The sequence below is a fragment of the Oncorhynchus nerka genome, linkage group LG13 (genome assembly GCF_034236695.1).
Source record: "Oncorhynchus nerka isolate Pitt River linkage group LG13, Oner_Uvic_2.0, whole genome shotgun sequence".
NCBI classification, from domain to species: Eukaryota; Metazoa; Chordata; class Actinopteri; order Salmoniformes; family Salmonidae; genus Oncorhynchus; species Oncorhynchus nerka.
In genome coordinates, this window is record NC_088408.1 from 2943375 (window position 1) to 3015463 (window position 72089).

Here is a 72089-nt window from a genome sequence, read left to right on the forward strand (position 1 = left end):
TTAATGTATTGTATTGTATTGTATTGTATTGTTATGTAATGTATTGTATTACAATGTATTGTATTGTATTGTATTGTATTGTATTGTATTGTAATGTATTGTATTGTATTGTAATGTATTGTATTGTATTGTATTGTTATGTATTGTATTGTAATGTATTGTAATGTATTGTAATGTATTTTAATGTATTGTATTGTTATGTATTGTATTGTATTACAATGTATTGTTATGTATGTATTGTATTGTAATGTGATGTATTGTATTGTAATGTATTGTAATGTATTGTAATGTATTGTATTTTAATGTAATGTATTGTAATGTATTGTAATGTATTGTAATGTATTGTATTGTTATGTATTGTATTGTATTGTAATGTATTGTAATGTATTGTAATGTATTGTAATGTATTGTATTGTAATGTGATGTATTGTATTGTAATGTATTGTAATGTATTGTAATGTATTGTGATGTATTGTAATGTATTGTATTTTAATGTAATGTATTGTAATGTATTGTAATGTATTGTGATGTATTGTATTGTTATGTATTGTATTGTATTGTATTGTAATGTATTGTAATGTATTGTAATGTATTGTAATGTATTGTAATGTATTGTATTTTAATGTAATGTATTGTAATGTATTGTATTTTAATGTATTGTATTGTTATGTATTGTATTGTAATGTAATGTATTCCAATGTAATGTATTGTATTGCAATGTATTGTATTGTAATGTATTGTATTACAATGTATTGTTATGTATTGTTATGTATTGTATTGTATTGTATTGTATTGTATTGTATTGTATTGTATTGTATTGTATTGTAATGTATTGTATTACAATGTATTACAATGTATTGTTATGTATTGTATTGTATTGTATTGTATTGTATTGTATTGTATTGTATTGTATTGTAATGTATTGTATTGTAATGTATTGTATTGTATTGTAATGTATTGTATTGTATTGTATTGTTATGTATTGTTATGTATTGTTATGTATTGTTATGTATTGTTTTGTTATGTATTGTTATGTATTGTTATGTATTGTTTTGTAATGTATTGTAATGTATTGTATTGTATTGTATTGTATTGTATTGTATTGTTATGTATTGTAATGTGATGTATTGTATTGTATTGTAATGTATTGTAATGTATTGTATTGTATTGTAACATCAGGCAGGCTCAGGGTCAGGCCAGGCAGGTACAGAACGGCAGGCAGGCTCAGGGTCAGGCCAGGCAGGTACAGAACGGCAGGCAGGCAGGCTCAGGGAAACAAGGGAACAGAACTTGAGAAGGCAGGGAGATGGGAAAACATGCTGGTAAGACCTGACAAGACAAGACGAACTGCCAACAGACAAACAGAGAACACAGGTATAAATACCCAGGGGATAATGAGGAAGATGGGAGACACCTGGAGGGGGGTGAAGAGAAGCAAAAAGACAGGTGAAACAAATCAGTGTGACAGTAGCAGCATGTTAGTGAGGTAATATAATATAGTAGCAGCATGTTAGTGAGGTAATATAATATAGTAGCAGCATGTTAGTGAGGTAATATAATATAGTAGCAGCATGTTAGTGAGGTAATATAATATAGTAGCAGCATGTTAGTGAGGTAATATACTATAGTAGCAGCATGTTAGTGAGGTAATATACTATAGTAGCAGCATGTTAGTGAGGTAATATAATATAGTAGCAGCATGTTAGTGAGGTAATATAATATAGTAGCAGCATGTTTCTTAGCCTCTCTGTCATGCTTCCTCCTCCCTATAACAACAACAGCAACAATCACATCTCTCTCTGTCTAGTATTCTTCATTCCTCCTCCAACAACAGCAACAATCACATCTCTCTCTGTCTAGTATTCGTCATTCCTCAGACAACAGCAACAATCACATCTCTGTCTGTCTAGTATTCGTCATTCCTCCTCCAACAACAGCAACAATCACACCTCTGTCTGTCTAGTATTCGTCATTCCTCCTCCAACAACAGCAACAATCACATCTCTGTCTAGTATTCTTCATTCCTCAGACAACAGCAACAATCACACCTCTGTCTGTCTAGTATTCTTCATTCCTCCGACAACAGCAACAATCACATCTCTGTCTGTCTAGTATTCTTCATTCTTCAGACAACAGCAACAATCACATCTCTGTCTAGTATTCTTCATTCCTCAGACAACAGCAACAATCACATCTCTGTCTGTCTAGTATTCTTCATTCTTCAGACAACAGCAACAATCACATCTCTGTCTAGTATTCTTCATTCCTCCGACAACAGCAACAATCACACCTCTCTCTGTCTAGTATTCTTCATTCCTCCGACAACAGCAACAATCACATCTCTGTCTGTCTAGTATTCTTCATTCTTCAGACAACAGCAACAATCACACCTCTCTCTGTCTAGTATTCTTCATTCCTCCAACAACAAAACCACGCCACAGTAAAGACCGCAAAAAAAAGTATACAGAGCCAAGGGTGAAAGCAACGTTGCTGTGTATGGGTAGTTTACCTGAAGTGTGTAGGGCCCTTAACGAATCCCAATCACCACGCGTTGCTCTGCGCCCACGCTATTGGAGGCTGGCTTGAATGACGTGAGGATTGGCCTTTCTGATTGGCCGAGCAGGGACAGGAAAGTGCCCCTAGACCAATGGGCTGCGTCAAAGGGCAGATGTTGCGGCTGAAGGAGGAGCTCTCCGAGTGACTTAAAGACGCGAGGTTGAGAAAACACTAGTAAAGCACACAGGGCTGCGGGAGTACAGAGGGGAAGAAGAGAGAGAGAGAGAACGAACGGAGAAATAGAAAAGCGAGGGACAGGGAGGGAGTAGAGAAGACCGTGGAGCCCGCGGCACTGATGGAACAACAGGATATATAACCGTTCCCTGGGTAACTGCTTCTATTACTCCGGTGTTTTTCCCTGGTGCATTATGGCCTCTAAATTAGCCTCTTTTTTTCCCCCCCACGGTGCATTCAAACTGATCAAGGATAATACATCTGAAGCATTCAGTCGGCGCGCACTTCTCTTCTCCGTGGAAGACTGGAGATTTCACCTCCCTCTCTCTCTATCTCTCTCTCTCTCTCTCTATCTCTCTCTTTCTCTCTCTCTCTCTTTCTCTCTCTCTTTCTCTCTCTCTCTCTCTCTCCCTCTTTCTCTCTCTTTCTCTCTCTCTTTCTCTCTCTCTTCTCTCTCTCTCTCTCTCTCTATCCAGCGCTGCTATTTTATCATTCAGTCCACCAGAGGGTCTGATTAGCTAAAGGCATGTGATGAGAGCCACGGACTAAATCATTGATTGTTTTCTCGTCTTTCAAGCGAACTGGGCTCAATAACTCGAGTGTGTTGATGATGTATGATCATCTATGTGGCTGTTGACTGTTACACGAATGTACTGGATACTGCTGTGATTCTGTGTAGCTGAAAGCCGACCGGAGTTGTGTACTGGAGCCTATTGTCTGTTGGGTTTAGTCTGTTCTTTCCCCACAGTAACAAATCTGTCCCCTTCTCTCCCCTCTCTCTCCTTCCTTCCCTCCCTCTCTCTCTTTCCTTCCCTCCCTACCCCAGACACCGTATTCCATGCCTCTCCTCTGTCGGGGCCTCGTCATTGATGGGCAACCACTTGGACCGCATCACCCATCTCAGCTACAGCGAGCTGCCAACCGGCGATCCGTCCGGAGTGGAGAAAGAGGAGCTCAGGGTCGGCGTAGCTTACTTCTTCTCCGACGAAGAGGAAGAGGTGGATATTACTTATTTGTATATCATTTCGTGTTGTCTGTCTTGTGTGTATTCCATCGGGGACCACGTTGGAAACAAATTGGCATCGCTTTAACCCTCAAGCCACCAACATATTGTAACACACATTATTTACCAACTGGGGTCAATTTGACCACAAGAATAAACTATTAGGGGGAACAAAAGAAAATAATTATAGTAAAATATCTATGTATATCTTATTAATTAGCATATTCTGTCAAAAATAATTCGAGGGTAAATAATAATTGTATAATAATCATGGGGTATAAACTACTGCATTTTAAAGGGGCATGTGCACCAACATTTGAAACTTCATTTTACTGTCAAGAAAAGGCATTAAATTCACTTCAAAAACGGATCCTTAGAGACATCGACTAAACATATGGCGTAGTTTTCTAGATTTACCCAACAGACAGCATCTACATCACTGTTAGTGAATCAGAGTGGTAGGGGTTATGACAGCATCTACATCACTGTTAGTGAAACAGAGTGGTAGGGGTTATGACAGCATTTACATCACTGTTAGTGAAACAGAGTGGTAGGGGTTATGAAAGCATCTACATCACTGTTAGTGAAACAGAGTGGTAGGGGTTATGACAGCATCTACATCACTGTTAGTGAAACAGTGGTAGGGGTTATGACAGCATTTACATCACTGTTAGTGAAACAGAGTGGTGGGGGTTATGACAGCATCTACATCACTGTTAGTGAAACAGAGTGGTGGGGGTTATGACAGCATCTACATCACTGTTAGTGAAACAGAGTGGTAGGGGTTATGACAGCATCTACATCACTGTTAGTGAAACAGAGTGGTAGGGGTTATGACAGCATTTACATCACTGTTAGTGAAACAGAGTGGTATGGATTATGACAGCATTTTCTACAAAGCAGGTCCACATCTTGTAACTCACTTCGATCCAAAGGTCCACATCTTGTAACTCACTTCGATCCAAAGGTCCACATCTTGTAACTCACTTCGATCCAAAGGTCCACATCTTGTAACTCACTTCAATCCAAAGGTCCACATCTTGTAACTCACTTCGATCCAAAGGTCCACATCTTGTAACTCACTTCTGAACCAAAGGTCCACATCTTGTAACTCACTTCATTCCAAAGGTCCACATCTTGTAACTCACTTCGATCCAAAGGTCCACATCTTGTAACTCACTTCGATCCAAAGGTCCACATCTTGTAACTCACTTCGATCCAAAGGTCCACATCTTGTAACTCACTTCATTCCAAAGGTCCACATCTTGTAACTCACTTCTGAACCAAAGGTCCACATCTTGTAACTCACTTCGATCCAAAGGTCCACATCTTGTAACTCACTTCGATCCAAAGGTCCACATCTTGTAACTCACTTCGATCCAAAGGTCCACATCTTGTAACTCACTTCGATCCAAAGGTCCACATCTTGTAACTCACTTCGATCCAAAGGTCCACATCTTGTAACTCACTTCTGAACCAAAGGTCCACATCTTGTAACTCACTTCGATCCAAAGGTCCACATCTTGTAACTCACTTCGATCCAAAGGTCCACATCTTGTAACTCACTTCGATCCAAAGGTCCACATCTTGTAACTCACTTCGATCCAAAGGTCCACATCTTGTAACTCACTTCGATCCAAAGGTCCACATCTTGTAACTCACTTCGATCCAAAGGTCCACATCTTGTAACTCACTTCATTCCAAAGGTCCACATCTTGTAACTCACTTCATTCCAAAGGTCCACATCTTGTAACTCACTTCATTCCAAAGGTCCACATCTTGTAACTCACTTCTGAACCAAAGGTCCACATCTTGTAACTCACTTCTGAACCAAAGGTCCACATCTTGTAACTCACTTCAATCCAAAGGTCCACATCTTGTAACTCACTTCGATCCAAAGGTCCACATCTTGTAACTCACTTCGATCCAAAGGTCCACATCTTGTAACTCACTTCGATCCAAAGGTCCACATCTTGTAACTCACTTCGATCCAAAGGTCCACATCTTGTAACTCACTTCATTCCAAAGGTCCACATCTTGTAACTCACTTCATTCCAAAGGTCCACATCTTGTAACTCACTTCGGTCCACATCTTGTAACTCACTTCAATCCAAAGGTCCACATCTTGTAACTCACTTCAATCCAAAGGTCCACATCTTGTAACTCACTTCATTCCAAAGGTCCACATCTTGTAACTCACTTCATTCCAAAGGTCCACATCTTGTAACTCACTTCGATCCAAAGGTCCACATCTTGTAACTCACTTCATTCCAAAGGTCTACATCTTGTAACTCACCTCTGAACCAAAGGTCCACATCTTGTAACTCACTTCAATCCAAAGGTCCACATCTTGTAACTCACTTCTGAACCAAAGGTCCACATCTTGTAAGTCACTTCATTCCAAAGGTCCACATCTTGTAACTCACTTCATTCCAAAGGTCCACATCTTGTAACTCACTTCATTCCAAAGGTCCACATCTTGTAACTCACTTCATTCCAAAGGTCCACATCTTGTAAGTCACTTCATTCCAAAGGTCCACATCTTGTAAGTCACTTCATTCCAAAGGTCCACATCTTGTAAGTCACTTCTGAACCAAAGGTCCACATCTTGTAACTCACTTCTGAACCAAAGGTCCACATCTTGTAACTCACTTCATGAACCAAAGGTCCACATCTTGTAACTCACTTCATTCCAAAGGTCCACATCTTGTAACTCACTTCGGTCCACATCTTGTAACTCACTTCAATCCAAAGGTCCACATCTTGTAACTCACTTCAATCCAAAGGTCCACATCTTGTAACTCACTTCAATCCAAAGGTCCACATCTTGTAACTCACTTCGATCCAAAGGTCCACATCTTGTAACTCACTTCAATCCAAAGGTCCACATCTTGTAACTCACTTCGATCCAAAGGTCCACATCTTGTAAATCACTTCGATCCAAAGGTCCACATCTTGTAAGTCACTTCTGAACCAAAGGTCCACATCTTGTAACTCACTTCGATCCAAAGGTCCACATCTTGTAACTCACTTCATTCCAAAGGTCCACATCTTGTAACTCACTTCGATCCAAAGGTCCACATCATGCCTAGTTATAACTTATGTACGCGCCCATGGTTATCTATGTGTGACAAATTGAGCTCCCGAGTGGCGCAGCGGTCTAAGGCACTGCATCTCAGTGCTAGAGGAGTCACTACAGACAGACACCCTGGTTCGATCCCGGGCTGTATCACAACCGGCCGTGAGGGGCGGCGGCACAGTTGGCCCAGCGTCGTCCGGGTTACGGGGTGGGGGGTGGGGTTTAAGCCGGTGTAGGCCGTCATTGTAAATAAGAATTGGTTCTTAACTGACTTGACCTGGTTCAATAAAGGTTAAATATAAACATTTATAAATACATTAAATATATAATATATAGATGTGTCACGACCTTTAGTATTCTTTGTTATTTTGGTTAGGTTGTGACAAGGGGTGGTTTGTTGTGTTTTTGTCCTGTCTAGGGTTTTTGTCCTGTCTAGGGTTTAACCTGTCTAGGGTTTTTACCTGTGTAGGGTTTTTTACCTGTCTAGGGTTTTTTACCTGTCTAGGTTTTACCTGTCTAGGGTTTTTACCGGTCTAGGGTTTTTGTCCTGTCTAGGGTTTTTACCTGTCTAGGGTTTTTTTACCTGTCTAGGGTTTTTTTAACCTGTCTAGGGTTTTTTTAACCTGTCTAGGGTTTTTTTAACCTGTCTAGGGTTTTTTTAACCGGTCTAGGGTTTTTACCGGTCTAGGGTTTTTTACCTGTCTAGGGTTTTACCGGTCTAGGGTTTTCACCTGTCTAGGGTTTTACCTGTCTAGGTTTTACCTGTCTAGGTTTTACCTGTCTATAGGTTTTACCTGTCTATGGGTTTTTTACCTGTCTATGGGTTTTACCTGTCTAGGGTTTTTTTTGACCTGTCTAGGGTTTTACCTGTCTAGGGTTTTCACCTTAGGGTTTTTACCTGTCTAGGGTTTTTGTCCTGTCTAGGGTTTTTGTCCTGTCTAGGGTTTTTGTATGTTTATAGGGTTGTTTTTCCACTAGTCTAGGTGTTTTGTATGTCTATGGTTGCCTAGATTGGTTCTCAATTAGAGGCAGCTGTTTATCGTTGTCTCTGATTGGGAACCCATATTTTGGCAGCCATATTCCTTGGGTAATTTGGGGTGATTGTCTATGTGTTAGTTGCCTGTGTCTGCACTTATCATATATAGCTTCACGTTCAGTTTGTTGTTTTGTAAGTTTGTTTTGAGTGTTCTTCGTTTCGTTAAATAAGGAGATGTATTCATCTCGCGCTGCGCCTTGGTCTCATCCACAACAACGAACGTGACAAGATGATCTGTCTATCTGGTCAAAATCCCTGATACTACCCTCTGAGGATATCTATAGCTTCATGTTACTTCTCCGGACAAACCTGGTTTCAAATATTTTATTATATTTGGCCGAGAATGACTACTTTTCAGAGAATACACACCAATTAATCAAATCAAATTTTATTGGTAACGTACACATTTTTGCAGATGTTTTTTGCGGGTGTAGAGAAATGCTAGTGTTCCTACTGTAGCTCCAACAGTGTAGTAGTATCTAACTAAATGCGTGTGTTCCTAGCTCCAACAGTAATACCTAACTAAATGATTGTGTTTCTAGCTCCAACAGTAATACCTAACTAAATGCTTGTGTTCCTAGCTCCAACAGTGTAGTAGTATCTAACTAAATGCTTGTGTTTCTAGCTCCAACAGTAGTATCTAACTAAATGCTTGTGTTTCTAGCTCCAACAGTGTAGTAGTATCTAACTAAATGCTTGTGTTCCTAGCTCCAACAGTGCAGTAGTATCTAACTAAATGCTTGTGTTCCTAGCTCCAACAGTAATACCTAACTAAATGCTTGTGTTCCTAGCTCCAACAGTAATACCTAACTAAATGCTTGTGTTCCTAGCTCCAACAGTAATACCTAACTAAATTCTTGTGTTCCTAGCTCCAACAGTGTAGTAGTATCTAACTAAATGCTTGTGTTTCTAGCTCCAACAGTAGTATCTAACTAAATGGTTGTGTTCCTAGCTCCAACAGTGCAGTAGTATCTAACTAAATGCTTGTGTTCCTAGCTCCAACAGTGTAGTAGTATCTAACTAAATGCTTGTGTTCCTAGCTCCAACAGTAATACCCAACTAAATGCTTGTGTTCCTAGCTCCAACAGTAATACCTAACTAAATGCTTGTGTTCCTAGCTCCAACAGTAATACCTAACTAAATGCTTGTGTTTCTAGCTCCAACAGTACAGTAATACCTAACTAAATGCTTGTGTTCCTAGCTCCAACAGTACAGTAATACCTAACTAAATGCTTGTGTTTCTAGCTCCAACAGTGCAGTAGTATCTAACTAAATGCTTGTGTTCCTAGCTCCAACAGTGTAGTAGTATCTAACTAAATGCTTGTGTTCCTAGCTCCAACAGTAATACCTAACTAAATGCTTGTGTTCCTAGCTCCAACAGTGTAGTAGTATCTAACTAAATGCTTGTGTTTCTAGCTCCAACAGTGTAGTAGTATCTAACTAAATGCTTGTGTTCCTAGCTCCAACAGTGCAGTAGTATCTAACTAAATGCTTGTGTTCCTAGCTCCAACAGTAATACCTAACTAAATGCTTGTGTTCCTAGCTCCAACAGTAATACCTAACTAAATGCTTGTGTTCCTAGCTCCAACAGTAATACCTAACTAAATGCTTGTGTTCCTAGCTCCAACAGTGTAGTAGTATCTAACTAAATGCTTGTGTTTCTAGCTCCAACAGTAGTATCTAACTAAATGCTTGTGTTCCTAGCTCCAACAGTGCAGTAGTATCTAACTAAATGCTTGTGTTCCTAGCTCCAACAGTGTAGTAGTATCTAACTAAATGCTTGTGTTCCTAGCTCCAACAGTGCAGTAGTATCTAACTAAATGCTTGTGTTCCTAGCTCCAACAGTAGTATCTAACTAAATGCTTGTGTTTCTAGCTCCAACAGTACAGTAGTATCTAACTAAATGCTTGTGTTCCTAGCTCCAACAGTGTAGTAGTATCTAACTAAATGCTTGTGTTCCTAGCTCCAACAGTACAGTAGTATCTAACTAAATGCTTGTGTTCCTAGCTCCAACAGTGCAGTAGTATCTAACTAAATGCTTGTGTTCCTAGCTCCAACAGTACAGTAGTATCTAACTAAATGCTTGTGTTCCTAGCTCCAACAGTGCAGTAGTATCTAACTAAATGCTTGTGTTCCTAGCTCCAACAGTGCAGTAGTATCTAACTAAATGCTTGTGTTCCTAGCTCAACAGTATTACCTAACTAAATGCTTGTGTTCCTAGCTCCAACAGTATTACCTACCTAAATGCTTGTGTTCCTAGCTCCAACAGTAATACCTACCTAAATGCTTGTGTTCCTAGCTCCAACAGTAATACCTACCTAAATGCTTGTGTTCCTAGCTCCAACAGTAATACCTACCTAAATGCTTGTGTTCCTAGCTCCAACAGTAATACCTACCTAAATGCTTGTGTTCCTAGCTCCAACAGTAATATCTAACTAAATGCTTGTGTTCCTAGCTCCAACAGTAGTATATAACTAAATGCTTGTGTTCCTAGCTCCAACAGTACAGTAATATCCAACTAAATGCTTGTGTTCCTAGCTCCTACAGTAATACCTAACTAAATGCTTGTGTTTCTAGCTCCAACAGTGCAGTAGTATCTAACTAAATGGTTGTGTTTCTAGCTCCAACAGTGCAGTAATATCTAACTAAATGCTTGTGTTCCTAGCTCCAACAGTACAGTAGTATTTAACTAAATGCTTGTGTTCCTAGCTCCAACAGTAACACCTAACTAAATGCTTGTGTTCCTAGCTCCAACAGTACAGTAGTATCTAACTAAATGCTTGTGTTCCTAGCTCCAACAGTAATACCTAACTAAATGCTTGTGTTTCTAGCTCCAACAGTGCAGTAATATCTAACTAAATGCTTGTGTTCCTACCTCCAACAGTGCAGTAGTATTATTTGTGTACTTTTGAACCGCCTTTTTCGTGGTATCCAATTGGTAGTTAGTCTTGTCCCATCGCTGCAAATCCCCTATGGACTCAGGAGAGGAGAAGGTCGAGAGCTTTGCTTCCTCCGAAACACGACCCTGCCAAGCCGGTGCACCTGGAACCTACTACCAATGACACACTTCTCACTTCACCCGGAACCCTGCCCTAACCCGAGACGACGCTGGGTCAAACCCTCCCCTAACCCGAGACGACGCTTTGCCAAACCCTCCCCTAACCCGAGACGACGCTTTGCCAAACCCTCCCCTAACCCGGGACGACGCTTTGCCAAACCCTCCCCTAACCCGAGACGACGCTGGGCCAAACCCTCCCCTAACCCGAGACGACGCTGGGCCAAACCCTCCCTAACCCGAGACGACGCTGGGCCAAACCCTCCCCTAACCCGAGACGACGCTGGGCCAAACCTCCCCTAACCCGAGACGACGCTGGGCCAAACCCTCCCTAACCCGAGACGACGCTGGGCCAAACCCTCCCTAACCCGAGACGACGCTGGGCCAAACCCTCCCCTAACCCGAGACGACGCTGGGCCAAACCCTCCCCTAACCCGAGACGACGCTTTGCCAAACCCTCCCCTAACCCGAGACGACGCTGGGCCAAACCCTCCCCTAACCCGAGACGACGCTTTGCCAAACCCTCCCCTAACCCGAGACGACGCTGGGCCAAACCCTCCCCTAACCCGAGACGACGCTGGGCCAAACCCTCCCCTAACCCGAGACGACGCTGGGCCAATTGTGCGCCGCCTCATTGGTCTCCCGGTCACGGCCGGCTGTGAAACAGCCTGAGATCGGGCCTGGGTCTGTAATGACGCCTTAGACCGCAGAGCCACTCGGGAGGAGGATTATTGAGCCTGGAGACAGACGTGTCATTCAGAGGGTGTAGAAGAAGAGGGCCCAACTCAATATTAGGAAGGTGTTCCTAATGTTTTGTATGTAATGGTGTGTATAGACAGTATGGACAGTAGTTATATAGGATGGTGTGTATAGACAGTATGGACAGTAGTTATATAGGATGGTGTGTATAGACAGTAGTTATATAGGATGGTGTGTATAGACAGTATAGACAGTAGTTATATAGGATGGTGTGTATAGACAGTAGTTATATAGGATGGTGTGTATAGACAGTAGTTATATAGGATGGTATAGACAGTAGTTATATAGACAGACAGTAGTTATATAGGATGGTGTGTATAGACAGTAGTTATATAGGATGGTGTGTATAGACAGTAGTTATATAGGATGGTGTGTATAGACAGTAGTTATATAGGATGGTGTGTATAGACAGTAGTTATATAGGATGGTGTGTATAGACAGTATGGACAGTAGTTATATAGGATGGTGTGTATAGACAGTATAGACAGTAGTTATATAGGATGGTGTGTATAGACAGTATAGACAGTAGTTATATAGGATGGTGTGTGTATAGACAGTATAGACAGTATAGACAGTAGTTATATAGGATGGTGTGTATAGACAGGATAGACAGTAGTTATATAGGATGGTGTGTATAGACAGTTGTTATATAGGATGGTGTGTATAGACAGGAGAGACAGTAGTTATATAGGATGGTGTGTATAGACAGTATAGACAGTAGTTATATAGGATGGTGTGTATAGACAGTAGTTATATAGGATGGTGTGTATAGACAGTAGTTATATAGGATGGTGTGTATAGACAGTAGTTATATAGGATGGTTTGTATAGACAGTATAGACAGTAGTTATATAGGATGGTTTGTATAGACAGTAGTTATATAGGATGGTGTGTATAGACAGTAGTTATATAGGATGGTGTGTATAGACAGTAGTTATATAGGATGGTGTGTATAGACAGTAGTTATATAGGATGGTGTGTATAGACAGTAGTTATATAGGATGGTGTGTATAGACAGTATGGACAGTAGTTATATAGGATGGTGTGTATAGACAGTATAGACAGTAGTTATATAGGATGGTGTGTATAGACAGTAGTTATATAGGATGGTGTGTATAGACAGTAGTTATATAGGATGGTGTGTGTATAGACAGTATAGACAGTATAGACAGTAGTTATATAGGATGGTGTGTATAGACAGGATAGACAGTAGTTATATAGGATGGTGTGTATAGACAGTAGTTATATAGGATGGTGTGTATAGACAGGAGAGACAGTAGTTATATAGGATGGTGTGTATAGACAGTATAGACAGTAGTTATATAGGATGGTGTGTATAGACAGTAGTTATATAGGATGGTGTGTATAGACAGTAGTTATATAGGATGGTGTGTATAGACAGTAGTTATATAGGATGGTGTGTATAGACAGTAGTTATATAGGATGGTTTGTATAGACAGTATAGACAGTAGTTATATAGGATGGTGTGTATAGACAGTAGTTATATAGGATGGTGTGTATAGACAGTAGTTATATAGGATGGTGTGTATAGACAGTATAGACAGTAGTTATATAGGATGGTGTGTATAGACAGTAGTTATATAGGATGGTGTGTATAGACAGTAGTTATATGGGATGGTGTGTATAGACAGTAGTTATATAGGATGGTGTGTATAGACAGTAGTTATATAGGATGGTGTGTATAGACAGTAGTTATATAGGATGGTGTGTATAGACAGTATAGACAGTAGTTATATAGGATGGTGTGTATAGACATTAGTTATATAGGATGGTGTGTATAGACAGTAGTTATATGGGATGGTGTGTATAGACAGTAGTTATATAGGATGGTGTGTATAGACAGTAGTTATATAGGATGGTGTGTATAGACAGTATAGACAGTAGTTATATAGGATGGTGTGTATAGACAGTAGTTATATAGGATGGTGTGTATAGACAGTAGTTATATAGGATGTTGAGTATAGACAGTAGTTATATAGGATGGTGTGTATAGACAGTAGTTATATAGGATGGTGTGTATAGACAGTATAGACAGTAGTTATATAGGATGGTGTGTATAGACAGTAGTTATATAGGATGGTGTGTATAGACAGTAGTTACATAGGATGGTGTGTATAGACAATAGTTATACAGGATGGTGTGTATAGACAGTAGTTATATAGGATGGTGTGTATAGACAGTAGTTATATAGGATGGTGTGTATAGACAGTAGTTATACAGGATGGTGTGTATAGACAGTAGTTATATAGGATAGTGTGTATAGACAGTAGTTATATAGGATGGTGTGTATAGACAGTATGGACAGGAAATGAATAGAAAGGTGTGTATTGACAGTAGTTATATAGGATGGTGTGTATAGACAGTATGGATAGGAAATTAATAGAAAGGTGTGTATAGACAGTATGGATAGGAAATGAATAGAAAGGTGTGTACAGCAGTAGTTATATAGGATTAATTATGACTAGAATACAGTTAAAGTCGGACATTTACATACTTAGGTTGGAGTCAGTAAAACTCGTTTTTCAACCACTCCACAAATTTCTTGTTGATTTTTATTTTTTAATCTTTATTTAACTAGGCAAGTCAGTTAAGAACAAATTCTTATTTTCAATGAGGGCCTAGGAACAGTGGGTTAACTGCCTGTTCAGGGGCAGAACGACAGATTTGTACCTTGTCAGCTCGGGGATTTGAACTTGCAAACTTCCGGTTACTAGTCCAATGCTCTAACCACTAGAGCGTTGGACTAGGCTACCCTGCCGCCCCCTTTTTTCGATTTTCGCCTAAAATGATATACTCAAATCTAGCTGCCTGAGGCTCAGGCCCTGAAACAAGGATATGCATATTCTTGGTACCATTTGAAAGGAAACACTTTGAAGTTTGTGGAAATGTGAAGTTAATGTAGGAGAATATAACACAATAGATCTGGTAAAAGATGATACAAAGAAAAAAACTGTTTGTATTTCATTTCTACCACCATCTTTGAAATGCAACAGAAAGGTCCCAGGTCTAGCCATCACTCTGGTTGTAATTCCGATGGTGTCCACAAGAGGGAAGCAGTGTATGTGCAACGTTTCAGACTGATAACTTGAAGTATGAGTGAGCTACGTGACATTTAGTGCGAAATCACCCAGGTACATTTGGGCTAAGACATTGACATTTTTCTGCAAGAATATCGTCAAATCTGTATACTTGGACTTTGATTGAACTTTTCCAGTATTACTAGCCATATTGTCAGTTCAACATTTGCAAAACACCCAGTTTTCATAACTTCATAACTCTCCATATTCTTGTAAATTTTGCCCAAAAGGAAAAGGCTTGTCGCACAAGGTTAGCAGCTACATTTTGCAACAGATACGTTTTTTCCCGTACTCCCGCATACTCCCGTAAAGCCCAGCTCATTGGCTATCTAGCTAGCTTTGTTTGACCCCAATTGGTGCTTATTTGACAAAGTTAGTCAATCAAGTGAAGACCGTCCGCGTCATCTGCGTGCCATGAAGGCGTTTCTCCCTGACCAAATTTGGTGTCCTATAGGATATACTACACCCCTAATGATATAGTGAAGTCTAGTTAGGATCTCTGATATGATGTCCTATAGGATATACTACACCCCTAATGATATAGGGAAGTCTGGTTACGTTCTAGGATCTCTTATATGGTGTCCTATAGGATATACTACACCCCTAATGATATAGTGAAGTCTGGTTACGTTCTAGGATCTCTGATATGATGTCCTATAGGATATACTACACCCCTAATGATATAGTGAAGTCTGGTTACGTTCTAGGATCTCTGATATGGTGTCCTATAGGATATACTACACCCCTAATGATATAGTGAAATCTGGTTACGTTCTAGGATCTCTGATATGGTGTCCTATAGGATATACTACCCCCCTAATGATATAGTGAAGTCTGGTTACGTTCTAGGATCTCTGAGGAATAAATACGAAAGTGATTTGACTGGTTGAAACCAAGTTTAGGGTGAGATTTTCACAGATTCCTTTCTTTGCAAATTGAACGAGTGGAAATACAAAATTGATCGTGCATGCTATATGGACCTTTTTACGATATGAAAAATAATTTTATCTAACAAAACGTGTCATCTCTGGGATCCTTTGGATGATAAATCAGAGCAAGATTTCAGAATGTAAGTAACCTTCAGAGGTGAATATACCAAACTTATCGCGGTGAAAAAAAGTGTTTTGTTGTTAGGAGCAAACAATAGCATGGCATTTCTTCACAGTAATAGCTACGGTAAATTGGACGGTGCAGTTATATTAACAAGAATTGAAGCTTTCAGCCGATAGAAGACACTTATATGTACCGACATTTGTTGTTTCTCTAAAATCTGCGATCGTGACACACCGCGCTGCATGATTTACAACTGTCCCGTTGACTGGACGCCTATCCCCACTGGAGTTGTGCATGACAAGTAATTTTTCCAACAATTGTTTACAGACAGATTATTTAACTTAGAATTATCTGGATCACAATTCCAGTGGGTCAGAAGTTTACATACACTAAGTTGACTGTGCCTTTAAACAGCTTGGAAAATTCCAGAAAATGATGTCATGGCTTTAGAAGCTTCTGATAGGCTAATTGACATCATTTGAGTTAATTGGAGGTGTACCTGTGGGTGCATTTCAAAGGCCTACCTTCAAACTCAGTGTCGCTTTGGTTGACATCATGGGAAAATCAAAAGAAATCAGCCAAGACCTCAGAATTTTTTTTGTAGACCTCCACAAGTCTGGGTCGTCCTTGGGAGCAATTTCCAAATGCCTGAAGGTACCACGTTCACCTGTATAAACAATAGTACACAAGTATAAACACCATGGGACCACGCAGCCGTCATACCTCTCAGGAAGGAGATGCGTTCTGTCTCCTAGAGATGAACGTACTTTGGTGCGAAAAGTGCAAATGAATCCCAGAACAACAGCAAAGGACCTTGTGAAGATGCTGGAGGAAACAGGTACAAAAGTACACAGTAAAACGAGTCCTATATCGACATAACCTGAAAGGCCGCTCAACAAGTAGGAAGCCACTGCTCCAAAACCGCCATTAAAAAAAGCCAGACTACGGTTTGCAACTGCACATGGGGACAAAGATCGTACTTTTTGGAGAAATGCCCTCTGGTTTGATGAAACAAAAATAGAACTGTTTGGCCATAATGACGTCGTTATGTTTGGAGGAAAAAGGGGGAGGCTTGCAAGCCGAAGAACACCATCCCAACCGTGAAGCACGGGGGTGTTAGCATCATGTTGTGGGGGTGCTTTGCTGCAGGAGGGACTGGTGCACTTCACAAAATAGATGGCAGCATGAGGGAGTAACATTATGTTGAAGCAACATCGCAAGACATCAGTCAGGAAGTTAAAGCTTGGTCTCAAATGGGTCTTCCAAATGGACAATGACCCCAAGCATACTTCCAAAGTTGTGGCAAAATGGCTTAAGGACAACAAAGTCAAGGTATTGGAGTGGCCATCACAAAGCCCTGACCTCAATCCTATAGAAAATGTGGGCAGAACTGAAAAAGTGTGTACGAGCAAGGAGGCCTACAAACCTGACTCAGTTACACCAGCTCTGTCAGGAGGAATGGGCCAACATTCTGGGGATGTGATGAAAGAAATGAAAACTGAAATAAATAATTATCTCTACTATCATTCTGACATTTCACATTCTTAAAATAAAGTGGTGATCCTAACTGACCCAAGACAGGGAATTTTTACTAGGATTAAATGTCAGGAATTGTGAAAAACTGAGTTTAAATGTATTTGGCTAAGGTTTATATGTAAACTTCCGACTTCAACTGTACATGTGAAAGCACATACACCTTAGCCAAATACATATTTAAGTCTCCATATATCCACTAGTTCTAATATATCCCTGATATTCATACATGGGGTGGCCTAGTGGTTAGAGCGTTGGAGCGTTGGACTAATAACCGAAAGGTTGCAAGTTCAAACCCCCGATCTGACAAGGTACAAATCTGTCGTTCTGCCCCTGAACAAGGCAGTTAATCCACTGTTCCTAGGCCGTCATTGAAAATAAGAATTTGTTCTTAACTGACTTGCCTAGTTAAATAAAGGTAAAATAAGAATAAATCCCTCATATTCATACATGAGGGTTATAGTTTATAGTGTGATTTCCTTTACTGTCCATTGAGGTACTTAAAACAGTCTAAGAATCTCCCACCTTAATAATTTAGTTATGTATTGCCTATAAGCTCGATAAATTCAGTAAACTCAGTATTATTTTGTGTGTTATTTCTTACATTAATTGTTGCATTATTACTTACAGCCAAAAATATGTTTTGGAAATTCGGTCGATGGTCGCTCACCAGCATTTTGACCAGAAATGCAACTTTCCTAAAATGGATCCTTTGTTCGTACACCCCCCAAGGCATTTCCACTCCTCCCAGGGGCTGCTTCAAGATGCCGCCTACGGAAAAGAGGAATACAGAGTGGGCTTTTAGTCCAACTCAGCAGGCGTCCATCCACCACTTCTGAGTATATTACTCGCTAATGTTCAGTCCCTGGACAATAAAGTAGATGAGCTCAGGGCGAGGATCTCCTTCCAGAGAGACATCAGGGACTGTAACGTACTCTGTTTCACAGAATCGTGGCTCTCTCTGGATGTACTGTCCCCATCCAGCCAGCCAGCGGGGTTCTCAGTACATCGGGCAGACAGGAATAAAGACCTCTCCGGGAAGAGGAAAGCCAGCGGGGTTCTCCGTGTTAGCATCATAATACGGAACTCTCCGGGATAATGAAAGGTGGAGGGGTTTGTTTCATTAGGAACTAGTCATGGTGTGATTGCGATAACGTACAGGAACCTTTTGTTCACCCGATCTGAAATACCGCATTCTCTTCGGTCGTCGTCACGGCTGTGTATATTTCTCCTCTACACCAATACAGCTCTCTGTGTATCTGAGTACTGTATTGCAGTTCTATCAAGTATTTATACCAGTGGAGTATTTATATCATTATATTATTATTTATTTTTATTTATTTAAAAAAAAAAAAAATTCTTTGGCAGATTTTTAAATGCACATAAAAAAATAAGGTCATTTAGTTTTTTTTTACACAGTCATACGATACGTTGTATTGAAAAGTCCAATCTCATGAGATGACACGGGGAGCTGTATCTCTACAGATACTCTGTCTATCTGGTCTAAATCACTGATACAGTACATGTTCCCCCTCCATCCTCTGGTGGATAACTTGTTATTATGTCTCCAGAGAAACAAACAGAGGTCATATCTATCAAATGACTAAAGGCAAAATGTCCCCAAATAACTTACATTTGTAAATAGTGAATATTGATATAGAAAGTCTAAACAATTATTTATGATAAAACATATGCCTCTCAACTGGGGTCAAAATTACCCCAGTTGGTAGCTTGAGGGGTCTTGTAACCCTGGGCTTGTAGGCCTACTCAGGCTACCATTATGTCAGATCATGAAATGCATGTTTACCAAATTATTAGATGGCCTGTAAAAAAAACAATATTTTAAAAAGTACTTCTTTTTTTTCACGCACTGAGAATAATCGGCACCGACGAGATCTTCCCATGATGTTTCTGCAGAGAGGATTTACCCTCGTAGGAGAATCATGTGTTTATCTGCACAAACACGTTGTTTTGAGCTAAAAAAACAAAAACAGTATAGCAGTCAGCCAATCAAGGAGCCAAATGAACGGCTCTTTCACCGATGTGATTCGGTTCCCGACGTTTACCAAAAAGATTCAAAAAAGAGCTGTTCATTCGCGAACGACCCGACACTAATGACAAACTTTGATTCTATCTTTGGGTTTTAGGTTGGATATCTCTAAAATACATTTGATTGACTGATTTGATTGAAAATACATTTGATTGATTGATGATTTGATTGATTTATTGATTTGATTGAAAGTACATTTGATTGATTGATGATTTGATTGATTGATTGATTATTTGATTGAAAATACATTTGATTGATTGATTTGATTGAAAATACATTTGATTGATGATGTGATTGATGTGATTGATTGATGATGTGATTGATTGTACATTTGATTGATGATTTGATTGATGATTTGATTAATGATGTGATTGATTGATTTGATTGATTGATTATTTGATTGATTGATGATTTGATTGATTGATGATTTGATTGATTGATGATTTGATTAATGATGTGATTGATTGATTTGATTGAAAGTACATTTGATTGATGATTTGATTGATTGATGATTTGATTCCAGGTGGACGACGGAGGAGGAGGAGGAGGAGGAGGAGGAGGTTACCCTTGCACCAGCCAGGAGGGCCCCGGGGCGGTCAGCGAGCTGGAGTACTCCGCATTCTGCTCCCAGGAATGCATCTTCTCCAAGCTACGCGAAAACCAGGACTTGAACGTGTACTCCGCCAAAACATTGCTCTCCATGTGCAAGCCAGGGGACCTTGTGGAACTAGTATCCACATCACAGGCACCTCACTGGGCTGTGTACGAGCTCAACGACCAGGTGATACACCTGCATGAGGGGGAGATACGGAAGGACAGCCTGACTGAGATAGGACGGGGCCGGCGTGGACGGATAGTGAACAGCCGCTACCGCTTCCGGCCGCTGCCTGCCAACCTGGTCGTGCAGAACGCCACTGGGCACCTCGGCCTGAACAGCGGGGAGATTTGCTGGACCAACTCGGAGAGCTTCGCCGCCTGGTGCCGTTTCGGGAAGCGGGAGTTTAAGAAGGGAGGCGAGGCGCACTCGGCGGCGCAGCAGTACTTTCTCAAAGTGCACTTTGACGCCGGGACTCGGAGTGGACACACGCTGGTGTTCCGTAGCCTGGAAGACATGATCTGGGAGCGCAGGCGTGTGGACGCCAGCGGGATTCTGAAAGAGTTGTCTTTAGGGGTCAACGGTGGGAAGGAGTGATTGATTTTGGAATTCTAATTAAAATGATGGCCTATACCTCTCCTCTTTCTTCTCACACACACACACACACACACACACACACACACACACAGCAAAAGAGAGAGAGAGATAACGAGAGGAAGGAGTTGTTGTGTATGTAGGCTGTCGGCATACTGTGGGCAGACCGAGGACGGTGCTCTGTAACTCTTTAGGAAACAGATGTGATCAACGTGCTGTGGGCAGACCGAGGACGGTGCTCTGTTAACACTGTAGGAGACAGATGTGATCAACCTGCTGTGGGCAGACCGAGGACGGTGCTCTGTGACACTGTAGGAGACAGATGTGGTCAACATGCTGTGGGCAGACCGAGGACGGTGCTCTGTGACACTGTAGGAGACAGATGTGGTCATCAGGCTGTGGGCAGACCGAGGACGGTGCTCTGTGACACTGTAGGAGACAGATGTGGTCATCAGACTGTGGGCAGACCGAGGACGGTGCTCTGTTAACACTGTAGGAGACAGATGTGATCAACCTGCTGTGGGCAGACCGAGGACGGTGCTCTGTTAACACTGTAGGAGACAGATGTGGTCAACCTGCCAAGAGAAGAACAGGAAATAACACTCAACCATTTTCATGTAGACATTGACAACTGCTCTTGCTTGTTAGAGTGGTTTCTCTCCACCTCTGATAAGTCACATAGCATACGACTCCACTCACTCATTTTTTAAAGGGTAACGGAATTCTCTGCGCTCTCTATCTCTCTGTTCCTGTCTCTCTCTCTCTGTCTCTCTCGCTCTCTGTCTCTCTCTCGCTCTGTCTCTCTCTCTCGCTCTGTCTCTCTCTCTCGCTCTGTCTCTCTCGCTCTGTCTGTCTCTCTCTCTCGCTCTGTCTGTCTGTCTCTCGCTCTGTCTGTCTGTCTCTCTCTCTCGGTCTGTCTGTCTGTCTCTCTCTCTCGGTCTGTCTGTCTGTCTCTCTCGCTCTGTCTGTCTCTCTCTCTCTCGCTCTGTCTGTCTCTCTCTCTCGCTCTGCCTCTCGCTCTGTCTCTCGCTCTCTCTCGCCCTGTCTCTCTCTCTCGCTGTCTCTCTCTCTCGCTCTGTCTCTCTCTCTCGCTCTGTCTGTCTATTTTTCTCTCTTTCTGCATAGGGCACATGCTGCTGCTGCGGCAGACTATGGCAAGAGAGAAAGAAAGCAGGACCGAGAAGGAGAGATGTTTCTTGGATTGCTCCGGGGAGTCTCGGTTTTATTTTTTTACTCCTAGCTTTAACATTACCTAAGAACCTGGGACTGAATGAACACACGGATACATCCATTCATGTTGTAGCCTACCAGAGAGACAGACAGACAGACAGACAGACGGACAGATAAACGGACGGAGAGAAGGACAGATGGACGGACAACCAGACAGACAGACAGGCAGAGAGAGAAGGACAGACAGACAGACAGACAACCAGATAAACGGACGGTTGCCTGGTTGAAGCCACCTCCTATCTCACAGTGTTTGGTTGGAAAGCTATATTCATACATTGATTGGTTTGGATTTGAGTCCCATAATATTTTTGTATTTGAGTGTGTGACTACTTTCTCCCTGGTTGGTTTTCTGTTCTAATAAACAGGAGGTTGCAATATGACTAACGCTTCTGGTCTGAAAGATCATTGTGTGAGATCTTTGCTCTCTCTCTGTCTGTCTGTCTGTCTGTCTGTCTGTCTGTCTGTCTCTCTCTCTCTCTCTGTCTGTCTCTCTCTCTCTCTCTGTCTGTCTCTCTCTCTCTCTCTCTTCCCTACTCTGTCTCTCTCTCTCTCTCTCTTCCCTACTCTATCTCTCTCTCTCTCTCCGTCTCTCTCTCACACACACAAGGAGACATTCAAACGGATCATTGCTCATGTAGCCTATAGCGTGTGTGGCTCTGTCTCACCCAGGAAGCCCACTCCCATCTCTGCTATGCATTATTCAGCAGGCTAATGGTTATCCCCGGTAGTAGCGTATAGCGACCAGTAGGGACTATGGATAGGAGATGCTTAAAAACAGCCTGTATGGAGAAGTCGGAGGCTGTCCAGCCCAGACACTTCAGAGGATGCGGGCTACTTGGCCTGGATAGTGGTGAGAAGCAATGGGCCTGATGGAGGAGGTGTACAGCGGACACTGATGGGGGAGGAGCGGACACTGATGGGGGAGGAGCCGACACTGATGGGGGAGGAGCCGACACTGATGGGGGAGGAGCCGACACTGATGGGGGAGGAACCGACACTGATGGGGGAGGTGTACAGCGGACACTGATGAGGGAGGAGTCGACACGGATGGGGGAGGTGTACAGCGGACACTGATGGGGGAGGAGCCAACACGGATGGGGGAGGAGCCGACACTGATGGGGGAGGAGCCAACACTGATGGGGGAGGAGCCGACACTGTAGCTTAATGGCAGCTTCCTTGTATGTCAGGCAGAGAAGTGGGACAACTTTTTTTCCACAGGGGTGTAGAGAAAAAAAACACACTTTTAATATTTATTTGTTTGGGGGTTTTAGCACTTTGTGACATCGGCTGATGTAAAAATGGCTTTATAAATACATTTGATTGATTTATAATTTTCTCAATTCGATAGGCTATTTTTAGTCAACTTCTCGAGTCAAATAGACCTTTAGGCTTCTCTTCACTCATACATAATAAATCAATCACAAGAAAAACATTAATTAAAATGATAGAATGAGCGCGTCAATCAAAGTGCCGATTTTAGAATGTAAATCTTGGTGGGGAAAACTATTTGCTTTTTTTTTTAAATTATGTGTTTTGATGCCAGCAAAGCCACTACACAACACTAAACAATACATGAATTGGACTTTAACGCTGACAAACAGTGACCACATAAAGATATCCCAACAGCAGAGCTTTCTTTTCAGCACCCTGGAGTGAATCCTTACCACCGCTACACCTGGTTATCAGCGGAGCCTTGTCTGGCAGCGAAACAGTTCATTCACCCTGGAGTGAATCCTTACCACCGCTACACCTGGTTATCAGCGGAGCCTTGTCTGGCAGCGAAACAGTTCATTCACCCTGGAGTGAATCCTTACCACCGCTACACCTGGTTATCAGCGGAGCCTTGTCTGGCAGCGAAACAGTTCATTCACCCTGGAGTGAATCCTTACCACCGCTACACCTGGTTATCAGCGGAGCCTTGTCTGGCAGCGAAACAGTTCATTCACCCTGGAGTGAATCCTTACCACCGCTACACCTGGTTATCAGCGGAGCCTTGTCTGGCAGCGAAACAGTTCATTCAACCTCATTTACTCCCTTTTCAAAAAAACATGGCTGATATGGTGGCTTGCTTAAACAAATGTGGTTTCTACTGACAATTGAGATGAGACAAACTATGGCGTAAGGGGACGAGAGGCAATCCGTGGATAAGAGGCAATCCGTCATTTCGATTAAGACATTAATGAGCGAGCGATGACGGACGTAGTCAATATAACTATTTGTTCAGCACTTTTGAAATGTACAGCGACAGAATTCAGAACATGGGTCATTACAGTATTCTCCTTGTACACCAAGTCAGAACCATAGGATACAGAAAGGGGGCATATAAGCAGACAAGGAAAGCTTTTACAATATTCAATAATTACATTTCTCTAAAACAGGTAATAGGTTACATGTGCACCACCAAGTCAGAACAGTAGAGTAAGTTATGAGGGGGGTAGGGACCAAATGATTAAGGTGAGGAACATGGGCTACTAACAGCTTACTACACAACATACACTGAGTACTACTTTCTTAGCTACAGTATACATGTCTCCCTGGCATATTACTACACAACATACACTGAGTACTACTTTCTTAGCTACAGTATACATGTCTCCCTGGCATATTACTACACAACATACACTGAGTACTACTTTCTTAGCTACAGTATACATGTCTCCCTGGCATATTACATCATTTATGCAGCAGCATACAAGACATTTATGGACCTTGTTGGACTTGAACAGGAATGTGGAGCACCAGTCTTTGGGAATGTGGAGCACCAGTCTTTGGGAATGTGGAGCACCAGTCTTTGGGAATGTGGAGCACCAGTCTTTGGGAATGTGGAGCACCAGTCTTTGGGAATGTGGAGCACCAGTCTTTGGGAATGTGGAGCACCAGTCTTTGGGAATGTGGAGCACCAGTCTTTGGGAATGTGGAGCACCAGTCTTTGGGAATGTGGAGCACCAGTCTTTGGGAAAAACGAATGATAGTCCCACTAAGCCCAAACCAGATGGGATGGTGTATCACTGCAGAATGCAGTGCTTTGAATTCTAAATTAATCACTGACAGTGTCACCAGAAGAAGAAAAAAACATACCATCACACTTCCTCCTCCATGCTTCACGGTGGGAACCACACATGCGGAGATCATCCATTCACCTACTCTGCGTCTCACAAAGACACGGCGGTTGGAACCAAAAATATCACATTTGGTCTAATGTCCATTGCTCGTGTTTCTTGACCCAAGCAAGTATCTTCTTCTTATTGGTGTCCTTTAGTAGTGGTTTCTTTGCAGCAATTTGACCATGAAGGCCTGATTCACGCAGTCTCCTCTGAACAGTTGATGTTGAGATGTGTCTGTGACTTGAACTCTGAGAAGCATTTATTTTGTGACTGCACCTGAAGAAACTTTCAAGTACTTGAAATTATTCGTATTGACTGACCTTCATGTCTTAAAGTAATGATGGACTGTTCTTGCCTTAATACGGACTTGGTCTTTTACCAAATAAGGCTATCTTCTGTATACCACCCCTACCTTGTCACAATACAACTGATTGGCTCAAATGCATTATGAAGGAAATAAATTCCACACCTGTTAATTAAATACATTCCAGGTGACTACCTCATGAAGCTGGTTGAGAGAATCTAAAATCTAAAATATATTTGGATTTATTTAACTTTTTTTTGGTTACTACATGATTCCATATTGTGTTGTTTCATAGTTTTTATGTCTTCAATATTATTCTACAATGTAGAAAATAGTAAAAATAAAGAAAAACCTTTGAATGAGTAGGTGTGTCCAAATTTGACTGGTGCTGTATATATATATATATATATATATATATATATATATATTTAGCTAAACAGGTGGGTCTCTGCAAGTCGTCAGTGATGAACCATCTGAAAAGCTCTTTCCATGTTGCGCCTCTCGACCCGGAGAAAACATTCTAAACTACCTAAATATTCAAACATTTTCAGATTGAAAGCAGTGAAACAGAAATTCCATTGTTTTCTGATAAGACTTAAATGAGTCATATTTTACATGGTTGAAATACTGACAGCTGTTATGTTAAAAAGATCAGTCACTGAACAAGACACCCAGATCGGCTCGAGATACTGAAAAATATCAATCTTACCACATCGCTCCACTCCTTTTCCAGAGACAAAATTAACATTTGGTGTATCATTGTACTGCAAGAAAAATAGTTGTTTTCACGTTAGTCTACACGTGAGATGTTATAGGCCTGCCAGTGTCCAGATTTCAGTCAATATTCCATTTAACCCATCTCAAACTCAAATGTCTCATTTCGGCTCTCATTTGTTGGCAACGTAAAGCATGTTATAACGCGCCAAACCCGGACGACACTGGGTCAATCGTGCGCCAGCCTATCGGACTCCCGATCACGGCCGGTTGTGATAAAGCCTGGAATCGAACCAGGGTCTGTAAAGACGCCTCTAGCACTGAGATGCAGTGCCTTAGACCGCTGCCCCACTCGGGAGCCCAACAATTTAAGTTTGCAAGGTAATAAACTGAAAGTTGATTTGTTCTTTAAAATACAGGATAGTTTACATACCACAATACAATAGTAGCCATACAAACAGTGTAGTACAATACACAGAATACTTACGGTGTAGTACAACACACGGAATACTTACGGTGTAGTACAACACACGGAATACTTACGGTGTAGTACAACACATGGAATACTTACAGTGTAGTACAACACACGGAATACTTACGGTGTAGTACAACACATGGAATACTTAGTGTAGTACAACACATGGAATACTTAGTGTAGTACAACACATGGAATACTTAGTGTAGTACAACACATGAAATACTTAGTGTAGTACAACACACAGAATACTTAGTGTAGTACAACACATGGAATACTTAGTGTAGTACAACACACAGAATACTTACGGTGTAGTACAACACATGGAATACTTAGTGTAGTACAACACATGGAATACTTAGTGTAGTACAACACATGGAATACTTAGTGTAGTACAACACATGGAATACTTAGTGTAGTACAACACATGAAATACTTAGTGTAGTACAACACACAGAATACTTAGTGTAGTACAACACATGGAATACTTAGTGTAGTACAACACACAGAATACTTACGGTGTAGTACAACACATGGAATACTTAGTGTAGTACAACACATGGAATACTTAGTGTAGTACAACACATGGAATACTTAGTGTAGTACAACACACGGAATACTTAGTGTAGTACAACACACAGAATACTTAGTGTAGTACAACACATGGAATACTTAGTGTAGTACAACACATGGAATACTTAGTGTAGTACAACACATGGAATACTTAGTGTAGTACAACACATGGAATACTTAGTGTAGTACAACACACAGAATACTTACAGTGTAGTACAACACATGGAATACTTAGTGTAGTACAACACATGGAATACTTAGTGTAGTACAACACATGGAATACTTACAGTGTAGTACAACACATGGAATACTTAGTGTAGTACAACACATGGAATACTTAGTGTAGTACAACACATGGAATACTTAGTGTAGTACAACACATGGAATACTTAGTGTAGTACAACACAGGGAATACTTAGTGTAGTACAACACATGGAATACTTAGTGTAGTACAACACACAGAATACTTAGTGTAGTACAACACATGGAATACTTAGTGTAGTACAACACACGGAATACTTAGTGTAGTACAACACACAGAATACTTAGTGTAGTACAACACACAGAATACTTAGTGTAGTACAACACATGGAATACTTAGTGTAGTACAACACACGGAATACTTACGGTGTAGTACAACACACGGAATACTTAGTGTAGTACAACACATGGAATACTTAGTGTAGTACAACACATGGAATACTTGTACATTGGTGTGAGTGTAAAGATGTGCAAAGACTCATCTTGTGACGAGATCACGGAGAGAATAAATACTTTATTGTCCATTGGATAAGAACTGAAATGCGTCTTCTGCTTTTCCCAAACCTCCCTGCAGTGCAGCACCCCTGGGTGGGGAGCAATTGTAGGGGGTTAACTGCCTTGCTCAAGGGCAAATTGGCAGGAGATGGTACAGTAGATGGGATCCTTCTAGCTGCCAGTTCAGTTCCATAGACATTTCTGTGTCCTGTTTTGTGTTATCCTGGTCTTGAACCATTGCAGTCATAGTACCAAACTGATTCATTGGTCCTTTAGTAGTCTAGAGCAGTGTCTCCTGGTCCTGGTCCTGTAGTAGTCTAGAGCAGTGTTTCCTGGTCCTGGTCCTGTAGTAGTCTAGAGCAGTGTCTCCTGGTCCTGTAGTAGTCTAGAGCAGTGTTTCCTGGTCCTGGTCCTGTAGTAGTCTAGAGCAGTGTTTCCTGGTCCTGGTCCTGTAGTAGTCTAGAGCAGTGTCTCCTGGTCCTGTAGTAGTCTAGAGCAGTGTTTCCTGGTCCTGGTCCTGTAGTAGTCTAGAGCAGTGTTTCCTGGTCCTGGTCCTGTAGTAGTCTAGAGCAGTGTCTCCTGGTCCTGTAGTAGTCTAGAGCAGTGTTTCCTGGTCCTGGTCCTGTAGTAGTCTAGAGCAGTGTTTCCTGGTCCTGTAGTAGTCTAGAGCAGTGTCTCCTGGTCCTGTAGTAGTCTAGAGCAGTGTTTCCTGGTCCTGGTCCTGTAGTAGTCTAGAGCAGTGTCTCCTGGGTCCTGTAGTAGTCTAGAGCAGTGTCTCCTGGTCCTGTAGTAGTCTAGAGCAGTGTCTCCTGGTCCTGGTCCTGTAGTAGTCTAGAGCAGTGTTTCCTGGTCCTGGTCCTGTAGTAGTCTAGAGCAGTGTTTCCTGGTCCTGGTCCTGTAGTAGTCTAGAGCAGTGTCTCCTGGTCCTGGTCCTGTAGTAGTCTAGAGCAGTGTTTCCTGGTCCTGGTCCTGTAGTAGTCTAGAGCAGTGTTTCCTGGTCCTGGTCCTGTAGTAGTCTAGAGCAGTGTCTCCTGGTCCTGGTCCTGTAGTAGTCTAGAGCAGTGTCTCCTGGTCCTGGTCCTGTAGTAGTCTAGAGCAGTGTTTCCTGGTCCTGTAGTAGTCTAGAGCAGTGTCTCCTGATCCTGTAGTAGTCTAGAGCAGTGTTTCCTGGTCCTGTAGTAGTCTAGAGCAGTGTCTCCTGATCCTGTAGTAGTCTAGAGCAGTGTTTCCTGGTTCTGTAGTAGTCTAGAGCAGTGTCTCCTGGTCCTGTAGTAGTCTAGAGCAGTGTTTTCTGGTCCTGGTCCTGTAGTAGTCCTAGAGCAGTGTCTCCTGGTCCTGTAGTAGTCCTAGAGCAGTGTTTCCTGGTCCTGTAGTAGTCTAGAGCAGTGTTTCCTGGTCCTGTAGTAGTCTAGAGCAGTGTTTCCTGGTCCTGGTCCTGTAGTAGTCTAGAGCAGTGTTTCCTGGTCCTGTAGTAGTCTAGAGCAGTGTCTCCTGGTCCTGGTCCTGTAGTAGTCCTAGAGCAGTGTTTCCTGGTCCTGTAGTAGTCTAGCGCAGTGTCTCCTGGTCCTGGTCCTGTAGTAGTCTAGAGCAGTGTTTCCTGGTCCTGTAGTAGTCTAGAGCAGTGTCTCCTGGTCATTGTCCTGTAGTAGTCTAGAGCAGTGTCTCCTGATCCTGTAGTAGTCTAGAGCAGTGTTTCCTGGTCCTGTAGTAGTCTAGAGCAGTGTCTCCTGGTCCTGTAGTAGTCTAGAGCAGTGTTTCCTGGTCCTGGTCCTGTAGTAGTCTAGAGCAGTGTCTCCTGGTCCTGTAGTAGTCTAGAACAGTGTCTCCTGGTCATTGTCCTGTAGTAGTCTAGAGCAGTGTCTCCTGGTCCTGGTCCTGTAGTAGTCTAGAGCAGTGTCTCCTGGTCCTGTAGTAGTTTAGAGCAGTGTTTCCTGGTCCTGGTCCTGTAGTAGTCTAGAGCAGTGTCTCCTGGTCCTGTAGTAGTCTAGAGCAGTGTCTCCTGGTCCTGTAGTAGTCTAGAGCAGTGTTTCCTGGTCCTGGTCCTGTAGTAGTCTAGAACAGTGTCTCCTGGTCCTGGTCCTGTAGTAGTCTAGAGCAGTGTCTCCTGATCCTGTAGTAGTCTAGAGCAGTGTCTCCTGGTCCTGTAGTAGTCTAGAGCAGTGTCTCCTGGTCCTTGTCCTGTAGTACTCTAGAGCAGTGTTTCCTGGTCCTGGTCCTGTAGTAGTCTAGAGCAGTGTCTCCTGGGTCCTGTAGTAGTCTAGAGCAGTGTCTCCTGGTCCTGTAGTAGTCTAGAGCAGTGTCTCCTGGTCCTGTAGTAGTCTAGAGCAGTGTCTCCTGGTCCTGGTCCTGTAGTAGTCTAGAGCAGTGTTTCCTGGTCCTGGTCCTGTAGTAGTCTAGAACAGTGTCTCCTGGTCATTGTCCTGTAGTAGTCTAGAGCAGTGTCTCCTGGTCCTGGTCCTGTAGTAGTCTAGAGCAGTGTCTCCTGGTCCTGTAGTAGTTTAGAGCAGTGTTTCCTGGTCCTGGTCCTGTAGTAGTCTAGAGCAGTGTCTCCTGGTCCTGTAGTAGTCTAGAGCAGTGTCTCCTGGTCCTGTAGTAGTCTAGAGCAGTGTTTCCTGGTCCTGGTCCTGTAGTAGTCTAGAACAGTGTCTCCTGGTCCTGGTCCTGTAGTAGTCTAGAGCAGTGTCTCCTGATCCTGTAGTAGTCTAGAGCAGTGTCTCCTGGTCCTGTAGTAGTCTAGAGCAGTGTCTCCTGGTCCTTGTCCTGTAGTACTCTAGAGCAGTGTTTCCTGGTCCTGGTCCTGTAGTAGTCTAGAGCAGTGTCTCCTGGGTCCTGTAGTAGTCTAGAGCAGTGTCTCCTGGTCCTGTAGTAGTCTAGAGCAGTGTCTCCTGGTCCTGTAGTAGTCTAGAGCAGTGTCTCCTGGTCCTGGTCCTGTAGTAGTCTAGAGCAGTGTTTCCTGGTCCTGGTCCTGTAGTAGTCTAGAGCAGTGTTTCCTGGTCCTGGTCCTGTAGTAGTCTAGAGCAGTGTCTCCTGGTCCTGGTCCTGTAGTAGTCTAGAGCAGTGTTTAGTCTGGTTTCCTGGTCCTGGTCCTGTAGTAGTCTAGAGCAGTGTCTCCTGGTCCTGGTCCTGTAGTAGTCTAGAGCAGTGTCTCCTGGTCCTGGTCCTGTAGTAGTCTAGAGCAGTGTTTCCTGGTCCTGTAGTAGTCTAGAGCAGTGTCTCCTGATCCTGTAGTAGTCTAGAGCAGTGTTTCCTGGTCCTGTAGTAGTCTAGAGCAGTGTCTCCTGATCCTGTAGTAGTCTAGAGCAGTGTTTCCTGGTTCTGTAGTAGTCTAGAGCAGTGTCTCCTGGTCCTGTAGTAGTCTAGAGCAGTGTTTCCTGGTCCTGGTCCTGTAGTAGTCTAGAGCAGTGTCTCCTGGTCCTGTAGTAGTCTATAACAGTGTCTCCTGGTCATTGTCCTGTAGTAGTCTAGAGCAGTGTCTCCTGGTCCTGGTCCTGTAGTAGTCTAGAGCAGTGTCTCCTGGTCCTGTAGTAGTTTAGAGCAGTGTTTCCTGGTCCTGGTCCTGTAGTAGTCTAGAGCAGTGTCTCCTGGTCCTGTAGTAGTCTAGAGCAGTGTCTCCTGGTCCTGTAGTAGTCTAGAGCAGTGTTTCCTGGTCCTGGTCCTGTAGTAGTCTAGAACAGTGTCTCCTGGTCCTGGTCCTGTAGTAGTCTAGAGCAGTGTCTCCTGGTCCTGTAGTAGTCTAGAGCAGTGTCTCCTGGTCCTGTAGTAGTCTAGAGCAGTGTCTCCTGGTCCTTGTCCTGTAGTACTCTAGAGCAGTGTTTCCTGGTCCTGGTCCTGTAGTAGTCTAGAGCAGTGTCTCCTGGGTCCTGTAGTAGTCTAGAGCAGTGTCTCCTGGTCCTGTAGTAGTCTAGAGCAGTGTCTCCTGGTCCTGTAGTAGTCTAGAGCAGTGTCTCCTGGTCCTGGTCCTGTAGTAGTCTAGAGCAGTGTTTCCTGGTCCTGGTCCTGTAGTAGTCTAGAGCAGTGTTTCCTGGTCCTGGTCCTGTAGTAGTCTAGAGCAGTGTCTCCTGGTCCTGGTCCTGTAGTAGTCTAGAGCAGTGTTTCCTGGTCCTGGTCCTGTAGTAGTCTAGAGCAGTGTTTCCTGGTCCTGGTCCTGTAGTAGTCTAGAGCAGTGTCTCCTGGTCCTGGTCCTGTAGTAGTCTAGAGCAGTGTCTCCTGGTCCTGGTCCTGTAGTAGTCTAGAGCAGTGTTTCCTGGTCCTGTAGTAGTCTAGAGCAGTGTCTCCTGATCCTGTAGTAGTCTAGAGCAGTGTTTCCTGGTCCTGTAGTAGTCTAGAGCAGTGTCTCCTGATCCTGTAGTAGTCTAGAGCAGTGTTTCCTGGTTCTGTAGTAGTCTAGAGCAGTGTCTCCTGGTCCTGTAGTAGTCTAGAGCAGTGTTTCCTGGTCCTGGTCCTGTAGTAGTCTAGAGCAGTGTTTCCTGGTCCTGTAGTAGTCTAGAGCAGTGTCTCCTGGTCCTGGTCCTGTAGTAGTCCTAGAGCAGTGTTTCCTGGTCCTGTAGTAGTCTAGAGCAGTGTCTCCTGGTCCTGTAGTAGTCTAGAGCAGTGTTTCCTGGACCTGTAGTAGTCTAGAGCAGTGTTTCCTGGTCCTGTAGTAGTCTAGAGCAGTGTCTCCTGGTCCTGGTCCTGTAGTAGTCCTAGAGCAGTGTTTCCTGGTCCTAGAGCAGTGTTTCCTGGTCCTGTAGTAGTCTAGAGCAGTGTCTCCTGGTCCTGGTCCTGTAGTAGTCCTAGAGCAGTGTTTCCTGGTCCTGTAGTAGTCTAGAGCAGTGTCTCCTGGTCCTGGTCCTGTAGTAGTCTAGAGCAGTGTTTCCTGGTCCTGTAGTAGTCTAGAGCAGTGTCTCCTGGTCCTGTAGTAGTCTAGAGCAGTGTCTCCTGGTCATTGTCCTGTAGTAGTCTAGAGCAGTGTCTCCTGATCCTGTAGTAGTCTAGAGCAGTGTTTCCTAGGTCCTGTAGTAGTCTAGAGCAGTGTCTCCTGGTCCTGTAGTAGTCTAGAGCAGTGTTTCCTGGTCCTGGTCCTGTAGTAGTCTAGAGCAGTGTCTCCTGGTCCTGGTCCTGTAGTAGTCTAGAGCAGTGTCTCCTGGCCCTGTAGTAGTCTAGAACAGTGTCTCCTGGTCATTGTCCTGTAGTAGTCTAGAGCAGTGTCTCCTGGTCCTGGTCCTGTAGTAGTCTAGAGCAGTGTCTCCTGGTCCTGTAGTAGTCTAGAGCAGTGTCTCCTGGTCCTGTAGTAGTCTAGAGCAGTGTTTCCTGGTCCTGTAGTAGTCTAGAACAGTGTCTCCTGGTCCTGGTCCTGTAGTAGTCTAGAGCAGTGTCTCCTGGTCCTGTAGTAGTCTAGAACAGTGTCTCCTGGTCATTGTCCTGTAGTAGTCTAGAGCAGTGTCTCCTGGTCCTGGTCCTGTAGTAGTCTAGAGCAGTGTCTCCTGGTCCTGTAGTAGTCTAGAGCAGTGTTTCCTGGTCCTGGTCCTGTAGTAGTCTAGAGCAGTGTCTCCTGGTCCTGTAGTAGTCTAGAACAGTGTCTCCTGGTCCTGTAGTAGTCTAGAGCAGTGTTTCCTGGTCCTGGTCCTGTAGTAGTCTAGAGCAGTGTTTCCTGGTCCTGGTCCTGTAGTAGTCTAGAGCAGTGTCTCCTGGTCCTGTAGTAGTCTAGAGCAGTGTTTCCTGGTCCTGGTCCTGTAGTAGTCTAGAGCAGTGTCTCCTGGTCCTGTAGTAGTCTAGAGCAGTGTTTCCTGTTCCTAGGTCCTGGGAACCCGGAGGGGTGGCGCATTTTTTTTCCAAAGCTTGATACATAGATAATTTGAATCAGCTGTGTAGACAAAAAGAAGAATGGACCAAGAATGTGCATCCCTTTGGGTCCACGGGACCCAGATTGAGAAACAGAGGTTTAGCATCAGACCAGCAGCTCCCTTTGGGTCCCTGGGACCCAGATTGAGAAACAGAGGTTTAGCATCAGACCAGCAGCTCCCTTTGGGTCCCTGGGACCCAGATTGAGAAACAGAGGTTTAGCATCAGACCAGCAGCTCCCTTTGGGTCCCCGGGACCCAGATTGAGAAACAGAGGTTTAGCATCAGACCAGCCGCTCCCTTTGGGTCCCCGGGACCAGGATTGAGAAACAGAGGTTTAGATACTGAATACTGAAAGTGGCAAAAGCCAAAAATAAGGAAAAACTCCAAGTAAACACACACTATATCCTGTCCTTGGCCTTTATCCTAATCTGACTTTGGTTTCATGTTGTTCTTCACATTATCTTCTCTGGTAAACACACACTATATCAAATACAGTCAAGGTTTATTAGTCACAGGATACAGAAGGTGGAAACGGTACAGTGAAATGCCTACTTGCGTATTTGCATAGTAGCAATATCAAAAACAGAAAGTGTCCAGATAAAAATATATAATATTATATTATACAATTATTAATTTTTAAATAAAATATTAATATTTGATCATTATTAGATGAAGCTTACCCAGACACAATTATCTAAATTGCTTGGTCATGTGAAAGAAATGCTATAACCACCCCAGTCTTGGTATTGTTTAGACATGTAGCTAGCTAGCAAAGACAATGAACCGGCATAATCCCAACTCATACTACCACCAACACAAACTGATTGTCATAGCTGAAGGTAGCTAAAGCTAATTACTTTTTGACAAAATTAGAAAAGCAGAATATCTACACATTTTTGCTCATATACATGGAGGAACGCTTCACGCCAGACTGGAACCATTTAACCCTGTTTAGTTTGTAGTTACATCTTGTTTAGCGTTGTGTCAAGTCACAATGACCATAGTTCTCGACTTTATATCCTTAAAAACAGCCGCGGTAGAAAGAATTATCAACACATACTGAGCAGCTCACATTATAGACAGAAGCTACACGGCTACACCAATCCAAACTCATCTCCCGGCATATCCAGCCCACCCCATTATCTCAGCCAATCACGGCTAGTGGGAAGGTTCCTGACTTTTCTGTGGCTAAACCAACTAGGCTCGTAATTTAACAATTGTTTTCATGTTTACAGATTGAAAACACGTTTTTTTATTAAGGCACATGAAAGGTCACATGTTCCAGAATGCATTTCTGCCCCCCCAAAATGCATTTCTGCCCCCCCCAAAATGCATTTCTGCCCCCCAAAATGCATTTTGATACAAATAAAAGACTGGAGCAGTGACACGCGACATAAACCTAGCTTCCTGAAACAGGTCACGACTACACTTTGAATGGTGTAGCAATACTCCCAGTCACGACAAATATACAGGCGTCCTTCCTAACTCAGTTGCCGGAGAAGAAGGAAACCGCTCAGGGATTTCACCATGAGGCCGATGGCGATTTTACAGAGTTTAATGGCTGTGATAGGAGAAAACTGAGGATGGATCAACCACACTGTAGTTACTCCACAATACTAACCTAAATGACACTGCTAAAGAAGGAAGCCTGTACAGAATAAAAAATATTCCAAAACACGCCTCCTGTTTGCATAAAGGCACTAAAGTAAAACTGCAAAAAATGTGTCAAAGCAATAAACTATTTCTCTTGAATCAAAGTGTTTGGGGCAATTCCAATACAACACATCAGTGAGTACCACTCTTCATAACTTCAAGTATAGTGGTGGCTACATCATGTTATGGGTATGCTTGTAATCGTTAAGGACTGGAGAGTTTTCCAGGATAAAAAATAAACAGAATAGAGCTAAACAGGCAACATCCTAGAAGGAAAAGTCTGCTTTCCATCAGCACTGGAAATTCACCTTTCAGCAATAAAACAAAAAGCCAAATCTACACTGGAGTTGCTTACCAAGACGACATTGAATGTTCCTGTGTGGCCTAGTTACAGTTTTGACTTAAATCTACTTAAAAAATCTATGACAAGACTTCAAAATGGTTGTCTAGCAATGATCAACAAGAAATAATATGCAAATATCGCACAATCCAGGTGTGCAACGCTCTTAGAGACTTACCCAGAAAGACTCACGGCTGTAATTGCTCTTAGAGACTTACCCAGAAAGACTCACAGCTGTAATCACTCTTAGAGACTTACCCAGAAAGACTCACAGCTGTAATCACTCTTAGAGACTTAGCCAGAAAGACTCACAGCTGTAATCACTCTTAGAGACTTACACAGAAAGACTCACGGCTGTAACCACTCTTAGAGACTTACCCAGAGAGACTCACAGCTGTAATCACTGCCAAAGGTGATTCTAACATGTTTTGACTCATACTTATGTAAATTAGATATTTCTGCATTTCATTTCCAATAAATGTGTTAACATTTCTAAAATCAATGTTTTCACTTTATCATTATGGTGTATTGTGGGTAGATTATGGAGAAAAAAAACGTATTTTCTCAATTTTTAATTCCGGCTATAACACAACAAAATGTGGGGCATTACTCTCCCATTCCATTACTCTCCCATTACTCTCCCATAACTCTCCCATTCCTTGGAACGCCCATTACTCTCCCATTCCATTACTCTCCCATTACTCTCCCATTCCATTACTCTCCCATTACTCTCCCATTCCATTACTCTCCCATTACTACGCCATTACTCTCCCATTCCATGGAACGCCCATTATTCTCCCATTCCATTACTCTGCCATTACTCTCCCATTCCATTACTCTCCCATTACTCTCCCATCACTCTCCCATTACTCTCCCATTCCATGGAACGCCTATTACTCTCCCATTACTCTCCCATTCCATTACTCTCACATTGCTCTCCCATTCCATTACTCTCCCATTCCATTACTCTCCCATTCCATTACTCTCCCATTACTCTCCCATTCCATTACTCTCCCATTACTCTCCTATTCCGTTACTCTCCCATTCCATGGAACGTCCATTACTCTCCCATTCCATTACTCTCCCATTCCATTACTCTCCCATTACTCTCCAATTCCATTACTCTCCCATTCCATGGAACGCCTATTAGTCTCCCATTACTCTCCCATTACTCTCCCATTCCATTACTCTACTCTCCCATTCCATTACTCTCCCATTCCATTACTCTCCTATTCCATTACTCTCCTATTCCATTACTCTCCCATTCCATGGAACGCCCATTACTCTCCCATTCCATTACTCTCCCATTACATTACTCTCCCATTACATTACTCTCCCATTCCATTACTCTCCCATTCCATTACTCTCCCATTACTCTCCCATTCCATTACTCTCCCATTACTCTCCTATTCCATTACTCTCCCATTCCATGGAACGCCCATTACTCTCCAGTTCCATTACTCTCCCATTCCATTACTCTCCCATTACATTACTCTCCCATTACTCTCCCATTCCATTACTCTCCCATTACTCTCCCATTCCATTACTCTCCCATTACTCTCCCATTACATTACTCTCCCATTCCATGGAACGCCCATTACTCTCCCATTCCATTACTCTCCCATTCCATTACTCTCCCATTACATTACTCTCCCATTACATTACTCTCCCATTCCATTACTCTCCCATTACATTACTCTCCCATTACATTACTCTCCCATTCCATTACTCTCCCATTCCATTAATCTCCCATTACTCTCCCGTTCCATTACTCTCCCATTACTCTCCCATTCCATTACTCTCCCATTCCATTATTCTCCCATTCCATTACTCTCCCATTCCATTACTCTCCCATTACATTACTCTCCCATTACATTACTCTCCCATTACATTACTCTCCCATTCCATTACTCTCCCATTACATTACTCTCCCATTACTCTCCCATTACATTACTCTCCCATTCCATTACTCTCCCATTACTCTCCCATTCCATTACTCTCCCATTCCATTACTCTCCCATTCCATTACTCTCCCATTCCATTACTCTCCCATTACATTACTCTCCCATTCCATTACTCTCCCATTCCATTACTCTCCCATTACATTACTCTCCCATTACATTACTCTCCCATTCCATTAGTCTCCCATTACTCTCCCATTCCATTACTCTCCCATTCCATTACTCTCCCATTCCATTACTCTCCCATTACTCTCCCATTCCATTACTCTCCTATTCCATTACTCTCCCATTACATTACTCTCCCATTACATTACTCTCCCATTACATTACTCTCCCATTCCATTACTCTCCCATTCCATTACTCTCCCATTACTCTCCCATTCCATTACTCTCCCATTACTCTCCTATTCCATTACTCTCCCATTCCATGGAACGCCCATTACTCTCCAGTTCCATTACTCTCCCATTCCATTACTCTCCCATTACATTACTCTCCCATTACTCTCCCATTCCATTACTCTCCCATTACTCTCCCATTCCATTACTCTCCCATTCCATTACTCTCCCATTACTCTCCCATTACATTACTCTCCCATTCCATGGAACGCCCATTACTCTCCCATTCCATTACTCTCCCATTCCATTACTCTCCCATTACATTACTCTCCCATTACATTACTCTCCCATTCCATTACTCTCCCATTACATTACTCTCCCATTACATTACTCTCCCATTCCATTACTCTCCCATTCCATTAATCTCCCATTACTCTCCCGTTCCATTACTCTCCCATTCCATTATTCTCCCATTCCATTACTCTCCCATTACATTACTCTCCCATTACATTACTCTCCCATTACATTACTCTCCCATTCCATTACTCTCCCATTCCATTACTCTCCCATTCCATTACTCTCCCATTCCATTACTCTCCCATTACTCTCCCATTCCATTACTCTCCCATTACTCTCCCATTCCATTACTCTCCCATTCCATTACTCTCCCATTACATTACTCTCCCATTACATTACTCTCCCATTCCATTACTCTCCCATTACTCTCCCATTCCATTACTCTCCTATTCCATTACTCTCCCATTACATTACTCTCCCATTACATTACTCTCCCATTCCATTACTCTCCCATTACATTACTCTCCCATTACATTACTCTCCCATTACATTACTCTCCCATTACATTACTCTCCCATTCCATTGCTCTCCCATTACTCTCCCATTACATTACTCTCCCATTACATTACTCTCCCATTACTCTCCAATTACATTACTCTCCCATTACTCTCCCATTACATTACTCTCCCATTACTCTCCCATTACTCTCCCATTCCATTACTCTCCCATTCCATTACTCTCCCATTACATTACTCTCCCATTCCATTACTCTCCCATTACATTACTCTCCCATTCCATTACTCTCCCATTCCATTACTCTCCCATTATATTACTATCCCATTACTCTCCCATTCCATTACTCTCCCATTCCATTACTCTCCCATTACTCTCCCATTCCATTACTCTCCTATTCCATTACTCTCCCATTACATTACTCTCCCATTACATTACTCTCCCATTCCATTACTCTCCCATTCCATTACTCTCCCATTACATTACTCTCCCATTACATTACTCTCCCATTCCATTGCTCTCCCATTACTCTCCCATTACATTACTCTCCCATTACTCCATTACTCTCCCATTACATTACTCTCCCATTACATTACTCTCCCATTACATTACTCTCCCATTACATTACTCTCCCATTACATTACTCTCCCATTACATTACTGTCCCATTCCATTACTCTCCCATTACTCTCCCATTACATTACTCTCCCATTACATTACTCTCCCATTACTCTCCCATTCCATTACTCTCCCATTCCATTACTCTTCCATTACTATCCCATTACATTACTCTCCCATTACATTACTCTCCCATTACATTACTCTCCCATTCCATTACTCTCCCATTACATTACTCTCCCATTACATTACTCTCCCATTCCATTACTCTCCCATTACTCTCCCATTACATTACTCTCCCATTACATTACTCTCCCATTCCATGGAACGCCCATTACTCTCCCATTACATTACTCTCCCATTACATTACTCTCCCATTACATTACTCTCCCATTACATTACTCTCCCATTCCATGGAACGCCCATTACTCTCCCATTCCATTACTCTCCCATTCCATTACTCTCCCATTACATTACTCTCCCATTACATTACTCTCCCATTCCATTACTCTCCCATTCCATTACTCTCCCATTCCATTACCCTCCCATTACTCTCCCATTCCATTACTCTCCCATTACATTACTATCCCATTACATTACTCTCCCATTACTCTCCCATTCCATTACTCTCCCATTCCTTTACTCTCCCATTACATTACTATCCCATTACATTACTCTCCCATTACATTACTCTCCCATCACATTACTCTCCCATTACTCTCCCATCCCATTACTCTCCCATTCCATGGAACGTCCAACGTCCACTTAAATGTTTCTTGCTTTAGACGGAACAGACTATGGTTAACGTTTTGATTGGTCACATATACATGGTTAGCAGATGTTATTGGTCACATACACATGGTTAGCAGATGTTAATGCGAGTGCAGCGAAATTCTTGTGCTTCTAGTTCTGACAGTGCAGTAATATCTAACAAGTAATCTAACTATTCCACAACTACTACCTAATACACACAAATATAAAGGGATGGAATAAGAATATGTACATATGAGTATACGGATGAGCGATGGCCGTGCGGCATAGTCAAGATGCAGCAGATGGTATAAAATACAGTATATACAAATGAGATGAGGAATGTAGGATATGTAAACATGATTAAAGTGGCATTATTTAAAGTGACTGGTGATACCTTCATTAAATCCATTTACTAAAGTGGCCAGTGATTTGAGTCTGTATGTTGGCAGCAGCCTCTCTATGTTAGTGATGGCTGTTTAACAGTCTGATGGCCTTGAGATAGAAGCTGTTTTTCAGTCTCTCGGTCCCAGCTTTGATGCACCTGTACTGACCTCGCCTTCTGGATGATAGCGGGGTGAACAGGCAGTGGCTCGGGTGGTTGTTGTCCTTGGTGATCTTTATGGCCTTCCTGTAACATCGGGTGGTGTAGGTGTCCTGGAGGGCAGGTAGTTTGCCCCCGGTGATGCGTTGTGCAGACCTCACTACCCTCTGGAGAGCCTTACGGTTGTGGGCGGAGCAGTTGCCGTACCAGGCGGTGCTACAGCCCAGGATGCTCTTGATTGTGCATCTGTAAAAGTTTGTGAGGATTTTAGGTGACAAGACCAATTTCTTCAGCCTCCTGAGGTTGAAGAGGCGCTGCTGCGCCTTCTTCACCACGCTGTCTTTGTGGGTGGACCAATTCAATTTGTCCGTGATATGTACGCTGTAGTGTCATCTGCAAACTTGATGATTGAATTGGAGGCGTTCTACGTGGTCATGGGTGAACAGGGAGTACAGGAGAGGGCTGAGAACGCACCCTTGTGGAGCCCCAGTGTTAAGAATCAACTGCTGTGGGGATGTTGTTTCCTACCCTCACCATCTTGGGGGCGGCCCATCAGGAAGTCCAGGACACAGTTGCACAGGGCGGGGTCGAGACCCAGGGTCTCAAGCTTAATGATGAGTTTGGAGGGTACTATGGTGTTGAATTCTGAGCTGTAGTCAATGAACAACATTCTTAAATAGGTATTCCTCTTGTCCAGATGGGATAGGGCAGTGTGCAGTGTGATGGCGATTGCATCATCTGTGGACCTATAAGCAAATTGGAGTGGGTTTATGGTGTTAGGTAGGATGGAGGTGATGTGATCCTTGACTAGTCTCTCAAAGCACTTCATGATGACAGAAGGGAATGCCACGGGGTGATAGTTATTTAGGTTAGTTACCTTAGCTCTCTTGGGAACAGGAACAATGGTGGCCCTCTTGAAGCATGTGGGGACAGCAGACTGGGATAGGGATTGGCCAGGATGCTCTTGAAAAAAATGATTTTAAATCTTAATGAGCCCTTCCTGGTTAAATAAAGGTCAAATAAAATAAAAAAGCGAGCAAGGAAGTTGTTTAATTTTTCTGGGAGAAAGACGTTGGTGTCCACGACAGGTGTTAGCTCAGTTACCTTAGCTTTCTTGGGAACAGGAACAAAGGTGGCCCTCTTGAAGCATGTGGGAACAGCAGACTGGGATAGGGATTGATTGAATATGTCCGTAAACACACCAGCCAGCTGGTCTGCGCATGTTCTGAGGGCATGGCTGGGGATGCCGTCTGGGCCGGCAGACTTGCAAGGGTTAATACAATTTTAAATGTTTTACTCACGTTGGCTGTGGTCAAGGAGTGTGGTGTCAGGAAAATAACCTCACACTCAACGTCAACAAAACTAAGGAGATGATTGTGGACTTCAGGAAACAGCAGAGGGAACACCCCCCTATCCACATCGATGGAACAGAGGGTAGCAAGTTTTAAGTTCCTCGGCATACACATCACAGACAAACTGAATTGGTCCACTCACACTGACAGCGTCGTGAAGAAGGCGCAGCAGCGCCTCTTCAACCTCAGGAGGCTGAAGAAATTCGGCTTGTCACCAAAAGCACTCACAAACTTCTACAGATGCACAATCGAGAGCATCCTGGCGGGCTGTATCACCGCCTGGTACGGCAACTGCTCCGCCCTCAACCGTAAGGCTCTCGAGAGGGTAGTGAGGTCTGCACAACGCATCACCGGGGGCAAACTACCTGCCCTCCAGGACACCTACACCACCCGATGTTACAGGAAGGCCATAAAGATCATCAAGGACATCAACCACCCGAACCACTACCTGTTCACCCCGCTATCATCCAGAAGGCGAGGTCAGTACAGGTGCATCAAAGCTGGGACCGAGAGACTGAAAAACAGCTTCTATCTCAAGGCCATCAGACTGTTAAACAGCCACCACTAACATTGAGTGGCTGCTGCCAACACACTGTCATTGACACTGACCCAACTCCAGCCACTTTAATAATGGGAATTGATGGGAAATGTTGTAAATATATCACTAGCCACTTTAAACAATGCTACCTTATATAATGTTACTTACCCTACATTATTCATCTCATATGCATACGTATATACTGTACTCTACATCATCGACTGCATCCTTATGTAATACATGTATCACTAGCCACTTTAACTATGCCACTTTGTTTACTTTGTCTACATACTCATCTCATATGTATATACTGTACTCGATACCATCTACTGTATGCTGCTCTGTACCATCACTCATTCATATATCCTTATGTACATATTCTTTATCCCCTTACACTGTGTATAAGACAGTAGTTTTGGAATTGTTAGTTAGATTACTTGTTGGTTATTACTGCATTGTCGGAACTAGAAGCACAAGCATTTCGCTACACTCGCATTAACATCTGCTAACCATGTGTATGTGACTAATAAAATTTGATTTGATTTGATTTGATTTGGAGAGCCCACAGGTTCTGGTAGCGGGCCGTGTCGGTGGCACTGTATTGTCCTCAAAGCGAGCAAAGAAGTTGTTTAGTTTGTCTGGGAGCAAGACATCGGGGTCCGCGATGGGGCTGGTTTTCATTTTGTAATCTATGATTGACTGTAGACCCTGCCACATACTGACGCTTAGCTTGTTTGATTGCCTTGCGGAGAGAATAGCTACACTGTTTGTATTCGGTCATGTTTCTGGTCACCTTGCCCTGACTAAAAACAGTTGTTCGTGCTTTCAGTTTTGCGTGATAAGGTTTTAATAGTCACCGTGGGTACAACAAACCCTATTTAACTGCTGCCAACATACTGACACAAATCTCCAGCCACTTTAATAATTAAACATTGGATGTTAGAACTGTATCACCAGTCACTTTAAATAATGCCACTTTAGTTAATGTTTACATACCCTACATTACTCATCTCATATGTATCTACTGCATCTGTGCTGCACGGCATTCCTTTACACTTGTGTGTATATGGTAGTTGTTGTGAAATTGTTAGGCTATATTACTTTTAGATATTACTGCATGGTCAGAACTAGAAGCACAAGCATTTCGCTACACTCGCATTAACATCTGCTAACCATGTGTATGTGATCAATAACATTTGATTTGATGTACATATCTACCTCAAGTATCTTATTATTATCTATCCTGATGTCTAGTCTCTTTATCTTCATGCACATATCTACCTCCAATACCTTATTATCTATCCTGATGTCTAGTCACTTTACCCTGCCTTCATGTACATATCTACCTCAAATACCTTATTATTATCTATCCTGATGCCTAGTCACTTTACCCTGCCTTCATGTACATATCTACCTCAAATACCTTATCATCTATCCTGATGTCTAGTCACTTTACCCTGCCTTCATGTACATATCTACCTCAAATACCTTATTATTATCTATCCTGATGCCTAGTCACTTTACTCTGCCTTCATGTACATATCTACCTCCAATACCTTATTATTATCTATCCTGATGCCTAGTCACTTTACCCTGCCTTCATGTACATATCTACCTCAAATACCTTATTATTATCTATCCTGATGCCTAGTCACTTTACCCTGCCTTCATGTACATATCTATCCTGATGCTTTGTCACTTTTCTCCGCCCAAGTACATAAACTCAGCAAAAAAATAAACGTCCTCACTGTCAACTACGTTGATTGTGTAAATATTTGTATGAACATAACAATATTCAACAACTGAGACAAACTGAACAAGTTCCACAGACATGTGACTAACAGAAATGGAATAATGTGTCCCTTACATCAGCTGATGTCACAAAGTGCTATACAGAAACCCAGCCTAAAATCCCAAACAGCAAGCAATGCAGGTGTAGAAGCACGATGTTTAGGAAAAATTCCCTAGAAAGGCAGGAACCTAAGAAGAAACCTAAAGAGGAACCAGGCTATGAGGGGTGGCCAGTCCTCTTATGAGGGGTGGCCAGTCAAGATGTTCAAACGTTCATAGATGACCAGCAGGGTCAAATAATAATCACAGTAGTTGTAGAGGGTGCAACAGGTCAGCACCTCAGGAATCAATTTTAGTTGGCTTTTCATAGCGGATTATTCAGAGATAGAGACAGCAGATGCGGTAGAGAGAGAGAGAGAGAGAGAGACAGCAGATGCAGTAGAGAGAGAGAGAGATAGAGACAGCAGATGCAGTAGAGAGAGAGACAGCAGATGCAGTAGAGAGAGAGACAGCAGATGCAGTAGAGAGAGAGACAGCAGATGCAGTAGAGAGAGAGACAGCAGATGCAGTAGAGAGAGAGAGTTGAAAACAGCACATCCGGAGAACAGGTCAGGGTTCCATAGCCGCAGCCAGAACAGTTGAAACTGGAGCAGCAGCATGACCAGGTGGAATGGGGACAGCATGGAGTAATCAGGCCAGGTAGTCCTGAGGCATGGTCCTAGGGCTCAGGTCCTCTGAGAGAAGAGAGAGAGAGTGAGAGAGAGAGAGAGAGAAAGATAGAGAAAGAGAGAGAGAAAGAGAGAGAGAGAGACATTGTACATTGTTAAAACACTGTATATATATATAATATGACATTTGTAATGTCTTTATTGTTTTGAAACTTCTGTATGTGTAATGCTTACTGTTAATTTTTGTTGTTTTTTACTTTATATATTCACTTTGTATGTTGTCTATCTCACTTGCTTTGGCAATGTTAACACATGTTTCCCATGCCAATAAAGCCCTTGAATTGAATTGAATTGAGAGAGAGAAAGAGAGAAAGAGAGAGAGAGAGAGAGAGAGAGAGAGAGAGAGAGAGAGCTATATACTCCCTGTATATAGCTCCACATTGATCTGGTACTGATACTCCCTGTATATAGCTCCACATTGATCTGGTACTGGTACTCCCTGTATATAGCTCCACATTGATCTGGTACTGGTGCTTCCTGTAAATAGCTCCACATTGATCTGGTACTGATACGTCCTGTATATAGCTCCACATTGATCTGGTACTTCCTGTATATAGCTCCACATTGATCTGGTACTTCCTGTATATAGCTCCACATTGATCTGGTACTCCCTGTATATAGCTCCACATTGATCTGGTACTCCCTGTATATAGCTCCACATTGATCTGGTACTTCCTGTATATAGCTCCACATTGATCTGGTACTTCCTGTATATAGCTCCACATTGATCTGGTACTGGTACTCCCTGTATATAGCTCCACATTGATCTGGTACTGATACGTCCTGTATATAGCTCCACATTGATCTGGTACTGGTACTCCCTGTATATAGCTCCACATTGATCTGGTACTGATACGTCCTGTATATAGCTCCACATTGATCTGGTACTTCCTGTATATAGCTCCACATTGATCTGGTACTCCCTGTATATAGCTCCACATTGATCTGGTACTTCCTGTATATAGCTCCACATTGATCTGGTACTCCCTGTATATAGCTCCACATTGATCTGGTACTCCCTGTATATAGCTCCACATTGATCTGGTACTTCCTGTATATAGCTCCACATTGATCTGGTACTGGTACTCCCTGTATATAGCTCCACATTGATCTGGTACTGATACGTCCTGTATATAGCTCCACATTGATCTGGTACTTCCTGTATATAGCTCCACATTGATCTGGTACTTCCTGTATATAGCTCCACATTGATCTGGTACTGGTACTCCCTGTATATAGCTCCACATTGATCTGGTACTGATACGTCCTGTATATAGCTCCACATTGATCTGGTACTTCCTGTATGTAGCTCCACATTGATCTGGTACTTCGTGTATATAGCTCCACATTGATCTGGTACTCCCTGTATATAGCTCCACGTTGATCTGGTACTCCCTGTATATAGCTCCACATTGATCTGGTACGTCCTGTATATAGCTCCACATTGATCTGGTACTGATACGTCCTGTATATAGCTCCACATTGATCTGGTACTGATACGTCCTGTATATAGCTCCACATTGATCTGGTACTCCCTGTATATAGCTCCACATTGATCTGGTACTTCCTGTATATAGCTCCACATTGATCTGGTACTTCCTGTATATAGCTCCACATTGATCTGGTACTCCCTGTATATAGCTCCACATTGATCTGGTACTCCCTGTATATAGCTCCACATTGATCTGGTACTCCCTGTATATAGCTCCACATTGATCTGGTACTTCCTGTATATAACTCCACATTGATCTGGTACTTCCTGTATATAGCTCCACATTGATCTGGTACTTCCTGTATATAACTCCACATTGATCTGGTACTTCCTGTATATAGCTCCACATTGATCTGGTACTTCCTGTATATAGCTCCACATTGATCTGGTACGTCCTGTATATAGCTCCACATTGATCTGGTACTGATACGTCCTGTATATAGCTCCACATTAATCTGGTACTTCCTGTATATAGCTCCACATTGATCTGGTACTGATACGTCCTGTATATAGCTCCACATTGATCTGGTACTTCCTGTATATAGCTCCACATTGATCTGGTACTCCCTGTATATAGCTCCACATTGATCTGGTACTTCCTGTATATAGCTCCACATTGATCTGGTACTTCCTGTATATAGCTCCACATTGATCTGGTACTCCCTGTATATAGCTCCACATTGATCTGGTACTCCCTGTATATAACTCCACATTGATCTGGTACTTCCTGTATATAGCTCCACATTAATCTGGTACTTCCTGTATATAGCTCCACATTGATCTGGTACTTCCTGTATATAGCTCCACATTGATCTGGTACTTCCTGTATATAGCTCCACATTGATCTGGTACTTCCTGTATATAGCTCCACATTGATCTGGTACTTCCTGTATATAACTCCACATTGATCTGGTACTTCCTGTATATAGCTCCACATTGATCTGGTACTTCCTGTATATAACTCCACATTGATCTGGTACTTCCTGTATATAGCTCCACATTGATCTGGTACTTCCTGTATATAGCTCCACATTGATCTGGTACTTCCTGTATATAGCTCCACATTGATCTGGTACTTCCTGTATATAGCTCCACATTGATCTGGTACTTCCTGTATATAGCTCCACATTGATCTGGTACTTCCTGTATATAGCTCCACATTGATCTGGTACTTCCTGTATATAGCTCCACATTGATCTGGTACTTCCTGTATATAGCTCCACATATATAGCTCCATTCTTGTGTATTTTACTCCTCTTGTTACTATGTTTATCTGCATCGTTGGGAAGGGTTCGGCAGCATTTCACGGTTAAGTCTACACCTGTTGGATTAGGAGCATGTGACAAGTGTGTGTGTGTGTGTGTGTGTGTGTGTGTGTGTGTGTGTGTGTGTGTGTGTGTATGCATTTTCGACAGCGTGTGTGTGTGTGTGTGTGTGTGTGTGTGTGTGTGTGTGTGTGTGTGTGTGTGTGTGTGTGTGTGTGTGTGTGTGTGTGTGTGTGTGTGTGTGTGTGTGTGTGAGATGGCAGTGCTCCAGTCAGATGATGTACAGAACATCATTAGCCCGAGGAGAGGCTGCTGCTCAGTGATATGACACTGTGCATGTGTGTGTGTGTGTGTGTGTGTTTAACTATTCTTGTGGGGACAAGAAGTCCTCACAAGAATAGTAAACGAACAAACATTTGACCAACTCGGGACAAGGTCAAATGCTATTTCAAAGGGGTTTAAGGGTTAAGGTTAGAATTAGGGTTAGGAGCTAGGGTTAGTTTTCAGTTAGGTTTGAGTTAGGAGCTAGGGTTAGTTTTAGGGTTAGTTTAGGGTTAGGAGCTAGGGTTAGGTTTAGGGTTAGGGACCATTTGAGCTGAATCACCAGAGAGATGGGTTGTCAGGTTACATAACCAGAGAGATGTGTTGTCAGTGTCAGGGTTTTCCTGTGGTGAAGTAGAGGACCAAAACGCAGCGTGGTTATATTGACTCATGTTTAATAAAAACAGATAAACATGAACACTACAAAACAATAAACGTGGAAAACCAAAAACAGCCCTATCTGGTGCAAAACACAGAGACAGGAACAATCACCCACAAAACACAGTGAAACCCAGGCTACCTAAGTATGATTCTCAATCAGAGACAACTAATGACACCTGCCTCTGATTGAGAACCATACTAGGCCTAAACATAGAAATACCCCAAAACATAGAAAAACAAACATAGACTGCCCACCCAATTCACACCCTGACCATACTAAATAATGTCAAAACAAAGGAAATAAAGGTCAGAACGTGACAGTACCCTCCCCCCAAAGGTGCGGACTCCGGCCGCAAAACCTTAACCTATAGGGGAGGGTCTGGGTGGGCGTCTGTCCGCGGTGGCGGCTCTGGTGCGGGACGCGGACCCCACTTCAACATTGTCTTAGTCCGCTTTATTGTCCGCCTCCGTGGCTTTCTAACCATGGCCACCCCTCTCAATGACCCCACTGGACAGAGGGGCAGAAGTTCTGGACAGAGGGGCAGAAGCTATGGACAGAGGGGCAGGGGCTCTGGACAGAGGGGCAGGGGCTCTGGCGCCTCTGGGCTGAGGGGCTCTGGCGCCTCAGACTCCGGCAGCAGCGCCGGACAGGCGGGAGACTCCGGCAGCAGCGCCGGACAGGCGGGAGACTCCGGCAGCAGCGCCGGACAGGCGGGAGACTCCGGCAGCAGCGCCGGACAGGCGGGAGACTCCGGCCAGGCGGGAGACTCCGGCAGCAGCGCCGGACAGGCGGGAGACTCCGACAGCAGCGCCGGACAGGCGGGAGACTCCGGCAGCAGTGCCGGACAGGCAAGACCACCTGCAGGGAGGAGACAGAGAGACAGCCTGGTGCGTGGGGCTGCCACAGGAACCACCAGGCTGGGGAGACCTTCAGGAGGCTTGGTGTTAGGAGGAGGCACCTGAAGGACTGTGGGGGAGCACTGGAGCTCTGGTGCGCAACCTTGGCACCACTTCCCCAGGCTGGACAACTACTCTAGCCCGGACCCTCCAGAGTGCAGGCACAGGTTGAACCGGGCTGTGGGTAACCACGGGAGATCTAGTGCTTACTACACGCACCTCTCCCTTAGGCTCCACTCCCACATTTGCCCGGCACGAGCGGAGCGCAGGCAGAGAACGCACTGCACCCCGGAGACACAGCACGCAGAGCCGGCGCAGGATACCCTGGACCAAAACTGCGTACCGGCGACCAGACCCGCTGAGCAGGCACCATACGCCCTGGCTGGATGCCCACACTCGCATGACGCTCTCGGGGGGCTGCCCTATAGCGCACCGGGCTATGGGCACGCACTGGCGACACCGTGCGCTTAACCGCATAACACGGTGCCTGACCAGTAACGTGCTGCTTATCATAAGCACGAGGCGTGAGCTCAGGTCTGCTACCTGGCTTAGTACCACACCTCGTCTGCCCCCCCCCCCCAATTTTTGGGGAGGCTGCCTCTCGTACCTGTCGCACTACCGTGCTGCCTCCTCACATCGCCGGCTCCTCTCTCCGGCTGCCTCTGCTCTCCTAGCTGCCTCCACCTGTTCCCATGGAAGGCGATCCTTTCCCGCCAGGATCTCCTCCCAGGTGTAGCAACCCTTGCCGTCCAATACATCCTCCCATGTCCATTCCTCTTTGCGCCGCTGTTGCTGTTGTTGCTGCCTCTGTTTACCACGCCGCTTGGTCCTTGGTTGGTGGGTGATTCTGTCAGGGTTTTCCTGTGGTGAAGTAGAGGCGGACCAAAACGCAGCGTGGTTATATTGACTCATGTTTAATAAAAACAGATAAACATGAACACTACAAAACAATAAACGTGGAAAACCAAAAACAGCCCTATCTGGTGCAAAACACAGAGGCAGGAACAATCACCCACAAACACACAGTGAAACCCAGGCTACCTAAGTATGATTCTCAATCAGAGACAACTAATGACACCTGCCTCTGATTGAGAACCATACTAGGCCGAAACATAGAAATACCCCAAAACATAGAAAAAACAAACATAGACTGCCCACCCAATTCACGCCCTGACCATACTAAATAATGACAAAGCAAAGGAAATAAAGGTCAGAACATGACAGTCAAGCTGGATAACCAGAGAGATGGGTGGTCAGGCTGGATAACCAGAGAGATGGGTGGTCAAGCTGGATAACCAGAGAGATGGGTTGTCAGGCTGGATAACCAGAGAGATGGGTTGTCAGGCTGGATAACCAGAGAGATGGGTTGTCAGGCTGGATAACCAGAGCTCCATCAAGCCCTGATAACCAGAGAGATGGGTTGCCAGGTTGGATAACCAGAGAGATGGGTTGCCAGGCTGGATAACCAGAGAGATGTGTTGTCAGGTTACATAACCAGAGAGATGGGTGGTCAGGTTGGATAACCAGAGAGATGGGTTGCCAGGTTGGATAACCAGAGAGATGGGTGGTCAGGCTGGATAACCAGTGAGATGGGTTAACAGGCTGGATAACCAGTGAGATGGGTTGCCAGGTTGGATAACCAGAGCTCCATCAAACCCTGATAACAGTGAGATGGGTTGTCAGGCTGGATATCCAGAGAGATGGGTTGCCAGGTTGGATAACCAGAGCTCCATCAAACCCTGATAACAGTGAGATGGGTTGTCAGGCTGGATAACCAGAGCTCCATCAAGCCCTGATAACAGTGAGATGGGGTGTCAGGCTGGAAAACCAGACAGATGGGTTGCCAGGTTGGATAACCAGAGCTCCATCAAGCCCTGATAACAGTGAGATGGGTTGCCAGGTTGGATAATCAGAGAGATGGGTGGTCAGGCTGGATAACCAGAGAGATGGGTTGTCAGGTTGGATAACCAGAGAGATGGGTTGTCAGGTTGGATAACCAGAGAGATGGGTGGTCAGGCTGGGTAACCAGAGAGATGGGTTGTCAGGCTGGATAACCAGAGAGATGGGTTGTCAGGTTGGATAACCAGAGAGATGGGTGGTCAGGCTGGATAACCAGAGAGATGTGTTGTCAGGTTGGATAACCAGAGAGATGGGTTGTCAGGCTGGATAACCAGAGAGATGGGTTGTCAGGCTGGATAACCAGAGAGATGGGTTGTCAGGCTGGATAACCAGAGCTCCATCAAGCCCTGATAACCAGAGAGATGGGTTGTCAGGCTGGATAACCAGAGCTCCACCAAGCCCTGATAACAGTGAGATGGGTTGTCAGGCTGGATAACCAGAGCTCCACCAAGCCCTGATAACAGTGAGATGGGTTGCCAGGTTGGATAACCAGAGAGATGGGTTGCCAGGTTGGATAACCAGGAGATGGGTTGCCTGGTTGGATAACCAGAGAGATGGGTTGTCAGGCTGGATAACCAGAGAGATGGGTTGTCAGGTTGGATAACCAGAGAGATGTGTTGTCAGGCTGGATAACCAGAGAGATGGGTTGTCAGGCTGGATAACCAGAGAGATGGGTTGTCAGGCTGGATAACCAGAGCTCCATCAAGCCCTGATAACCAGAGAGATGGGTTGCCAGGTTGGATAACCAGAGAGATGGGTTGTCAGGCTGGATAACCAGAGAGATGGGTGGTCAGGTTGGATAACCAGAGAGATGGGTGGTCAGGTTGGATAACCAGAGAGATGGGTTGTCAGGCTGGATAACCAGAGAGATGGGTTGTCAGGCTGGATAACCAGAGAGATGGGTGGTCAGGCTGGATAACCAGAGAGATGGGTTGTCAGGCTGGATAACCAGAGAGATGGGTGGTCAGGCTGGATAACCAGAGAGATGGGTTGTCAGGTTGGATAACCAGAGAGATGGGTGGTCAGGCTGGATAACCAGAGAGATGGGTGGTCAGGCTGGATAACCAGAGAGATGGGTGGTCAGGCTGGATAACCAGAGAGATGGGTGGTCAGGCTGGATAACCAGAGAGATGGGTGTCAGGCTGGATAACCAGAGAGATGGGTGGTCAGGCTGGATAACCAGAGAGATGGGTGGTCAGGTTGGATAACCAGAGAGATGGGTGGTCAGGTTGGATAACCAGAGAGATGGGTTGCCAGGCTGGATAACCAGAGAGATGGGTTGTCAGGCTGGATAACCAGAGAGATGGGTTGTCAGGCTGGATAACCAGAGAGATGGGTTGTCAGGCTGGATAACCAGAGAGATGGGTTGTCAGGCTGGATAACCAGAGAGATGGGTTGTCAGGTTGGATAACCAGAGAGATGTGTTGTCAGGCTGGATAACCAGAGAGATGGGTTGTCAGGCTGGATAACCAGAGAGATGGGTTGTCAGGTTGGATAACCAGAGAGATGTGTTGTCAGGCTGGATAACCAGAGAGATGTGTTGTCAGGCTGGATAACCAGAGAGATGGGTTGCCAGGTTGGATAACCAGAGAGATGTGTTGTCAGGCTGGATAACCAGAGAGATGGGTTGTCAGGTTGGATAACCAGAGCTCCATCAAGCCCTGATAACCAGAGAGATGGGTTGTCAGGCTGGATAACCAGAGAGATGGGTTGCCAGGTTGGATAACCAGAGAGATGTGTTGTCAGGCTGGATAACCAGAGAGATGTGTTGTCAGGCTGGATAACCAGAGAGATGGGTTGTCAGGTTGGATAACCAGAGCTCCATCAAGCCCTGATAACCAGAGAGATGGGTGGTCAGGTTGGATAACCAGAGAGATGGGTGGTCAGGCTGGATAACCAGAGAGATGGGTTGTCAGGTTGGATAACCAGAGAGATGGGTTGTCAGGTTGGATAACCAGAGCTCCATCAAGCCCTGATAACCAGAGAGATGGGTTGCCAGGTTGGATAACCAGAGAGATGGGTGGTCAGGTTGGATAACCAGAGAGATGGGTGGTCAGGCTGGATAACCAGAGAGATGGGTTGTCAGGCTGGATAACCAGAGAGATGGGTTGCCAGGTTGGATAACCAGAGAGATGGGTTGTCAGGCTGGATAACCAGAGAGATGGGTTGCCAGGTTGGATAACCAGAGAGATGGGTTGTCAGGCTGGATAACCAGAGAGATGGGTGGTCAGGTTGGATAACCAGAGAGATGGGTGGTCAGGCTGGATAACCAGAGAGATGGGTTGCCAGGTTGGATAACCAGAGAGATGGGTTGTCAGGCTGGATAACCAGAGAGATGGGTTGCCAGGTTGGATAACCAGAGAGATGGGTTGTCAGGCTGGATAACCAGAGAGATGGGTTGCCAGGTTGGATAACCAGAGAGATGGGTTGTCAGGCTGGATAACCAGAGAGATGGGTTGTCAGGCTGGATAACCAGAGAGATGGGTTGTCAGGCTGGATAACCAGAGGGATGGGTTGCCAGGTTGGATAACCAGAGAGATGGGTTGCCAGGTTGGATAACCAGAGAGATGGGTTGTCAGGTTGGATAACCAGAGAGATGGGTTGTCAGGCTGGATAACCAGAGAGATGGGTTGCCAGGTTGGATAACCAGAGAGATGGGTTGTCAGGTTGGATAACCAGAGAGATGGGTTGTCAGGTTGGATAACCAGAGAGATGGGTTGTCAGGCTGGATAACCAGAGAGATGGGTTGTCAGGTTGGATAACCAGAGAGATGGGTTGTCAGGTTGGATAACCAGAGAGATGGGTTGTCAGGTTGGATAACCAGAGAGATGGGTTGCCAGGTTGGATAACCAGAGCTCCATCAAGCCCTGATAACAGTGAGAATAGTGATGATATTTAGCGGTAATGGCGCATCGTTTTCTTTACATATCTTTTTGTTGCCTTCGCCAAAACCATCGCCCTAACTTAACCATTCATGTAACCAACTTAGAAACGTATCCATAAAACGTCAAATTTCGAATGGAATCTATAAAATCTTGTCGCAATAACTTGTAAGACAAGCACATTCCACACACACATTCAGACGTTTGAGGACTGCAGGTCTATTGTTCCACTGTGCAGTAAAGTGGAAGTATTCACCCAGGTGGTTTGGTTTACTGAAGAACAGAAATGACGATGGACCATAGCCTGCCTGCCTGTCTTTCTCTCTCCCTGTCTGTCTGTCTACCTGTCTGTCTGTCTGTCTGTCTGTCTGTCTGTCTGTCTGTCTGTCTGTCTGTCTGTCTGTCTGTCTGTCTGTCTACCTGTCTGCCTGTCTGTCTACCTGTCTGTCTCTCTGCCTGTCTGTCTCTCTGTCTACCTGTCTGTCTCTCTGCCTGTCTGTCTCTCTGCCTCTCTCTGTCTACCTGTCTGTCTCTCTGCCTGTCTGTCTCTCTGTCTACCTGTCTCTCTGCCTCTCTCTCTCTGTCTGTCCGTCTACCTGTCTGTCTCTCTGCCTCTCTCTCTCTCTGTCTGTCTGTCTTTCTGCTTCTCTGTCTGTCTGTCTGTCTGTCTGTCTGTCTGTCTGTCTGTCTCTCTGCCTCTCTCTCTCTGCCTGTCCGTCTTTCTGCTTCTCTGTCTCTCTGCCTGTCTGTCTCTCTGTCTACCTGTCTGTCTCTCTGCCTCTCTCTCTCTCTGTCTGTCCGTCTACCTGTCTGTCTCTCTGCCTCTCTCTGTCTGTCTGTCTCTCTGCCTCTCTCTCTCTCTCTCTCTCTCTGCCTGTCCGTCTTTCTGCTTCTCTGTCTGTCTGTCTGTCTGTCTGTCTGTCTGTCTGCCTGCCTGTTTGTCTCTCTGCCTCTCTCTCTCTCTGTCTGTCTGTCTGTCTGTCTGTCTGTTTGCCTGTCTGTCTGTCTGTCTGCCTGTTTGTCTCTCTGCCTCTATCTCTGCCTCTCTCTCTCTCTGTCCGTCCGTCCGTCTGTCTGTCCACCTGTCTTTCTGCTCCTCTCTCTGGTCTAAAGTATTGCGGTATAAAGGGCATAGGGTATGATTGTAGTGAACCTGTCTGTCTGTATTAAATGATGTGCGCTCTCTCTCTTTCTCTCGGTGGTTGGCTCTCTCTCTTTCTCTTTCTCTCGGTGGTTGGCTCTCGCTCTTTCTCTTTCTCTCGGTGGTTGGCTCTCTCTCTTTCTCTTTCTCTCTCTCTCTCTCTCTCTGTTAGAGTTCAGCTGACGTTGTTGTGCTGCACTCACTTCCTTCCAAACCACTCATTGTTGAATTTTCGATTTCCAACTTGTGTAATGTTTATGTCCATGAGCGCCAATACATTTTATTTGACTCAGATAGATAATGTTAATAATAGGACAAATAATAATAGTCAATGATAAGTAACAATTAACAATTAGTAACAATTAACAATTAGTAACAATTAACCATTAGTAACAATTAACCATTAGTAATAATTAACATTTAGTTTAGTAACAATTAACAATTAGTAACAATTAACAATTAGTAATAATTAACATTTAGTTTAGTAACAATTAACAATTAGTAACAATTAACAATTAGTAATAATTAACATTTAGTTTAGTAACAATTAACAATTAGTAACAATTAACCATTAGTAACAATTAACCATTAGTAACATTTACCCATTAGTTACAATGAAGAATTTGTAATAATTAACCATTAGTAATAATTAACAACTATTAATATTTAACAATTAGCAGCAATTAATAATTAGTAACAAGTAACAATTAGTAATAATTAACCATTAGTAATATTTAACAATTAGTAATAATTAACCATTAGTAATATTTAACAATTAGTAATAATTAACCATTAGTAATATTTAACAATTAGTAATAATTAACCATTAGTAAAAATTTACAGGAAACTACAGAAAAAAATGAATGAGGACGATAGTGAACTCGTGAGAAACACACAGGTAGTAATGTTAGTGTTCTGATTGGTTGTTCTACAGGTAGTAATGTTAATGTTCTGATTGGTTGTTCTACAGGTAGTGATGTTAATGTTCTGATTGGTTGTTCTACAGGTAGTAATGTTAATGTTCTGATTGGTTGTTCTACAGGTAGTAATGTTAATGTTCTGATTGGTTGTTCTACAGGTAGTAATGTTCTGATTGGTTGTTCTACAGGTAGTAATGTTAGTGTTCTGATTGGTTGTTCTACAGGTAGTAATGTTAATGTTCTGATTGGTTGTTCTACAGGTAGTAATGTTAGTGTTCTGATTGGTTGTTATACAGGTAGTAATGTTAATGTTCTGATTGGTTGTTCTACAGGTAGTAATGTTAGTGTTCTGATTGGTTGTTCTACAGGTAGTAATGTTAATGTTCTGATTGGTTGTTCTACAGGTAGTAATGTTAATGTTCTGATTGGTTGTTCTACAGGTAGTAATGTTAATGTTCTGATTGGTTGTTCTACAGGTAGTAATGTTCTGATTGGTTGTTCTACAGGTAGTAATGTTAATGTTCTGATTGGTTGTTCTACAGGTAGTAATGTTCTGATTGGTTGTTCTACAGGTAGTAATGTTCTGATTGGTTGTTCTACAGGTAGTAATGTTAATGTTCTGATTGGTTGTTCTACAGGTAGTAATGTTAATGTTCTGATTGGTTGTTCTACAGGTAGTAATGTTCTGATTGGTTGTTCTACAGGTAGTAATGTTAATGTTCTGATTGGTTGTTCTACAGGTAGTAATGTTCTGATTGGTTGTTCTACAGGTAGTAATGTTAATGTTCTGATTGGTTGTTCTACAGGTAGTAATGTTCTGATTGGTTGTTCTACAGGTAGTAATGTTCTGATTGGTTGTTCTACAGGTAGTAATGTTAATGTTCTGATTGGTTGTTCTACAGGTAGTAATGTTCTGATTGGTTGTTCTACAGGTAGTAATGTTAGTGTTCTGATTGGTTGTTCTACAGGTAGTAATGTTAATGTTCTGATTGGTTGTTCTACAGGTAGTAATGTTAGTGTTCTGATTGGTTGTTATACAGGTAGTAATGTTAATGTTCTGATTGGTTGTTCTACAGGTAGTAATGTTAGTGTTCTGATTGGTTGTTCTACAGGTAGTAATGTTAATGTTCTGATTGGTTGTTCTACAGGTAGTAATGTTAATGTTCTGATTGGTTGTTCTACAGGTAGTAATGTTAATGTTCTGATTGGTTGTTCTACAGGTAGTAATGTTCTGATTGGTTGTTCTACAGGTAGTAATGTTAATGTTCTGATTGGTTGTTCTACAGGTAGTAATGTTCTGATTGGTTGTTCTACAGGTAGTAATGTTCTGATTGGTTGTTCTACAGGTAGTAATGTTAATGTTCTGATTGGTTGTTCTACAGGTAGTAATGTTAATGTTCTGATTGGTTGTTCTACAGGTAGTAATGTTCTGATTGGTTGTTCTACAGGTAGTAATGTTAATGTTCTGATTGGTTGTTCTACAGGTAGTAATGTTCTGATTGGTTGTTCTACAGGTAGTAATGTTAATGTTCTGATTGGTTGTTCTACAGGTAGTAATGTTCTGATTGGTTGTTCTACAGGTAGTAATGTTCTGATTGGTTGTTCTACAGGTAGTAATGTTAATGTTCTGATTGGTTGTTCTACAGGTAGTAATGTTCTGATTGGTTGTTCTACAGGTAGTAATGTTAGTGTTCTGATTGGTTGTTCTACAGGTAGTAATGTTAATGTTCTGATTGGTTGTTCTACAGGTAGTAATGTTAGTGTTCTGATTGGTTGTTATACAGGTAGTAATGTTAATGTTCTGATTGGTTGTTCTACAGGTAGTAATGTTAGTGTTCTGATTGGTTGTTCTACAGGTAGTAATGTTAATGTTCTGATTGGTTGTTCTACAGGTAGTAATGTTAATGTTCTGATTGGTTGTTCTACAGGTAGTAATGTTAATGTTCTGATTGGTTGTTCTACAGGTAGTAATGTTCTGATTGGTTGTTCTACAGGTAGTAATGTTAATGTTCTGATTGGTTGTTCTACAGGTAGTAATGTTCTGATTGGTTGTTCTACAGGTATAATGTTCTGATTGGTTGTTCTACAGGTAGTAATGTTAATGTTCTGATTGGTTGTTCTACAGGTAGTAATGTTAATGTTCTGATTGGTTGTTCTACAGGTAGTAATGTTCTGATTGGTTGTTCTACAGGTAGTAATGTTAATGTTCTGATTGGTTGTTCTACAGGTAGTAATGTTCTGATTGGTTGTTCTACAGGTAGTAATGTTAATGTTCTGATTGGTTGTTCTACAGGTAGTAATGTTCTGATTGGTTGTTCTACAGGTAGTAATGTTCTGATTGGTTGTTCTACAGGTAGTAATGTTAATGTTCTGATTGGTTGTTCTACAGGTAGTAATGTTCTGATTGGTTGTTCTACAGGTAGTAATGTTAGTGTTCTGATTGGTTGTTCTACAGGTAGTAATGTTAATGTTCTGATTGGTTGTTCTACAGGTAGTAATGTTAGTGTTCTGATTGGTTGTTATACAGGTAGTAATGTTAATGTTCTGATTGGTTGTTCTACAGGTAGTAATGTTAGTGTTCTGATTGGTTGTTCTACAGGTAGTAATGTTAATGTTCTGATTGGTTGTTCTACAGGTAGTAATGTTAATGTTCTGATTGGTTGTTCTACAGGTAGTAATGTTAATGTTCTGATTGGTTGTTCTACAGGTAGTAATGTTCTGATTGGTTGTTCTACAGGTAGTAATGTTAATGTTCTGATTGGTTGTTCTACAGGTAGTAATGTTCTGATTGGTTGTTCTACAGGTAGTAATGTTCTGATTGGTTGTTCTACAGGTAGTAATGTTAATGTTCTGATTGGTTGTTCTACAGGTAGTAATGTTAATGTTCTGATTGGTTGTTCTACAGGTAGTAATGTTCTGATTGGTTGTTCTACAGGTAGTAATGTTAATGTTCTGATTGGTTGTTCTACAGGTAGTAATGTTCTGATTGGTTGTTCTACAGGTAGTAATGTTAATGTTCTGATTGGTTGTTCTACAGGTAGTAATGTTAATGTTCTGATTGGTTGTTCTACAGGTAGTAATGTTCTGATTGGTTGTTCTACAGGTAGTAATGTTAATGTTCTGATTGGTTGTTCTACAGGTAGTAATGTTCTGATTGGTTGTTCTACAGGTAGTAATGTTCTGATTGGTTGTTCTACAGGTAGTAATGTTAATGTTCTGATTGGTTGTTCTACAGGTAGTAATGTTCTGATTGGTTGTTCTACAGGTAGTAATGTTAATGTTCTGATTGGTTGTTCTACAGGTAGTAATGTTCTGATTGGTTGTTCTACAGGTAGTAATGTTAATGTTCTGATTGGTTGTTCTACAGGTAGTAATGTTAATGTTCTGATTGGTTGTTCTACAGGTAGTAATGTTCTGATTGGTTGTTCTACAGGTAGTAATGTTCTGATTGGTTGTTCTACAGGTAGTAATGTTAATGTTCTGATTGGTTGTTCTACAGGTAGTAATGTTCTGATTGGTTGTTCTACAGGTAGTAATGTTCTGATTGGTTGTTCTACAGGTAGTAATTTTAGTGTTCTGATTGGTTGTTCTACAGGTAGTAATGTTCTGATTGGTTGTTCTACAGGTAGTAATTTTAGTGTTCTGATTGGTTGTTCTACAGGTAGTAATGTTCTGATTGGTTGTTCTACAGGTAGTAATGTTAATGTTCTGATTGGTTGTTCTACAGGTAGTAATGTTCTGATTGGTTGTTCTACAGGTAGTAATGTTAATGTTCTGATTGGTTGTTCTACAGGTAGTAATGTTCTGATTGGTTGTTCTACAGGTAGTAATGTTAATGTTCTGATTGGTTGTTCTACAGGTAGTAATGTTCTGATTGGTTGTTCTACAGGTAGTAATGTTCTGATTGGTTGTTCTACAGGTAGTAATGTTAATGTTCTGATTGGTTGTTCTACAGGTAGTAATGTTCTGATTGGTTGTTCTACAGGTAGTAATGTTCTGATTGGTTGTTCTACAGGTAGTAATGTTAATGTTCTGATTGGTTGTTCTACAGGTAGTCATGTTAATGTTCTGATTGGTTGTTCTACAGGTAGTAATGTTCTGATTGGTTGTTCTACAGGTAGTAATGTTAGTGTTCTGATTGGTTGTTCTACAGGTAGTAATGTTCTGATTGGTTGTTCTACAGGTAGTAATTTTAGTGTTCTGATTGGTTGTTCTACAGGTAGTAATGTTCTGATTGGTTGTTCTACAGGTAGTAATTTTAGTGTTCTGATTGGTTGTTCTACAGGTAGTAATGTTCTGATTGGTTGTTCTACAGGTAGTAATGTTAATGTTCTGATTGGTTGTTCTACAGGTAGTAATGTTCTGATTGGTTGTTCTACAGGTAGTAATGTTAATGTTCTGATTGGTTGTTCTACAGGTAGTAATTTTAGTGTTCTGATTGGTTGTTCTACAGGTAGTAATGTTCTGATTGGTTGTTCTCTGATCAATTACCATCCTTACCGTGAAGCATGGTGGTGGTGCCTCATGCTGTGGGGATGTTTTTCAGCAGCAGGGACTGGGAGACTAGTTAGGTTTGATTCAAGGATGTTCCATTTCTCTTGAATTTCTAATTGTGTTTTTGTGGGATGTTTTTGTATAGATTATCAACATAAATCCAAATTCCTTCATCTTACATTGCTAATTCTTGTGGCTTTGTCATTTTTTCCACATGTCCCAGTACTGATTTGGTCGATTGCGTTTTTCAATTTCAATTTTTGAATTTCATCAACTGTCTTGTTGGTATAATTCAATTTCTTGCGTTTCAGTCTATGTTTATGTTTCAGAGTTGTTTTGCTGCTTTACATTTTCATTTCAAATTTGTCTTAGGTTTAGAATTCTAAACAATTAGAAAACCTCTCTCGCTTCTCATTTTCTGCTCTGTTTTATAATCCATTACTGCTAGATTATGGTTCCTCTCAGACACACACACACACACACACTTGCAAATGCATAATGCATAGTCATATAAGCAGACACCCAGGTTCACGCCTCACACACACACACACTTGCTAATGCATAGTCATATAAGCAGACACCCAGGTTCACGCCTCACACACACACACACACACACACACTTGCTAATGCATAGTCATATAAGCAGACACCCAGGTTCACACACACACACACATTCCATTATGATTGGATCATTGCTCATTGGTTGAATCTCTTCCTCTTCACCGTATTTTAGAAATGTATAATTACACACACAGCAAAACCATTTGACTGTACCCTTATACTAATGACATAAAGCAGGACAGCTGACTAATGTTAGACTAACGTTAGACTAACGGTAGACTAACGGTAGACTAACGTTAGACCAATGTTAGACTAATGTTAGACTAACGGTAGACCAATGTTAGACTAATGTTAGACTAACGGTAGACTAATGTTAGACTAACTTTAGACTAACGGTAGACTAATGTTAGACCAATGTTAGACTAACGGTAGACTAACGGTAGACCAATGTTAGACTAACGGTAGACCAATGTTAGACCAATGTTAGACTAACGTTAGACTAATGTTAGCTTAACACTGGTTATAACAAACAGTGTGTACCGTGCTATTGTAAATATCTCGATTACTTTAAACCTAAGTATTCAGATTTTATGTCAATGTCAAATACACTTTGGCATCTATTTCTGGATTTTGAAAGTTATATCTCGTGAATACTTGATCGCTGACGTGCAAAACGAAATTGATAAACAATAGACAAATTAAACAAATGTGTGTAATTTTCCTTTCATTGAATGTGTGACAAACAGGTGGAGTACAGAGTGGCATTTCTGTCCCCTGTGGTGCGGTGGGATGCTGGAGAGAACATAACACAAGGTTATAGAGAGGTCAGAGAGAGGAGGAATGGACAGGCAGGAAGGGAAGAGAGAGAGGGAGGAGAGGGAGGAGGGGTAGAGAGAGAGGGAGGAGGGGTAGAGAGAGAGGGAGGAGGGGTAGAGAGAGAGGGGGTAGAGAGAGAGAGGGAGGGGTAGAGAGAGAGGGAGGGGTAGAGGAGAGAGAGAGGAGAGGGAGGAGAGGGAGGAGGGGTAGAGAGAGAGGGAGGGGTAGAGGAGAGAGGGAGGAGAGGGAGGAGAGGGAGGAGGGGTAGAGAGAGAGGGAGGGGTAGAGAGAGAGGGAGGGGTAGAGGAGAGAGGGAGGAGAGGGAGGAGGGGTAGAGAGAAGGAGGGGTAGAGAGAGAGAGGAGGGGTAGAGAGAGAGGGAGGGGTAGAGGAGAGAGGGAGGAGGGGTAGAGAGAGAGGGGGTAGAGAGAGAGAGAGGAGGGGTAGAGAGAGAGGGAAAGTAGAGGAGAGAGGGAGGATAGGGAGGAGGGGTAGAGAGAGAGAGGGGAGAGAGAGAGGGGAGAGAGGGAGGGAGGGGTAGAGGAGAGAGGGAGGGGTAGAGGAGAGAGGGAGGAGAGGGAGGAGGGGTAGAGAGAGAGGGGGAGGGGAGAGAGAGGAGGGGGAGAGAGGGAGAGAGGGAGGAGAGAGGAGGGGTAGAGGAGAGAGGGAGGAGAGGGAGGAGGGGTAGAGAGAGAGAGGGGAGAGAGAGGGAGGAGAGAGAGGAGGGGTAGAGAGAGAGGGAGGGGTAGAGGAGAGAGGGAGGAGAGGGAGGAGGGGTAGAGAGAGAGGGGAGGGGGAGGGGAGGGGGAGAGAGGGAGAGAGGGAGGAGAGAGGAGGGGGAGAGAGGGCAAGAGGGAGGAGAGAGGAGGGGTAGAGAGGGAGGAGAGAGGAGGGGTAGAGAGGGAGGAGAGAGGAGGGGTAGAGAGAGAAAAGAGAGAGAGAGGAGGGGTAGAGAGAGGAGAGAGAGGGAGGACAGAGAGGAGGGGTAGAGAAAGAGAGAGAGAAAGAGAGAGAGGAGAGAGAGGAGGGGGAGAGAGCGGGAGGAGAGAGAGGAGGGGGAGAGAGCGGGAGGAGAGAGAGGAGGGGGAGAGAGCGGGAGGAGAGAGAGGAGGGGGAGAGAGCGGGAGGAGAGAGAGGAGGGGTAGAGAGGGAGAGAGGGAGGAGAGAGGAGGGGTAGAGAGAGAGAGAAGGAGAGAGAGGGAGGAGAGAAAGAAGGTAAAGGCATCGGAGTTATCATGAAAAATACAGGGTAACAAACATGTGACACTCTGGGTTCGTGCCCAGGCTCTGTGTAACATTGGTGCGGCTGGCTTCCGGGTTGGATGCGCGCTGTGTTAAGATGCAGTGCGGCTAGGTTGGGTTGTGTATCGGAGGACGCATGACCTTCAACCTTCGTCTCTCCCGAGCCGTACGGGAGTTGTAGCGATAAGACAAGATAGTAAAACAATTGGATACGAAATTGGGGAGAAAAAAAAGGGGTAAAAAATAAAATAAAGATTCAAGAAAAATAACAATATAAAAAATTAAAAAATACAACTGTGAAGGACCTCGGCGTTCCTCTGGACCCTGATCCTTGACGAACATATCAAGACTATTTCGAGGACAGCGTTTTTCCATCTTCGTAACGTTACAAAAATCAGAAACGTTCTGCCCAGAAAAGCTTTTTGTCACTTCTAGATTAGACTACTGCAATGCTCTACTCTCTGACTACCCGGATAAATCACTAAATAAACTTCAGTTAGTGATAAATATGAAACCTACTGGTTTCATCTTAAGGGCTGATTTCAAGGCTAACCTACGCCTGTTGAGGTGGTTTTACTGCTAACCTACTGGTTTCATCTTAAGGGCTGATTTCAAGGCTAACCTACGCCTGTTGAGGTGGTTTTACTGCTAACCTACTGGTTTCATCTTAAGGGCTGATTTCAAGGCTAACCTACGCCTGTTGAGGTGGTTTTACTGCTAACCTACTGGTTTCATCTTAAGGGCTGATTTCAAGGCTAACCTACGCCTGTTGAGGTGGTTTTACTGCTAACCTACTGGTTTCATCTTAAGGTTTCATCTTAAGGGCTGATTTCAAGGCTAACCTACGCCTGTTGAGGTGGTTTTACTGCTAACCTACTGGTTTCATCTTAAGGGCTGATTTCAAGGCTAACCTACGCCTGTTGAGGTGGTTTTACTGCTAACCTACTGGTTTCATCTTAAGGGCTGATTTCAAGGCTAACCTACGCCTGTTGAGGTGGTTTTACTGCTAACCTACTGGTTTCATCTTAAGGGCTGATTTCAAGGCTAACCTACGCCTGTTGAGGTGGTTTTACTGCTAACCTACTGGTTTCATCTTAAGGGCTGATTTCAAGGCTAACCTACGCCTGTTGAGGTGGTTTTACTGCTAACCTACTGGTTTCATCTTAAGGGCTGATTTCAAGGCTAACCTACGCCTGTTGAGGTGGTTTTACTGCTAACCTACTGGTTTCATCTTAAGGGCTGATTTCAAGGCTAACCTACGCCTGTTGAGGTGGTTTTACTGCTAACCTACTGGTTTCATCTTAAGGGCTGATTTCAAGGCTAACCTACGCCTGTTGAGGTGGTTTTACTGCTAACCTACTGGTTTCATCTTAAGGGCTGATTTCAAGGCTAACCTACGCCTGTTGAGGTGGTTTTACTGCTAACCTACTGGTTTCATCTTAAGGGCTGATTTCAAGGCTAACCTACGCCTGTTGAGGTGGTTTTACTGCTAACCTACTGGTTTCATCTTAATTTCAAGGGCTGAGGTGGTTTTACTGCTAACCTACTGGTTTTCAAGGCTAACCTACACCTGTTGAGGTGGTTTTACTGCTAACCTACTGGTTTCATCTTAAGGGCTGATTTCAAGGCTAACCTACGCCTGTTGAGGTGGTTTTACTGCTAACCTACTGGTTTCATCTTAAGGGCTGATTTCAAGGCTAACCTACACCTGTTGAGGTGGTTTTATTGCTAACCTACTGGTTTCATCTTAAGGGCTGATTTCAAGGCTAACCTACACCTGTTGAGGTGGTTTTATTGCTAACCTACTGGTTTCATCTTAAGGGCTGATTTCAAGGCTAACCTACGCCTGTTGAGGTGGTTTTACTGCTAACCTACTGGTTTCATCTTAAGGGCTGATTTCAAGGCTAACCTACGCCTGTTGAGGTGGTTTTACTGCTAACCTACTGGTTTCATCTTAAGGGCTGATTTCAAGGCTAACCTACGCCTGTTGAGGTGGTTTTACTGCTAACCTACTGGTTTCATCTTAAGGGCTGATTTCAAGGCTAACCTACGCCTGTTGAGGTGGTTTTACTGCTAACCTACTGGTTTCATCTTAAGGGCTGATTTCAAGGCTAACCTACGCCTGTTGAGGTGGTTTTACTGCTAACCTACTGGTTTCATCTTAAGGGCTGATTTCAAGGCTAACCTACGCCTGTTGAGGTGGTTTTACTGCTAACCTACTGGTTTCATCTTAAGGGCTGATTTCAAGGCTAACCTACGCCTGTTGAGGTGGTTTTACTGCTAACCTACTGGTTTCATCTTAAGGGCTGATTTCAAGGCTAACCTACGCCTGTTGAGGTGGTTTTACTGCTAACCTACTGGTTTCATCTTAAGGGCTGATTTCAAGGCTAACCTACGCCTGTTGAGGTGGTTTTACTGCTAACCTACTGGTTTCATCTTAAGGGCTGATTTCAAGGCTAACCTACGCCTGTTGAGGTGGTTTTACTGCTAACCTACTGGTTTCATCTTAAGGGCTGATTTCAAGGCTAACCTACGCCTGTTGAGGTGGTTTTACTGCTAACCTACTGGTTTCATCTTAAGGGCTGATTTCAAGGCTAACCTACGCCTGTTGAGGTGGTTTTACTGCTAACCTACTGGTTTCATCTTAAGGGCTGATTTCAAGGCTAACCTACGCCTGTTGAGGTGGTTTTACTGCTAACCTACTGGTTTCATCTTAAGGGCTGATTTCAAGGCTAACCTACGCCTGTTGAGGTGGTTTTACTGCTAACCTACTGGTTTCATCTTAAGGGCTGATTTCAAGGCTAACCTACGCCTGTTGAGGTGGTTTTACTGCTAACCTACTGGTTTCATCTTAAGGGCTGATTTCAAGGCTAACCTACGCCTGTTGAGGTGGTTTTACTGCTAACCTACTGGTTTCATCTTAAGGGCTGATTTCAAGGCTAACCTACGCCTGTTGAGGTGGTTTTACTGCTAACCTACTGGTTTCATCTTAAGGGCTGATTTCAAGGCTAACCTACGCCTGTTGAGGTGGTTTTACTGCTAACCTACTGGTTTCATCTTAAGGGCTGATTTCAAGGCTAACCTACGCCTGTTGAGGTGGTTTTACTGCTAACCTACTGGTTTCATCTTAAGGGCTGATTTCAAGGCTAACCTACGCCTGTTGAGGTGGTTTTACTGCTAACCTACTGGTTTCATCTTAAGGGCTGATTTCAAGGCCTGAACCTAACCTACTGGTTTCATCTTAAGGGCTGATTTGACCTACGCCTGTTGAGGTGGTTTTACTGCTAACCTACTGGTTTCATCTTAAGGGCTGATTTCAAGGCTAACCTACGCCTGTTGAGGTGGTTTTATTGCTAACCTACTGGTTTCATCTTAAGGGCTGATTTCAAGGCTAACCTACGCCTGTTGAGGTGGTTTTATTGCTAACCTACTGGTTTCATCTTAAGGGCTGATTTCAAGGCTAACCTACGCCTGTTGAGGTGGTTTTACTGCTAACCTACTGGTTTCATCTTAAGGGCTGATTTCAAGGCTAACCTACGCCTGTTGAGGTGGTTTTACTGCTAACCTACTGGTTTCATCTTAAGGGCTGATTTCAAGGCTAACCTACGCCTGTTGAGGTGGTTTTACTGCTAACCTACTGGTTTCATCTTAAGGGCTGATTTCAAGGCTAACCTACGCCTGTTGAGGTGGTTTTACTGCTAACCTACTGGTTTCATTCATCTGATTTAAGGGCTGATTTCAAGGCTAACCTACGCCTGTTGAGGTGGTTTTACTGCTAACCTACTGGTTTCATCTTAAGGGCTGATTTCAAGGCTAACCTACGCCTGTTGAGGTGGTTTTACTGCTAACCTACTGGTTTCATCTTAAGGTTTCGTGTTAAGGGCTGATTTCAAGGCTAACCTACGCCTGTTGAGGTGGTTTTACTGCTAACCTACTGGTTTCATCTTAAGGGCTGATTTCAAGGCTAACCTACGCCTGTTGAGGTGGTTTTACTGCTAACCTACTGGTTTCATCTTAAGGTTTCGTGTTAAGGGCTGATTTCAAGGCTAACCTACGCCTGTTGAGGTGGTTTTACTGCTAACCTACTGGTTTCATCTTAAGGGCTGATTTCAAGGCTAACCTACGCCTGTTGAGGTGGTTTTACTGCTAACCTACTGGTTTCATCTTAAGGTTTCGTGTTAAGGGCTGATTTCAAGGCTAACCTACACCTGTTGAGGTGGTTTTACTGCTAACCTACTGGTTTCATCTTAAGGGCTGATTTCAAGGCTAACCTACGCCTGTTGAGGTGGTTTTACTGCTAACCTACTGGTTTCATCTTAAGGGCTGATTTCAAGGCTAACCTACGCCTGTTGAGGTGGTTTTACTGCTAACCTACTGGTTTCATCTTAAGGGCTGATTTCAAGGCTAACCTACGCCTGTTGAGGTGGTTTTACTGCTAACCTACTGGTTTCATCTTAAGGTTTCGTGTTAAGGGCTGATTTCAAGGCTAACCTACACCTGTTGAGGTGGTTTTACTGCTAACCTACTGGTTTCATCTTAAGGGCTGATTTCAAGGCTAACCTACGCCTGTTGAGGTGTTTTACTGCTAACCTACAAAGCATTACATGGGCTTGCTCCTACCTATCTCTCTGATTTGGTCCTGCCGTACATACCTACACGTACGCTACGGTCACAAGACGCAGGCCTCCTAATTGTCCCTAGAATTTCTAAGCAAACAGCTGGAGGCAGGGCTTTCTCCTATAGAGCTCCATTTTTATGGAATGGTCTGCCTACCCATGTGAGAGACGCAGACTCGGTCTTAACCTTTAAGTCTTTATTGAAGACTCATCTCTTCAGTGGGTCATATGACTGAGTGTAGTCTGGTCCAGGAGTGTGAAGGTGAACTGAAAGGCTCTGGAGCAACGAACCGCCCTTGCTGTCTCTGCCTGGCCGGTTCCCCTCTTTCCACTGGGATTCTCTGCCTCTAACCCTATTACAGGGGCTGAGTCACTGGCTTACTGGTGCTCTTCCATGCTGGCTCTGCCTGGCCAGTTCCCATCTTTCCACTGGGATTCTCTGCCTCTAACCCTATTACAGGGACTGAGTCACTGGCTTACTGGTGCTCTTCCATGCTGGCTCTGCCTGGCCAGTTCCCATCTTTCCACTGGGATTCTCTGCCTCTAACCCTATTACAGGGACTGAGTCACTGGCTTACTGGGGCTCTTCCATGCCCTCCCTAGGAGGGATGCGTGGGTTGAGTCACTGATGTGATCTTCCTGTTCGGGTTTTCAAATCAAATTAAATATTATTGTTCACGTACACATATTTAGCAGATGTTAATGAGGGTGAAGCGAAATGCTTGTGTTCCTAGTGCAGTAGTATCTAACAGTAGTATATAACAGTAGTATCAAACAGTAGTATCAAACAGTAGTATCAAACAGTAGTATCAAACAGTAGTATCTAACAGTAGTATCTAACAGTAGTATCTAACAGTAGTATCTAACAGTAGTATCTAACAGTAGTATCAAACAGTAGTATCAAACAGTAGTATCTAACAGTAGTATCTAACAGTAGTATCTAACAGTAGTATCTAACAGTAGTATCTAACAGTAGTATTTAACAGTAGTATCAAACAGTAGTATCAAACAGTGGTATCTAACAGTGGTATCAAACAGTAGTATCTAACAGTAGTATCAAACAGTGGTATCTAACAGTAGTATCAAACAGTAGTATCAAACAGTGGTATCTAACAGTGGTATCAAACAGTAGTATCTAACAGTAGTATCAAACAGTGGTATCTAACAGTAGTATCAAACAGTAGTATCTAACAGTAGTATCAAACAGTAGTATCTAACAGTAGTATCTAACAGTAGTATCTAACAGTAGTATCTAACAGTAGTATCTAACAGTAGTATCAAACAGTAGTATCAAACAGTAGTATCTAACAGTAGTATCTAACAGTAGTATCTAACAGTAGTATCTAACAGTAGTATCTAACAGTAGTATCTAACAGTAGTATTTAACAGTAGTATCAAACAGTAGTATCAAACAGTAGTATCAAACAGTAGTATCTAACAGTAGTATCTAACAGTAGTATCTAACAGTAGTATCAAACAGTAGTATCTAACAGTTCACAACAATACACACAGATGGTGGAGGCGCTTTGCATTGTGGGTTATATCCTGCCTGGTTGGCCCTGTCCGAGGGTAAGGTTGGAAGGGGTCACGGTGTCCCCCAACCACAAACCCCCATCTCAAATCAAATCGACTTGTATTTGTCACGTGATCCGGTAGACCAAAATGTGAAATGCTTACTTACAAGCCCTTAACCAACAATGCAGTTCAAGAAAGAGTTAAGAAAATATTTAGTAAATAAACGGATGAAAAAAAGAGTAAAATAAAAATAATAATAATGAGGCTATATACAGGAGGTACAGAGTCAATGTGGAGGCTATATACAGGAGGTACAGAGTCAATGTGGAGGCTATATACAGGGGGTACAGAGTCAATGTGGAGGTTATATACAGGAGGTACAGAGTCAATGTGGAGGCTATATACAGGGGGTACAGAGTCAATGTGGAGGTTATATACAGGAGGTACAGAGTCAATGTGGAGGCTATATACAGGGGGTACAGAGTCAATGTGGAGGCTATATACAGGAGGTACAGAGTCAATGTGGAGGCTATATACAGGAGGTACAGAGTCAATGTGGAGGCTATATACAGGAGGTACAGAGTCAATGTGGAGGCTATATACAGGGGGTACAGAGTCAATGTGGAGGCTATATACAGGAGGTACAGAGTCAATGTGGAGGCTATATACAGGGGGTACCGGTACAGAGTCAATGTGGAGGCTATATACAGGAGGTACAGAGTCAATGTGGAGGCTATATACAGGAGGTACAGAGTCAATGTGGAGGCTATATACAGGGGGTACAGAGTCAATGTGGAGACTATATACAGGAGGTACAGAGTCAATGTGGAGGCTATATACAGGGGGTAGGTACAGAGTCAATGTGGAGGCTATATACAGGAGGTACAGAGTCAATGTGGAGGCTATATACAGGAGGTACAGAGTCAATGTGGAGGCTATATACAGGGGGTACAGAGTCAATGTGGAGACTATATACAGGAGGTACAGAGTCAATGTGGAGGCTATATACAGGAGGTACAGAGTCAATGTGGAGACTATATACAGGAGGTACAGAGTCAATGTGGAGGCTATATACAGGGGGTACAGAGTCAATGTGGAGACTATATACAGGAGGTACAGAGTCAATGTGGAGGCTATATACAGGAGGTACAGAGTCAATGTGGAGGCTATATACAGGAGGTACAGAGTCAATGTGGAGGCTATATACAGGAGGTACAGAGTCAATGTGGAGGCTATATACAGGGGGTACAGAGTCAATGTGGAGACTATATACAGGAGGTACAGAGTCAATGTGGAGGCTATATACAGGAGGTACAGAGTCAATGTGGAGACTATATACAGGAGGTACAGAGTCAATGTGGAGGCTATATACAGGGGGTACAGAGTCAATGTGGAGACTATATACAGGAGGTACAGAGTCAATGTGGAGGCTATATACAGGAGGTACAGAGTCAATGTGGAGGCTATATACAGGAGGTACAGAGTCAATGTGGAGGCTATATACAGGAGGTACAGAGTCAATGTGGAGGCTATATACAGGAGGTACAGAGTCAATGTGGAGGCTATATACAGGAGGTACAGAGTCAATGTGGAGGCTATATACAGGAGGTACAGAGTCAATGTGGAGGCTATATACAGGAGGTACAGAGTCAATGTGGAGGCTATATACAGGAGGTACAGAGTCAATGTGGAGGCTATATACAGGAGGTACAGAGTCAATGTGGAGGCTATATACAGGAGGTACAGAGTCAATGTGGAGGCTATATACAGGAGGTACAGAGTCAATGTGGAGGCTATATACAGGAGGTACAGAGTCAATGTGGAGGCTATATACAGGAGGTACAGAGTCAATGTGGAGGCTATATACAGGAGGTACAGAGTCAATGTGGAGGCTATATACAGGAGGTACAGAGTCAATGTGGAGGCTATATACAGGAGGTACAGAGTCAATGTGGAGGCTATATACAGGAGGTACAGAGTCAATGTGGAGGCTATATACAGGAGGTACAGAGTCAATGTGGAGGCTATATACAGGAGGTACAGAGTCAATGTGGAGGCTATATACAGGAGGTACAGAGTCAATGTGGAGGCTATATACAGGAGGTACAGAGTCAATGTGGAGGCTATATACAGGAGGTACAGAGTCAATGTGGAGGCTATATACAGGAGGTACAGAGTCAATGTGGAGGCTATATACAGGAGGTACAGAGTCAATGTGGAGGCTATATACAGGAGGTACAGAGTCAATGTGGAGGCTATATACAGGAGGTACAGAGTCAATGTGGAGGCTATATACAGGAGGTACAGAGTCAATGTGGAGGCTATATACAGGAGGTACAGAGTCAATGTGGAGGCTATATACAGGAGGTACAGAGTCAATGTGGAGACTATATACAGGAGGTACAGAGTCAATGTGGAGGCTATATACAGGAGGTACAGAGTCAATGTGGAGGCTATATACAGGGTGTACCGGTACAGAGTCAATGTGGAGGCTATATACAGGGTGTACCGGTACAGAGTCAATGTGGAGGCTATATACAGGGGGTACCGGTACAGAGTCAATGTGGAGGCTATATACAGGGGGAGGTACAGAGTCAATGTGGAGACTATATACAGGAGGTACAGAGTCAATGTGGAGGCTATATACAGGAGGTACAGAGTCAATG

General features: G+C 43.3%; 1 protein-coding gene across 1 annotated transcript; it reads left to right on the forward strand.

Moving 5' to 3' along the window:
• Positions 1–2750: 2750 nt before the first annotated feature.
• LOC115124606 (protein LRATD1-like) lies at positions 2751–21846 on the forward strand. Its single transcript, XM_029654022.2, has 3 exons — positions 2751–2883; positions 3557–3728; positions 19919–21846. The coding sequence occupies exons 2-3, from the start codon at positions 3600–3602 to the stop codon at positions 20585–20587; spliced, it is 798 nt and encodes a 265-aa protein (XP_029509882.2). The 5' UTR covers positions 2751–2883; positions 3557–3599; the 3' UTR covers positions 20588–21846.
• Positions 21847–72089: the final 50243 nt, after the last annotated feature.

Coding starts and splice junctions, on each gene's coding strand:
- LOC115124606 (XM_029654022.2), top strand. CDS start 3,600: ATGGGCAACCACTTGGACCGCATCACCCATCTCAGCTACAGCGAGCTG. Junction 3,729..19,918: donor TCTCCGACGAAGAGGAAGAG/GTGGATATTACT, acceptor ATTTGATTCCAG/GTGGACGACGGAGGAGGAGG.